General features: G+C 36.2%; 1 protein-coding gene across 4 annotated transcripts; it reads right to left on the minus strand.

Moving 5' to 3' along the window:
• Window positions 1–10859: 10859 nt before the first annotated feature.
• Window positions 10860–37232, minus strand: LOC115210678 (neurensin-1-like). 4 transcript variants are annotated; one of them, XM_036501993.1, is made up of 3 exons: window positions 37211–37232; window positions 30448–30704; window positions 10860–11739 (listed from the first exon to the last, which is right to left on the minus strand). In XM_036501993.1, the coding sequence occupies exons 2-3, from the start codon at window positions 30688–30690 to the stop codon at window positions 11239–11241; spliced, it is 744 nt and encodes a 247-aa protein (XP_036357886.1). In that variant the 5' UTR covers window positions 30691–30704; window positions 37211–37232; the 3' UTR covers window positions 10860–11238. The 4 variants fall into 4 exon arrangements, with proteins under 4 accessions (XP_036357886.1, XP_036357887.1, XP_029635211.1 ...); XM_036501994.1 differs by lacking the exon at window positions 37211–37232 and adding an exon at window positions 36887–36901; XM_029779351.2 differs by lacking the exon at window positions 37211–37232 and adding an exon at window positions 35505–35533.
• Between the last annotated feature and the right edge of the window lie 14179 nt (window positions 37233–51411).

Consider the following 51411-nt stretch of genomic DNA (forward strand, 5'->3'; position numbering starts at 1 on the left):
CATACATATATTAGAAGGTCTGGAGGTGATGTACAGATATTATATATTAGAAAGAATAAGGTATTCAGAGATCTGGATGGTTGTACATATACAAATATTTATTAACATGTCATGTTTTCATAGATCCCATATTTTCATCTACTCTAATAGAATCTTCAGATTTAAATTGTATGAAGGGATTTGTCTCTCACACAATTTAAGTCTGAAATTCTATTAGAGTAGATGAAAATATGTGATTTATAAAAACACGACATGTTAATAAATATTTGTATATGTACAACCATCCAGATCTCTGAATACTTTATTTTTTCTAATATAAATATATATATATATATACACATAAGTTAAGAGGTGATTGAATAGCATATAAAAAAAAATCTTAAATAATTGAAATTTCTTTATTAATTGGATAAAGAAAATAAGCAAAAAAATAATAATAATAATTGTTACCAAATCTTCAAGACAATGTCAAATAATTTCTCAACGTTAATGTAAATGCTTACATGAAGGAAAGTTTGCTCTTTGCTGGCAAGAGAAAACTATGTGTATATTTCATTCTATTTAACCTCTTAACTTGCACAAGGCCACATCCTTCCATACCACCCCTCCTCCCTGTCAAGGGTCCTTGGCTTGCAAGTTACTTGATCTTGCTGGTGCTCCACTATCATCTGTCTGTCTCTCACTCCATCTCTCTTTCTCTCTAACCCTATCTCACTCTCTCTCCTTTCTTTTCCAACTGGGGTAGCTAAGTATCTCCTCCATAACAAAACAACAATTTCTATCCCTCTATTCCACTTTAACCTCTCATTACCTGGCACAAAATCACCTTCCTTAATACTCCTCCTTCCAATCAAGGGCCTTTGTCTTGAAAGTTACTTAGTGACCCTGCCAGTGCCAGTACCATGTAAAAAGCACCCAGTACTTTCTGTAAAGTGGTTGGAATTCAGAAGAGCATCTTACTGTAGAAACCATGTCAAAGACAATGGAGCATGGCACTGTTCTCTGTCATGCCAGCTCTTGTCAAACCGTCCAACCCATGCTCTCATGCAAAATAAAGGTTAAATGAAGATAATGATGATATTTACACCTTAAAATGTTATAGAACAGTCAAGCCTATCCAATCAGTTGCATAGACTTTTTTGACATATAGAATATAAATTATGAATAATTTTTGGCCACTTTAATTTGCATAATTAAAATTAAAATGAGTTCACAGAAATAACTTTCAGACAATGTTTCCTCAAATTCTTTTGTTGTAGGTATGCACAGAAACGTGTTTGAATACAAATTTTGTGTTTCTTTGCAAAGTATGTGCATGACTATGTGGTTAAAAACCTTGATTCTAAACCATGAGGTTCAGTTCCACTGTGTGACACCTTGGGCAAGTGCCTTCTACTATGTGTGAGAGTGTCTTTGTGTCTGTGTTTGTGCCCTCACCACTGCTTGAACTGTGTTGGTTTGTTTATGTCCCTGTAACTTAGTGTGATTGGCTAAAGAGACGAGCAGAATAAGTACATGGCTTAAAAAGATAAGTACTGGGGTCTTATATTTATATACACATGGTATATATGTATGTCAAATAGTTGATATGCATGCATGTTTGTTTATAGCTGCTTGATAATCCAGAATCAATAAGAACATCTATTGGAATGGTGTCTCAGGCTGTCTATTTGACGAGAGCACCATCAAGGCAATCACATTTATCGGAAACTAATAGAGTATTTTAGCTGATTAAAAGTAAGCAAACAAATAAAGCTATTTGCTCAACTTCACTGGTATTAGATGTGAAAAGAAATCAATCATTTAGTATCAGGCATTAATAATCTGCCAAACATTAGGAAAATGTTGTGCCTTGTCTGAAATCTGAATTTTCTGTTATTTGTTGAATTGCTTTATTTTTCATGAGTATTGAAACCAAATGTTTCATATAATAAATGTAAGCTTGGCCATGGCTTTATGAATGAAAAAGGGGACATAATAGACATGTTTACTAAACTCAAAATTGAAGATTTTAATAAAGGTGTTCAATAAGAAGTTGATGCTTGTCATCAGTGCTTCTGCTGCTTCATGCTCTTGTTTGATAGGACTGGGGTCATCCCAGGTTAGTGGCTCCAGAGACGTCATCATGTGTTGAACTGACCAGGTCCACCAGTGCTCTCCATTGCTGATAGTCCAGTGCCAGCTTCTCTGCATACTCCAAACCTTCCTTAATCACATCCACCCATCTGGTGTGGGGCCTGCCACATGTCCTTTGCCAACCTACAGCTGCTGTGTTAAATGAGAATAAAGACCTTGTAGGATGATTTTGCAGGAGATGGAGAACATGTCCATACCAGTACAGTGATGGATAGCTATGAAGTGGGTGGCTGTGGGCTCATGCATGCATGCAGTTCTTTGTGGGAAATGTGACGGTACCATCTAATGTTCTTGGTGGTTCACATGGCTCTGTAATCAAAGCTGTTTATCCTCTTTGCTTAGGCCTTTGAGAGGAATGACATTTCTGCTCCACAGAGGAAAATGGAGGGGGTTGATGCATTGTAGATGCTGAGCTTGTCATCAGTAATGTAGTCATATATTTGCAAGCTTGTTCAATTTCAGACAGACTTATCCACAAAAGCCTCTCCTCACATGTTACATCACAGAGTAGATCAGAAACAGATCTGGCTTCAATGAGATGCTGATCAATTTAGATAAGTCTAAAGTTTATGAGAGGGTTAATCACCACTACTAAGTAGCTGTCATTAGTTCAGGCTGTTTTTTTCCCTGTCTTCTGAGGCTGAACTGCAACAATTTACAGCATTATCTGTTCAAGCATTTGTTTAATCCATCAAGGAAAACCTTCTTTCCTTTCTCCCATGTATTTAAGTGCTAAAGCCATTGCTGTGGAGATTGAAGACATTGCACAGTACCTGATCAAACTGGAATTCAGAACTATATCTGCATAGATGGACAACATCAACATCCAGCAGCAGCAGTAACTTCCATCAGTGGAGCTAGCATTCAATTACTGGGTGTCTGATTCACACAGAACCTCCAAGTGAAGAGAAACTGGAAAGAAGTCATTTGCAGGTTAGCCAGTTTCACTCCAATATAGGCTAATAAAAAACTGTCCCTGAAATGTTGAGCAGAAGTGGTTAATGCCTACATTTCTTTGGTGATGCATTGCCACTTTCCCATTTTACCTTGTCCCAAGTAATACCCGATCAGATTGGAGTGTATGCTCTTTCACTTTCTGTGGAAGAGACAGGTTTCACTGGTCAGGAAATCAATCTGCAATCAATACCTTTTCCATAAGCGTCTCAGGATATTGTTGATAATGATATGCAGGTGTGCACTGAAGCCAATACACCTGCAATGATTCTCAGATTATTGTGAAAATAGAGGTGGTGAACAGTTATGGTTCAATACATCTTTCTACAGCTCTTCTGAGATGTTGATAGAAATATTGTAGAAGTGTATCAGAAGTGCACTCAACTATCAACTTAAGCAAATGAAGGGCATCTATACTGCTGGTTAACTTCAACTAAGTCTACTTCAAATTGCGTCCTACCATCTTGAAAGGGAAAGAACACAATCTGAAAAAAGAAAAATACAGGATAATCATACCTGGAAGGCTATTGATAATAGATTTACTCAGTCATGACTGAGCAAAAACAATACAAAAGCAATTCATAAACAGAAGTACAAACTCAATGTATTATGCTGTGAAAGAAAAAATATTGATATTTCAAACAATTAGTATTTTGTCAATATAAATAGGAGAAAAGAGGGGAAAAAATTATACAAAGGAGGATAATAAATGATTATGAAAGAGGTAGTGTACAAGATGACTGGTTAATGTCAGACATGCATGGAAAGAATAATGTGGGGAAGAAAGGATGAGGGGCTTTGGCAGGTCAACCAATCAAATAGTGTCTCTCTTGTTGGCTCAACAATAATATATTGCTATTGTCTCAAGGGGCAAACTTCATTGAGTATGCCTATGATTAAAGTCATTCCAACAATGGTCATCTTGTGTTTTCCTCATAGAACCCAGGACCACATTATCCAACATGACCTGTTTTTTTAAAATAGTAGGATGTGATTTGAGGACATTTTGGTTGCTGGTCTAGCAGCCATGTAGATACTCCCTCTTTAAGCAGGATGCTAAAACTTTTTTGTGTGAAAACAAGGCATCAAGATGTGTGGTAGTTAGTTTGATGTGTGGATGGAAAGGATGTGACATGTATATATGGATGTTTACCAGTACGTGTAAGGGCAATTCAGTTAACTGCAGGTAAGAGATAGTAGAAATGGAGAAACAGTTGAAGATGAGAACAAGTTCAGTGAGTCAATGAACAAGCATGGTCTAGTAAGAATTTAAAAGTTAGGTGTCTATTGTTGTGTGGGACGACAGTGTAGAAAGATTTAATATCAATTGTGGAAAGAAGCTTGGAGGGCCTAGGAAAGGAGAAGGAGTTGAAGAAGTGGAGGTGGCTGCTACCATGTGTGAGAAAGGCTAGTGAAGGCATTTAGATAGGAGTTCAGTGTGACACTTGCAAATGGAAACAGTGGGACAACCAGGGGCATTAATGTTATGGATCTGGTAGAAGGAGTAGAGGTGAAGATACAGGATGTGTGGATGATGAAGTTTGCTGGTGTAGGAGGAAGGACAGAAGAAGGGGAGATAGGTTGATATATGGTGGTGGACATGCGTTATTGGTTGAGGGATTATGGTAATTGGGCAACTGAAACAAGAATAGAAACTAAAACAATTACCAATTTGCTTCAGTCTTTTAGAGTTAATATAACTCTCTCATGCCATCCTTGCCAGTTGGTTTGACAATACTGTCACGTTGGTGTCAAAGGTGACAAAGTGCAACAAATTCTGACCAGATTCTTACTGGTCTTAAATGCTTCTGGAAATTGAAGTGGTTCACTGTGTATCTAATGGAGCTGTTGAGTAGCTTAAGTCTTAAGCTGTTCATGATCAGATATCCAGTCAGATGGCCATTGGCCAAAATCAGTAAAGGGATCAATGTTACTGGGTTCAGTCAGTTTGTTATAAAAGAAGGCATGTAGCTTGGAATATAGTGACTTCCTACCAAAGATCGAATGCTTAGTTTCAGAGAGTGTTAGGTTGGAGAGTAGAATTACTGTTGAGTGAAAAAAAAACAGTAGATATGGAGACAATAGGGACTAGATCAGCAAGTTAATAGAACTTGTGATATTTTGTGTGTGAGAAGAAGTCAATGTGGTGGAAGTAAAAGGCCATGGAACAGGTAATATATGGGGTTCGGGTAGAAGAGAGAATGATTGGTAGATCTTATGGTCCAGTTCAAGGAGACAGAAGCAAATGGCTTAAATGATGGTATATATGTGGGAAGAGTTCTCAAGAATGGGGTTCAATGGAAGGAGCAAAATAGTCCCAATTAAAAGGAAGATGTAAACCATGAGGCATACCATTGTGATGAATGGATTGATTGACATGTGTTGGTGAAGATAATGTTGGAGATACGCAAGGCTGTGTAGCAGAAAGCAGGAAGAAAGGAGGTTTGGAATCATTTAAGGTTATGATGCAAATCCAAGAGAATGAGTTTAAGTATAGTTAATGTAGAAAGATGCAGAAAGAAATTCAATATCTATGTATAAGAGATCTTTTTTTGTGCTAGTGCAAGGTATATTAAAAGTAAAAACGTGTGTGGTGGGGGAGTCAACAAAAACAATGAATGGAAATACAAAATTGATGTATGATGCTATGAAGGAAAAGGGGAGATATTCAATATTTCGAAGAGATGGTCCTTTGTCAAGACAGATAAAAGGAGAAGAGGGAAAATCATAATCATATAGAGGGAAAAATGAGTGCATGTTTATGGCAAAAAGAAAGTAGAAAGTAATAAATAGTTTCTAGCAAAGAAGTGTAAAACTTTTATCTCCTCCAACCTAATCCTGATACATCTAACATCTTTCCTGTAAAACTTCTCCCTTCCTTCAGTTGTAATTGCAATCTGGATGACCTGGTCTAGTTTTTCACTCCTTACCAAACCCAATCTGAACCCATTGCTTGCTCCAACACCTGCTTCTTTAGCCCAAATATCACCCCCACCCCCATCTAATGCAGTCCTGAACCCATTTTCCATGTCTGGATCACTTCATCTACTCCAACAAAGCTGTCAACTATATCAAATACCAACTCTACCATTTATTGTATATAGAAGAAGCCTATATACCAGCCATAGATAAACAGTGACCCACAGGACTTTCTGAATAGCATGTCAACAAAAAATTACCTTGAATCATTTTAATAGTGTGACCTACTTGAAGATGAGCCATGTCCAGTGTGGCCTGCTTCTCATAAACAGTTGCCTATGCCTGCTATATACAATGCTTGCCTCAATCAACTTGCTAGATGTAGTAATCAAATCTTTCAAATTACACTCTCCAGTTAATATATACTGTCACAGAATTTGCTTATTTTAAAGTTACAGACTAGAATTAAAGGGTCTTAGAGTTAATTTAGCAAAGGCCAAAGTATTGATAAGTAGGAAAACAAACAAATCACAGATCCCTTCAGAGAGAAGGCTCTGCTAGATGTGTAGAAAAGGAGTTGGGAGAAACTTCATAAGGTGTACCCAGTGCAAGCAATGGACACATAAGAGGTGCAGTGGTATCACTGGAAGACTAACAGAGAAAGTTGTCTTTACATGTAGCAGGTGTGCAGGTAATTAAACACCAGGAATGTACAAAAAATAGACTCCTTCAAATGTCAGTGGGAGATCCTCAGATGTAGTTGACAGTTTCAGTTACTTAGGTGGCCAAGTCAGTAGTGAGGGAAGTTGTTCTGAAAGCATAGCTGCTAGAATAAGAATAGGCTGGATGAAGTTCAGAGAGCTACTACCCCTGTTAGTAATGAAGGGTCTCTCCCTCAGAGTGAAATGCAGACTGTATGATGCCTGTGTATGAACAGCTATGCTACATGGCAGTGAGACTTGGGCTGTGACTACTGAGGATATGCAAAGGCTTGAAACAAATGAAGCCATTAAGCTCTGCTGGATGGGTAATGTCAGTGTGCATATATGACAGAGTGTAAGTGATTTGAAAGAAAAATTGAGTATACAAGACATCAGATGTAGTGTGCAAGAGAGATGACAGTGCTGGTATGACCATGTGATGTATATGAATGAAGACAGTTGCATGAAGAGGTGCCAATGTCTAATTGTAGAGGAAACAAGTGGAAGGGATACACCCAGAAGACAAGGGACAAAGTGGTGAAAAAGGATCTACATATGTTGGGACTCACAGACAGGAGACTGAGACTCCTAGTGGTTTGCTGTGCTTAAAGAGACACATCAAATACATCAAGCTATCTAAAAGCATGATTGTCCTTGCATACAGGTTTGTCTCCTGCATCCCTCTCCAGCTGAGCATTCCTAATCTTGTGGGCTCGTAGATGCTGGTGCCACGTAAATGTACCACATAAAAGCACCCAGTACACTCTGTAAAGTAGTTGGCATTAGGAAGGGCATCCGGCTAAAGAAACCATGCCAAAACAGACATGGAGCCTGGGCAGCTTGTCAGCTAGCCAGCTCCTGCCAAACCATTCAACTCATGCCAACATGGAAAATAGACGTTAAATTATGGTGGTGGAGATGATGATGATGATGATGAATCTATCTATCTATCTATCTATCTATCTATCTATCTATCTATCTATCTATCTATCTATCTATCTATCTATCTATCTATCTATCTATCTCTCTCTCTCTCTCTATATATATATATATACATAAATTTTCAGAATGCGATAAAAATCCAAGGCTGTGAAAGATTTTAGAATATTTATAAATAGAAGGGCTTACAGCTGTTTTTGGGATATTTTATATATCCCTTCATTGGAGACGGTGTGAGAAAATGGTTAAGCAATAGTTAATTTAGATAAGATATGAAATAGAGAGTGAAGTGGAGGAATGAAAACAGATGTGAGATATGCAGGGATATTGCATCTGTAGATCCATAATTTAGGCAGAATGATATACATATAAGATTCCAATACCTTGTAAGTTCCAATAGTATTTAAAATTGGTCTTTCCAATTTTAAATACTATTTTAAATACTATTGGAACTTACAAGGTATTGGAATCTTATATGTATATCATTCTGCCTAAATTATGGATCTACAGATGCAATATCCCTGCATATCTCACATCTGTTTTCATTCCTCTACTTCACTCTCTATTTCATATCTTATCTAAATTAACTATTGCTTAACCATTTTCTCACACCGTCTCCAATGAAGGGATATATAAAATATCCCAAAAACAGCTGTAAGCCCTTCTATTTATAAATATTCTAAAATCTTTCACAGTCTTGGATTTTTATCTCATCCTGAAAATTTTTTTATATATACACATGCTGATATATGATCTATGTTGGACTCCTTATTCGCATAATCACCAAACCTGGAGCTCAACTATAGTCTGTCCATGGCATTTACTCAGCATTACCTGACAGCTTTGGGTCTTATTGACACCATTACCTCTCATAACCTCTCTCTCTCTCTCCTCTCTCTCTCTCTCTCTCTCTCTATATATATATATATATATATATATATATATATATATATATATATATATATATATATATATATATATATATATTTCAGCATATTTCTGATCATTCTGCCATCAAATATGATAACTGAAAATGCTTATTTTCCATGCTTACACATGTACTCCTCTTAGTGATTCTCCCACCATTACTATTACTTTGATTCATACAGTGAAATTTATACATTGCTGAAGAGATCTGATAAAGCTGAAACACATCAGAAGTTGTCTTCCATACTTGTTAAATTGATTAAAACAATATCATTCACTATATATTATCTTCCCCTCACAATACAACTATTTCTGTATAATGTTTACTATATTAAATATGTTAACACAAACTTAACAGTATTTTATTTATTTGATTTTCTTGAAGCAAGTGCTTCTGGCTAGTCCTCTCACTTCAGTTATACCATGTAACGGTTTTTTAAAAATATATTTCCTAAATAAGTACACAGCTCTTAGTTCTTGCAGTACTGGTTAGACTATGCCTTGCTTATGAAGTTTAGTATGCTGATGAAGTCTAGTATGACCAAAACATGTCTGCATTTGTTGCCATACTACCAAAGATTAGAGTTACTATCTTATTTTATTCTATTTCTAATTAATTTAATTTAATTCCTGCTTGTTTTGCAATAAAGTAGGATTAAAAGTTATTGATTTCAACCACAGAGCTGAGAGAGACAGCATTGGTATTGGCCTTGTTTAAGTATTAAATTGATCATTGAATGTGCTGTTAACGTTTCTATTTCAATTATTTCACTACATAGCTAAGTCATCATCATCACCATCATCATTTTAACATCCACAATTCCATACCCACATGGGTTGGATGGAATTTTTTTAATGTGGATTTTCTATGGTCAGATGCCCTTCCCATTATCAACCCTCACCTGTGAGGTACTTTCTCTCCCCCCCACTCTCCTGATTTCACATGTTTTTTTTTCAGAAGATTGGAAATGAAATACATTGCTTGCATGCCAGTGACACTTGTTTACAACTATCATGCAATGTTAAAGCAAGGGGACAGTAACACATGCACACACACACACACACACACATATGTATGTGCATGCATATATATACATATATATATATATATCATCATCATCATCATTTAGCGTCCGTTCTCCATGCTAGCATGGGTTGGACGGTTCAACTGGGGTCTGTGAAGCTGGAAGGCTTCATCAGGCCCAGTCAGATCTGGCAGTGTTTCTACGGCTGGATGCCCTTCCTAACGCCAACCACTCCGTGAGTGTAGTAATATATATATATATATATATATATATACATACATACATGCACACACCAAGCTTCTTTCAGTTTCTATCTACCAGATCCACTCACAAGACTTAAGTCAGCCTGGGGCTATAGTAGAAGACATTTTCCCAAGGTGCTATGCAGTGGGACTGAACCTGAAACAAAGTGGTTGGGAAGAAAACATTTTGTCACACAACCATGCCTGTCTCTCATGTATTATCAATATTGAAACCATGATTTATGAATGTTTGAATAAGGCAAATTTATCAAATAGAGATTATATGTTTAAACAGTGGTATATGATACTCATAAATAGTGAAAGAACTTTAACATATGACAGGTTGCTGAAAAGTTCTGGCTTTGGGTAAAAGAAAATACAGGAGGATCAGTTAATTATGATTTTATTGGAGATATTCCCCTCGCAGACCCTCACACTTATTGCAGCGGTCCTTCAGTTTTTCTAAGCCCTGTAAAAGAATTTGGAAGGTTGAGCCTACAACCAGGCCTTTCGTGATACGTTTACAGCCAGGAACTTTGCAGCAACCCATCTTATCTATAAAATATTAATGAAATGTGTTTATAGTATAACTGAATTTCTCTTTAGCATCCAAATCTACCTCAATAGACATCGTTATTTGTAAAATACTAAATCATGTTTTTTGTTGTTTTTTAAGTCATATCCTTTTGGGACAAAATACCACCTATAAAGACAGGATGGACACAGTTAAAGATACTGTAAGCTACTTCCATATCTTCATACTTGAACAGAGGTGATTGGGGCTACTCAACAGCAGTAGGAAAGATTTCAATAGATTGTAGAATTCACACCATAGATCATAAATTTATTTCTGATGACTTCAAAGACGACAACCACAAGAACATGTGGTTGTCATCTTGGAAGAAGTCTTTTTACAACAAGCACAAGTATTCACTTAATGTATTAAAGTCATACTAAATTATAAATAATAGCCACTAACTCTATTGCTTATCAATAAATAACACAATTTCTCATGCCATCATGAAAGAAAATATTTATTAAACATCTGTTGTTGTTTTTTTCTCTTTGTAATGAATATTCCTAAGAAATTAATGTAAATGGACACCAGAATGGAAGCAAAAGTTTTATTAAAGTATTGTTATTTAAGCATAGTATGTCATTACTCTAACGACACTCTATGCTTGAATGCCATTTTCTTTCATACCAATAAATACCATTTCCTGATAAATACATGGAAAACACTCATACACATGACATTACAGACAGTTTGTTACAACAAGAAAATGTCATAGCCAACTGAAGTGTCTAACATTTTCAGACTGAGACACAATACAGTTTATTGCTATAAGAGATCACTATGTTCAGACAAGGAACTACCAACAGGAGTAGAGTGTTTCAGTCTTTCATTTTTATGAGATCATCAGTGACTACAACAGACTGGCCAATATTTGGCTGGACACTCTTTGTTTCAGCTGTGACTGGAATGGTCATTTCTACAGAGGAATTGGATCTTTTCTCCATATCTCCAACACTGATTTGGAAAGACTCTTCTGTAGCATCATGAATATCATCCTCACAGTAACTTGTGAAAAAACTTGGAAAAAGCAAAGACAATGAGAAAATGGCTCCACCAGCACAAAAAAGAATAAGACCAATAACTTTACAAACATCAAGCATTTTGTTGTAGCGTTCAGCATCTCTGTCGACCATTGCAATTTTTGTATTACTGTTAATATCAATGATGACTTTTCTCTGTGGCACTAAATAACCAACCAGAATCCCAACAATTCCAAAAAAGAGAAGATTGGCACCAAGCCACAAAAATATCTTCCACCATATTGGAGGACAACGCCTTCTTCGCCTTTGTGGATTCAACAGATAACGGAGACTGTCTTCCTGCAAAAGAAAACAAAAATCAACATTAAACATTTGAAATTCTCTTTGAATTAAATTAGGTTTCAAGGAAACTGCATCACTAATTTATGACACAATTAGTTGAAATAAAACTTAATCAATTCATCAATTAATGTTTGAATTGTGTCACACATACTGAATTCAATTACTTGATATTTCATAATCAATGATATCCATTGATGGATTATTTACCTGAGCGACTTTGTTGGAGAGCAACACAATAGGGTTCTTTTTTACATTTTTTTAAACCTTTACGCTTTTGTCAATCACATTTGTGATATAAGTGTTGTGAAATAGTTACAACCAGGAATTGAAATTATATCAAGGTATTTTATAACTATTCCGTTAACATCTAAGACACTTTATAGGAATATTAATTTCTAATATTGATAGAAGGCCACATATGTTTGGTGGGGAGAAGTCCGGTTAATTATATTGACACTAGTATTTCACAGATGTTTAATTTTATCAACTACAGAAGACTAAAAAAACCTAGTGGTAGTGCTGCTAGTGGGATTGGAACTCAGAACATAAAGGACTACAGCTTAATACTACAAAGAATTGTGTACAATGCTCTAACAATCTTGCCAATTCACTAGTGGGAGTTTACCTTTTATTCTGCACTGATTAATTCATGGAAATAATGTTTACATGAGAAAAAATAGACTGAAGAGTGCAATAACCATTGCATAACTGAGTTCCAAGAATTGAACGATGAAGATATAATGATACAAGTACCCAATTAAGCCCTCTCTGAAATTAATTGTTTAACACACACGCATGCATGCACAATAGACACACACACACATGCACACACACACACACACAAATGGATTTTTGTGCAACTCACTGAATAAACATACTTATTCTGAAGGTAAATAGTAAGATATAGTTTAAAAGTGAAATGAACTGGGTTGCTGTGAGAACATGTCTAGCACTTTGGGTAGGTTCTTTTATTGGAAAGTGATGGTATCGAATAGGTAGATTGAAAGTAGTGACAAAAAGAGAGAAGGAGGGGGAGGGAAATTGCGTGGGGGTGGTGTAAAATCATGAAGAATAAGAGTGGGGAAAATTTATTCTCAGTTTGGTAAGAAACATTTTCTTTTGCTTCTAAAATATCTGTTATCATCTAAAGTGTAATGTTGAAAGTTCAGTAATAACATATCTAAGTTACAAAGTTTTAAGCATCAAGTTTTCCTCATCTCAGATTCCTTAGGACTCAGATTTCAATAGCCTCAGGTTGCTATTTCGAAAACTGATTGCAACTGGTTCCACTTGTATTGATTTTGTACATTAAGGAAAATCACAGATAACATTCAATTAGTATTAATAGAAACATTATTGATTAAGAAACATCTGGGAAGAGAAAGGGACAAAAACAGAAGAAAAAGAAATCCAAGTATTGAAAGAATTTTCAAAGATTTTAATAATTTGATAATGTAGTTATTTACACTTCTCTCATCTGATATTTCAATACAGAGTTTAATTCAAACAACAGAGAACTGTAAGATAATAGAGTTGTTTTGCAAGAGAAATTTACTGTATATAACACCGTGTAACACGATTTTTGTCCTTGGGTAGCAACTGTTATTTCCTATTTGTTTACCCCTAGAAAGTATGAAAAATGTTTAATATTTCCTTCAAACTTTGCATTTCTTACATTTATTCAAACCCCAAATAATCTCTCTCAATACATGGCCATAATGCTCCCCCATAACTCCTGCTCATGATCAGAGACACACTTAGTCAGCCACTAAGTGACATGCTCAAGTGGTTAAGCTCAGCAACTGACAAGCAAATCTGTGGTGTTGAGCACATACTTCTGCATTAGCATCTCAGCTCTGAATGGAAAATAGGCAGGTCAGTTTCAAAATATTAATGTCCAGGTCACAAAAGCAGAGTTTAACCCTTTCGTTACCAACCCAGCTGAAACCGGCTCTGGCTCTGAGTACAAATGTCTTGTTTTCATAAGTTGTGAATTAAAATCTTTCACCAAACCTTAGTCACAATTTATGTTCCTAACACTAGCTGAATGATAACTAAGTTATTATACTAAATTCTTTGTTATATTTAAAGTAATTGAAAGAAACATAGAGCATCTCAAAATAAATACAGTAACAAAAGGGTTAAAGGGAATAGGAGTCATTTTCATTGATTTCTAAATAAGATTAAAGACAAAATACAATAAAAAATTTTGCTACACTCTCATTGACTACAGTGTGTATCTGTGCTGAAATTGGTTTCAAACCCAATACAATGAGTATAAGTAATAATTGTTTCTAATTTAGGCTCAAGGCCAGCAATTTTGAGAGGCATGTGATGGGGCTAGTTGATAACAACAACCCAAGTGGCTGACTCTATTTTATCAACCCTGAAAGATTGAAAGGATAAGCTGACCTTGGCAGGATTTGAACTCTGAATGTAAAGAGCCAGTACAAATGCTAAGGTATTTTGTCTGATGCTCTAATGATTCTGCCAATCTACTGGTCTCAGTATCACTAATGATATGACAAGAGGGACTGAACATTATAACAAAGAAAACTTGAGTGAAATTTTATCCATTTTTATGTTTATGAAACAACAAGGGAGCTTCTAATGTGTAATTTATCAACCTGCTAGAAATAGCAGGCAGATTTCTCTCAAGTTACACTCAATCAATCAGCTGCCAATGCTGATAACAGTGCCATTGCCCATCACCATGTTTTCAGAGCATTTCTAAATAGAGCAGAATAAACATAGAACTAAAGAAATAGCACACCTTGATTATATTTCGTCATTGTCATGCAATATTCACTTTTCTAGGCATGGGCCAGACAGAATTTGTTGAAGCAGATTTTCTACAGTCAGATGCCCTTCCTATCACCAACCCTCACCAGTCTCCAAGCAAAGTAATATTTCTCTATAGCCAGACATGTTTTTTATAGAAGACTAGAAACAAACAACCATAATTGTATGATAATGATGCTCATTTGCAACCAGCACATGATTAAACATACACATATATATGAATATATATATATATATATATATATAAATCAAAATAGATGAACATCAATGGAATCTGTATCTTTGTGGTACCAGTGCCGGTGGCACACAAGAGAACCATCCGAACGTGGCCGTAGCCAGTTCCGCATCGACCGGCCTCCGTGCTGTGGGCACGTAACAAACACCATCCGATCATGGCCGTTCGCCAGCCTCATCTGGCACCTGTGTCGGTGGCACATAAAAACACCTTCCGAAGACCCAGCAAGACTAGTCAGTCCACCTGTGCATACCTTCCTTCTTGTGACACTTGTGAAGACCGGTTGAGGCAAGTGAAAATCAAATCAAATCAAAATAGACAAAATAGATGAACATCAATGGAATTTGTATCTTGTGGTACCAGTGCCTGTGGCACACAAGAAATCCATCAGTGCCGTAGTCAGTGCGGTGGGCACATGACAAACACCATCCGATCATGGCCATTCGCCAGCCTCATCTAGCGCCTGTGTCGGTGGCACATAAAAACACCATCCGAAGACCCAGCAAGACTAGTCAGGCCATAACCCATGGCCCCTACCTGGGACGTAGTCAGTCCACCTGTGCATACCTTCCTTCTTGTGACACTTGTGAAGACCTGTTGAGACCAGTGAAAATCAAAACAAATCAAAATAGATGAACAGCAATGGAATTTGTATCTTTGTGGTACCAGTGCCGGTGGCACGTGGCACATAAGAAAACCATCCGAACGTGGCCGTAGCCAGTACCGCATCGACTGGCCTCCGTGCTGTGGGCACGTAACAAGCACCATCCGATCGTGGCCGTTTGCCAGCCTCATCTGGCACCTGTGTCGGTGGCACATAAAAACACCATCCGAGCGTGGCCGTCTGCCAGCCTCGTCTGGCACCTGTGTCGGTGGCACATAAAATCACCCACTACACTCTCGGAGTGGTTGGCGTTAGGAAGGGCATCCAGCTGTAGAAACACTGCCAGATCTGACTGGACTGGTGCAGCTTTCGGGCTCCCCAGACCCCAGTTGAACCGTCCAACCCATGCTAGCATGGAAAGCGGACGTTAAATGATGATGATGATGATGATGATATATATATATATATATATATATATATATATACATATATATACATACATACACACACACACACACACACATATGTGGAGGTGCAATGGCCCAGTGGTTAGGGCAGCAGACTCGCGGTTGTGGGATCGCGGTTTTGATTCCCAGACCGGGCCTTGTGAGTGTTTATTGAGCAAAAATATCTAAAGCTCCACAAAGTGGAGAACCCTGCTGTACTATTTCACCACAACGTTCTCTCACTTTTTCTTCCTGTTTCTGTTGTACCTGTATTTCAAAGAGCCAGCCTTGTCACACACTGTCACGCTGAATCTCCCTGAGAACTACGTTAAGGGTACATGTGTCTGTGGAGTGCTCAGCCACTTACACATTAATTTCACGAGCAGGCTGTTCTGTTGATTGGATCAACTGGAACCCTCATCATTGTAACCGACGGAGTGCCAAGACGCACACACATATAAATATATATATATGAATATATCAGGTCATCCCATAAGTTCTGTCCAAATTTTGAATAAAGAAAACAAGTGATTAAATGTTATATTTAATTGAAATTTAATCATCAATGTACTTTCCCTGATTATCTATGACTTCCTTCCATCTATTTACAAGCTTTTTAATCCCATCAATGTAAAACTCTTTTGGTTTCAAAACAAAGAACTCTGAAATGTCAGTTTTCCACCTCCTCCTGGCTTGCAAAAGTTATGTCCCCCAAATGATTCTGTAAACTATGAAACAAATGGTAGTCTGAAGGAGCAAGGTCAGGAGAATAAGGTGGATGAGGGATTTTTTTCCCAACCAAGCTCTTTGATCTTCAGTGATGTGATTTTTGCAGTGTGGGGTCACGCATTGTTCTGATGAAACATCACTCCTTTTCGATTCAATAAAGTAGGTCTTTTTTCCTTCAAAGTTTGGTTCAAACACTCTAATTGCTGCAGTAGACTTGAGCATTGATTGTTGCATTAGGTGGTAACAATTCAAAGTGAATTACTCCTTTGAAATCCCACCAGATAGAGAGAAGAACTTTTTTCTCATTAAGTTCCCTTCTCGGTTGTGGTTGAGCTTTTTCCCTTTTACCAAGCCACTGTTTACGACATTTAACATTTTGATAGAAGATCCATTTTTTGTCACCAGCCACAAGTCTATCTAAAAAGGGTGAAATGAGTTCGTGAGAATGGAGAGAAGAGCAGATGTCAACTCAGGGTTTGTGGTTGCTTTCAGACAATTCACGAGGCACACATTTTCCAAATTTAGGAACCTTTCCAAGTTGTTGAAGATGACGATGAACAGTTGTATGGTTTGAACTAAGCTTTATTGCCAGTTCTTCAACTGGTAATGCAAGATTTTTTTTTAATGCCTCAAAGAGCTTATCATCAAACTCAACTGGACGTCCTCTTCGATCTTCATTTTCAAGGCTGAAATCTTCACTTCTGGATTTTGCAAACCATCTTCTGCAAGTTCTTTCATTCAAACATTCTTTCCCATAAACTGAGTGTATGTCTCGAGTCGCTTCAGCTGCAGAGTTTCCTTTTTTGTACTCATAAAGCATTATGTGCCTGAAATGCTCTTTGGATACTTCCATGTTAGATAGGATTTTAATCAAATAAATTTTAATTCTACTATCCTGTAAAATAATATTTAATTAGTTTAAATGTACACAAATGCATAAAAATAATTCTTAATTCCATTAGACATTCTAAAATACTATTAAATTTCATTCAATTTAAAAAAAGTTAAAATCAGACAGAACTTATGGGATGACCTGATATATATATATATATATATATATATATATATATATATATATATATATATATATACACACACACACACACATATATATGACTCAGGCAGATGTTAAATAATGATGATGATGATGATGATGATATATATATACATACATACATACACATATATAGAGAGAGAGCAATAAGAAAATAGAGGGGATCAATAGGTGGTATTCATCAACTTTTAGACATTATATTATGTCGATTTATTTATTTATTTACTAAAAGGAAAATTATAACAATATATATGTATATATAGTTAATCCAAACAAGAAAGCACAAAAAAACACAACAACGCGAGGACGTGGAACACATATAGTATTATTGGACGCTCAGGAGAGAAGGAAAGAAGGAGGGTTTAACGTTTCGAGCGGAGCTCTTCGTCGGAAACATAGGAGAAGGAAAGATCCAGAGAAGGGAAGACAGAGGAAAAAAAATCGCCAACGGTACACATGAGGTCACAATTTCCAAAAATGATTTCAAAGGGATATGTAATCCTAGTTTTATGTCAGCTAACCAAGCAAATATTGGTGATACCAGAGTTAGCAATAAGTTAACTCTGGTAATTTTTCTCGCTTGGTAAGTAACAGTACTAATGATCAGGAGAAAAGATTTTCCACATCTGTAATTTTATTAAACAGTTATTTACAGCATTCTTTGTGGACCTACAGACGTTTCAACTGCCTTAACTGCACATTGCTACATGTGCATCCTGGTGTTATTGTCAGTAACATTTCATCAGGGTCCATTATTTTTCAGCCAATTGAAGCTAAGCTGAAGAAACCAGGAAGTTGAATGAATAAATTTTTTTTAGAGGTGTTGGTGTTACTATAAATAGTTGTAGTTTCATTAACCCACGGTTCACTGCAGCTCAGTTTGATATGTGAAGTGAGGTATAATGAATCAATGAAACTACATCTATTTATAATTACACCAACACCTCTTAAAAACAATTTATTCATTCAACTTCCTGGTTTCTTCAGCTTAACTTCAAACAGCTGAAAAATAATGGACCCTGATGAAACGTTACTGACAATAACACCAGGATGCACATCTAGAAATGTGCAGCCGATGCAGTTGAAACGTCTGTAGGTCCACAAAGATTGCTGTAAATAACTGTTTAATAAAATTACAGATGTGGAAAATCTCTGTTCTCCTGACCATTATTAATATCTATCTATCTACCAATATATATCTATATATATATAAAACTGAGAATGTGTATGTGTATGTATTTTTGTGTGTGTGTGTGTGTGTGTGTGTGTGTGTGTGTGTGTGTGTGTGTGTGTGTGTGTGTGTGTGTGTGTGTGTGTGTGTGTGTTCCCAACCACATGGTTTTGGGTTCAGTCCCACTGTGTTGCACCTTTGGCTAACTCTATATCCACATACTCATATATATATATGTGAGTGTGTAAAATATAATATAATATAATATAATATAATATAATATAATATATTATTGCAAGCTATTGTCACTTTGTTTCACTGCAAGGAAGGGAATTGTCTTGCCAGAAATCATTCTTTTATACTAGTTAATCTTGGTGAAGTAAATTTACTTTTATTTTTTTCATCTTTCTTCCTGTATTTTTCTTTTTAGATTTTTTTTTTTTATTTCTGTGTGTACTTATTATTTTATATAAGGAGAGTATTATATACCTTTCTCAGTCTATTATAGTTTATTAGCATTAAACTACTCAGACATTTAAATTGATCAAATAAGAGAGAGGGAAGAGAGAGCTAGAAGAAAGAGAGAGAAGAGGGGGCAGAAGAGAGAGAAAGAGGGGGAAGAGAGGTGGGGGAGAGAGAGAAAGAAGTAAAAGAAGGAAAGGAGATTTACAACTAAAAATTTTGTTTACAACAAAAACTGCTTTTGTAGCTTTTCACACTGCTACCAAAAATTTCCCTTCACCTGTACTATTAACTTACTTCCTCATTCTTCTTCATTCTGTTTATAATTACCTTTACCAAATTCTCCTGTTTATTACTTTCTCTCAGTATTTATAAATGCCCTTTCACTTTTTTGTCTCTTACTTTCCTTCTGTGTCTAATTATAATTCTTTTTAAAACTTTTGTAGAGTTACTATCATTCTTCTATCACTGACACTCCAGACACAAAGTCATTTCAATCTATATATATAAAGCTGAAGTAGTCTGTTTGTGGCAGGTTTGGTACCCTTCAACTAACACTATCTCCTCCGAGACCCTGTGGCGCAAGTTGACCAAAATTGAGAGTATGATAGAAGAAGGCTTGCTCTTTATTCTGTAGAAGATAAAATTCAAATCGGACCATGTAAAGATGAAAAATTATTTACATCAAAAAGGTGCTTTTTTTCTATGAAAATCCCTATTTTTTATGATTTTTTTACTGCTGTGTCGCCATTTTTCGGTGAATTTCAACCAGAAAAATGTTCACTTAAAGAGAATAACAAGCTACATAATGCAAAATTTTTACTTTTCAAAAATTCCAGTTCTAAAGGGTCAAAACAAACCCGAGCAACGCCAGGCAATACTGCTAGTTTTATATTAAATCTATTTATCCTTTATTTAGAAAACTTGTGTGTACAGACATATAAATCCCATCAATTGAACTAATAGTTCATTCCATTTGAAAAGTTTGTATTGAGTAAAACAAATAACCACTGGTAGGGAATCACATTTATTTTAGTGTAATACACAATAATTATCATCATCATCATCATCATTTTATGTCCTTTTTTATGATGGCATAAGGTGGGTAGATCAGTATAATTGAAATCAGTTTTTAACAGGAATAAAAATGTTATTACTGCCTTCTATTAGTATAATGAAGAGAAATCATTAATTTAGCAATAAGATTAAGTATGAATTTAACAATGATGAAAGGGTGCAAAGAAAAATAAGAGTAATCTGTTGTTTTCAAATCATCAATGTTTCTGCAGGACACTGATGAGGTGTAGTGCATGATTACATAATATCTCTACAACTGATATGTAGTTATTTCGGCATTTTGTTGAAATGCATATAAATCCTATAAAGCATTGAATACCATACCTGTTTTCTACTTATTTTATATATATCTAAGAATTTTTTGCGTAATAAGATAAAAAACCAAGGCTGTATAGATATTAGAGCATTTATAGATAGAAGGTCTTACAGCTGTTTCTAGGATAACAGCTGCAAGACCTTCTATCTATAAATGCTCTAATATCTATACAGCCTTGGTTTTTTTATCTTATTACTCAAAAAATTCTTATATACACAATGTTGAACCCTTTATTTGCAATATTACCGAATCTGGAACTTAACTATGGTCTGTCTATATCACTTATTCAGCCTTACCTGACACCTTTGGGTCTCAATGACACCATTATCTCATATATATATAAATATATATATTTGCCTCGACTTCGTAATTGTATATATTTATATTCAGTGAAGTTTATTCACTGAGGCAAATATCACCAGCTGACCGGTGTCTGCTACTCTAGGCCGATGAAGGACAACGATCCTGAAACATGGTGTCCCTAGATGCAGTTCCGGCAGCCGGGGGTGTTTGTCTCCCCTTCGTATATGTATATAAGGACACAGGGAAAAAATGTGTCAAAGCTATCAGGAGGCGTTCGATGCTTCCTAGGGCTATACAGCGGTGGTGTAACCCCTACTGTCACGTTCTTGTTAGATTAACAATATACAACCATTCTATCGCCCCACCACCGCACATGTCTCTACGAGAGTTTTGGAAATTCAATATTTCTTATAAAAGATCTTGACATCCTTTTTATTTTACATATAATATTCTTTACATTCTACTGTTGTTTTTTTGCCATTAACTCTGATAAATCAAGACTGGAGCCTGGTGCAGCCATCTGGTTCGCCAGACCTCAGTCAAAATCGTCCAACCCATGCTAGCATGGAAAGCGGACGTTAAACGATGATGATGATGATGATGATGATGATTTATGAGTATTATAAATTTTACGGGTAAAATTTTTTTGGGAAACGAATTACAATTTATAACGTTGCTTCTATGGGAAATTATTGCTCTACTTTATGAGTTTTTGCTTTATGAGCAGTTTTTGCTTTATGATAGTTGAAATTTATAGAAAAACAAAAGACAAAGACAGGTGTATGAATAACAAGAAGGTGTATTAGTTTGATGCTTGGGAAAGTGAGAAAGTCTTTTACATTTCAAGTCTATGCTCTTCAGCAGAAAGGAATAAAAGAAAATAAACAGAAAGAGAATAAAAAAACCTTGTGGATTTAGCGGTCATATAATATATATATATATATGTATACAGACATGCACACTCTCCATACCTTCTCATTCTTCCTTAACCCACTCCCAGCCTTTCCAATATACATCATCATCACTTGCTATAATCATGTCTTCCCATATCTCTAAAAATATCCCCTCACACTCTAATGGAACATCCCACTCTATCCCTTCTGTACTACTTATACCCACCCCTGTTCACTATGGGTAGGCCTCGATACATTTCCAACACCATCTATTTCTCCCACTCACTCACTCTGAATGTCTATCTATTTTTCTCTCTGATTTTCTCCCACCTTCCTTCTTCCTTGTCCTACAAGAGAAGCCGAGTATATTCTCTATAGTAAGACAACTATCTCTGTTCCTCTAGCATACTCTAACCTTACATATGGCACACAGCCACTTCCCACAGTTCTACTCCCCCTCTCAACTAAGAGGTCTTTGCCTTGCAAGTTACTTGGTGACTCTGCTGGTGCTGGTGCCACATAGCAAAAAACACCCAGTACTCTGTAAAGTAGTTGATGTTAGGAAGGGCATCCAGCCATAGAAACCATGCCAAGACAAACAACTGGAACCTGGTGCAACTCTCCAGCTGCCAGCTCCTGTCAAACCATCCATCCCATGCCAGCGTGTAAAACAGATGTTAAATGATGATGATGACAATGATGATGATATATATATATTATATATATAATATATATATATATATATATATATATACACACACACACACACACACATGCATACATATACACAGACACAGGCACACACGTTTATATGTAAAGCTACAGTTCAATAACTGACAATAGTAAGAGAATACGCATGCATGTGTGTGCTTGTCTATATGTATATATATCACCACTATCATCACAATCATCATTTTATGTTTGTTTCTCCATGCTGGAATGGGCTATGCAGGTCTCACATTTCTCTGTCACCACCTGTTATAGTCTTTCATCATCTGTCACATGCAAGTACTAGAGAAAAACTAGCCAACCCTGCTGATGCATATCTTATTACTTTGGTATGGTTTGCATGGTTACACTCTGCCTATCACCAACCACTCTATAACATGAACTGGTTATATTGTTCATGCACCAGCAACAGCATGGTTTTCCTCAACAAAGCTACCGTATTCTGCATTTGTTCATACCTTCTTTTTTTGTTGTAGTGCGGTATAAGCTTTATTTCCTTGTACAGGACAACCAACTATGACCATCCAGTACATATGTATGTATGCATGTATGTATGTATGTATGTATGTATGTATGTATATATATATATATATATATATATATAATATATATATATATATATATATATATGTGTGTGTGTATGTATGTATGTATATATATATATTATATATATATATATATATATATATATATATATATATATTTACAGATAAATTCTACCTAATATTACATTATTTAATTTCTTTAGAGATGTAGCATGTAATTCTATAGAAATTTAGGTGCTACTTCAAGCAGGTTGAGTGACTACATAAACTCCTTTTTTGGTTCAGTCCCATTTATATACATATATGTATATGTGTATGTGTGTGTGTGTGTACACAGGGGTTGGACAAAATAATGGAAACACCTATCATCATAGCATCAGAATTTTGAAACATCTATAAAACTGTCAAAAGCTTGTTTATTTTTGTTTTTTGATTTATTATTATTGTTGTTTAATATGTTTTGCTAAAATTGCTGTTTCTTTTCAGATATCATCAGAAAATGGTAATTAAACTTCATTAAAAGGACAGATCTATTGGACTTTCAAAGAGGTCAAATTGTTGGTGCTTGTATGGCAGGCACTAGCATAACGAAAGCAGCCAAAATGTTTGGTGTATCAAGAAGTATTGTCTTGAAAGTAATGACAGCCTTTGAGAAAGATGGAAAAACCTCCTTGTTGAAACAAAACTCCAGAAAAAACCAAAACTTTCGGATAGGGACCATCAGACTCTTGCGCAAATTGTTAGACAGGATCTTAAAAGTACAGCTCCTGCAATCAGAAAACCACTACTTTCAAAAACAAACGTTGCAAAGTATTTAGAGAAGAGTAAAAACCTAAAGAATTGGTCCCTATAGCAGTGGAAGAATGTTATTTTCTTGGACAAGTCATCCTTTACCTTATTTCCGACCACCAGCCGAGTATACGTGTGGAGACAGCTAAAAGAAGCATTTGACACAGACTGCCTTCTTCCAACTGTTATACATGGAGGAGGATCTGTGATGATTTGGAGGGGGGTGCTATATCTTGGAAATCTGCTGGCTCAATGGTTTCCCTTCATGGCATAATTAATAGTCAAGACTATTAAAGCATTTTTGTCTGATCAAATCCATCTTATGGATGTGGAACTGCTTCTGGAGGGAAACGCAATCTTTCAGGATGATAATGCATCAATTCACACAGTTAAAGTTGTCACTGAATGGCACAAAGAACATTCTAGTGAAGTTGAACAACTTATCTGGCCACCACAGTCACCAGATCTCAATATTATTGAATATTTACAGTGCGTTTTAGAAAAACAAGTAATGGGTAGATATCCTCCACCATCATCAATACAATTTCCTTTGGAAACAATTCAAACTTTGTATGAGTCCATACCTCATAGAATTCAAGCTGTAATTACTGCCAAAGTCGGTCTTACCCCATATTAAAATAAATTTGTTTGAAATTTTAAGGGGTTTTCATTATTTTGTCCAACCCCTGTATATAATTATTTTCAGGATCCAATAGAATTGAGTTATTTTAATAACAAAGACACTAAGGTAGAGTCGAGGATAGTATAGCCATGTCTCAACAGTGTATGTGGACATCTATATACTTACTAAAGCATGTACGGATTTGTCCTTTCAGTTATGCATACATCCACAAGTATAAACCAAATACACACAATGTATAGGTAAAATCACACAAGAGCATACTCTGGCATGCAGTTCACAGTTCACTGTAGGCTCAAGATCCAATTCAGGGAAGGTTCCAGGTGTGCTGTAGTATAAATGATAATAGTGAACCTCAGCCCATTTGTGTTTTATATATACATATATATATATATATATATATATATATATATATATATATATATATATATATATACATATATATATATAATAATATTAGGGAGTATAACTCCAAACTTACAGTGAAAAATTCAATTTAGTATTAAATCAAATTTCACAATATAAATCTAAATATATATAAGTACTAGCAGTATCGCCCGGCGTTGCTCGGGTTTGTAAGGGAAATAACTATATAAGCATTTTTAGAGAGTTATAGCCAAAATATAGCAAAAAATGCATTAAAATGGAAAAATATGATGGTAAATTTTTTTTTAAATCGTTGACGCATCGTAGACATTTTTAGAGAGTTACTTCCCTTATATAATAGCGAAAAAATGCATTAAAATGGAAAAAAAAACGATGGTAAATTTTTTTTTAAATCGTAGACTCATGTAGACGCTTTCTTAGCCATTTCTGTTTTGGTGTCTTCAAGCCATGAAGTCGTTGTTCTAAAAGAACACTGGTCTCCTTGACAACGCATTACGACGTTGATTTCCTTACACTCCCTTCCCCACAGGTGCAGGTGTGAGCGTGGACGCCAACTCCGCCGCCATCGACACACGAAAAATTATGCATTAAAATGGAATAAAAAATGATGTTAAATTATTTTTAAAATCGTAGACTCATCGTAGACGCGTGCTAATATTCAGACGGGCTCGATATGAATCACGACTATAAGCTACCCGAATTTGGTTAAACTGTACCGCAAAATGTGGGAGTAGTTAGGAATCTAAATCGAAGGGGACAGACACTCACACAACTACAGTTTTATATATATAGATATACATAGCGCAGTAGTGGTGAGATATGACAGCAAAGAAAAGCATACATTCACTCTCTGCATGCAATTAGACTCGGAAAGTTTGTGAGGAACCCATTGACCCAATTTGCTGACTTTTCCGATAGCACACAGGTGTCAATGAATGGTTGAATGACCAAATCCAAGCTTCTCTGCTAGTTCCTCAACAGTTACGGTGATATTTTGTTCCACCAGGGTTTTCAGGATGTCCTTGTCGAGTTCTACAGATCTTTCAGGATGAGGCTCGTCTTGTAGGCTGTAGTTTATGGCTCGGGATTTCTGGAACCACCATTGACACTGCCTTACGCTTATTGTCCAATCCCCATATACTGCATTAATATTTCTTGTACTTTGCACACATTTATATTCTGTTATTCTTTTATATGTTTCAGCCTTGAGGTTGTGGCCATGCTGGATCATGTGTGTGTGTGTGTGTGTGTGTGTGTCTATCTGTCTGTCTGTATGTATATATGTATATGTATGTGTGTGAACAATAATATTTTCAACAGATGTGTTGCAAATGTATCTGATTGTTCTCAAGCTTCAATACTGTGTGTGTGTGTGTGTGTGTATGTATGTATATGTATGTATGTATGTATATGTATGTATGTATGTATGTGTGTATGTATGTATGTGTGTGTGTGTATGTATGTGTGTGTGTATGTGTGTGTGTGTGTATGTATGTATGTATGTATGTATGTATGTATGTATGTATGTATGTATGTATGTATGTATGTATGTATGAGTGTATGTTTACTTTATTACTAATTACTCTCTTCCAAGAACATTTTCACTCACTTAGCTCTTAGCTTCCCATACATTTTACTCATGTATCTATCAGCGTCATAGACAGAATACTTTCACTTTAGTCTTCCTCAAATCACTCTGTCGCTATTTACTTTCATTTTATTCGTTGCCCACTGTGTGTGTGCGTTTGCGTGTGGTGTAAACCAGACTAAGAAAAGCATTTGACACACACACCAGAATGTGAGTTTTCTGTAAATTTTGCTTAATTGGAGTTTAAATTTTAAAACCTGGACCTGGCATGACGCGATGCATTGTACTCTTAAAAATGCCAGGTAAATTGTAATTGAAGAAATCCTATATTGCAGATTTGTATAACTCCCAAAGGGAGGCAGATAAAATCTGCCTTTTATAATAAGAGATTCATCCCATAAATAATGTGTTTTTTTTCAATTGCATGAACTAAAAGTTGGAGAGGATAGGATAAACTACCTGCATAAGCTTGCTATAAAAGCAGGTAGTAATTTTACCATGTCCTTATTCTTAGTGCAGGTTTTGAAGAATGCAGTTCAATTTTAACAGTTATTGTTTCAAAGCTATAATGGAAGTGACAAAGAAGCATATTCAGCATATTTTGTTTTATGAGTTCAATAAAGGCAACAATTCAACAGAAAGTGCAAAGAATATTAATGCAGTACGTGGGGATTGGACAATAAACATAAGGCAGTGTCAACGGTGGTTCCAGAAATTCTGAACTGGAAACTATAGCCTAGAAGATGAGCCTCATCCTGGAAGGTCTGCAAAGGACGTCCTGTAAATCCAGGCAGAACAAAATCCCATTGTAACAGTTGAGAAACTAACAGAGAAGCTTGGATTTGGTCACTCAACCATTCATTGACACTTGCGTGCCATCAGAAAAGTCAGCAAATTGGGTCAATGGGTTCCTCACAAACTTTCTGAGTCTAATCACGTGCAGAGAGTGAATGTGTGCTCTTCTTTGTTGCCATGTCTCACAAACGAACCTTTTTTGGACCGAATAGTGGCTGGTGACAAGAAATGGGTTCTCTATAAAAATGTCAAGTGCTGAAGACAGTGGGTAGGGAAAGGAAAAACATTGGCACCCCAGGCTAAAGAAGGTCTTCACCCACATAAGTTGTTATCTGTTTGGTGGGATATGAAAGGTTTAGTCCGCTTTGAACTTTTAAACTCAAACCAAATGATAACAAAAGAGATCTACTGTGAGCAGCTTGAACAGCTTAAGTTAACACGAGAAGGAAAATGACCATCTTTGGTTTGAAGATGAAAAGTGTACATCCATCAGGATAATGCTTGGCTACATACAGCAACTATGATGTACCAAAGGCTGGAGCATATTTGCTGGACATTGCCCCATCTGATTATCATTTATCCCACAGTCTTCAAAATCATTTGGACAGAAAAAATATGAAATCTGTAAACGAGGTCAGAACAGTACTGGAGGAGTATTTTTCATCACGGACAAGTGAATTTTGGAAGAGGCCTAGCATGCCTACCAGATAGATGGAAGAGCATTGTAGAAAATGAAGAAGAGTTTATTTTAGATTAAAAAAGAACTTTGTTTGTTTTAATTTTAAAAAATAAAAGAAGTATAAAAAAAAACGCATTATTTATGGGATGACCCAATATATATACATACAAGGGGTGCTGGAAAGTTCCTGGCTTTAAGGGTATCTTGAAAGGTCTTGTTGGACGCCCAGTCTTCTGAATTCTTTTATAGAGCTTCAAAAAACTGAAGGGCCACTGCAAAAAGTGTGTAAATCTGAGAGGGGAATATTTAGAAAAAAAATCATAATTAACTGGTACTCCTGTATTTTCTTTTACCTGAATCCCAAAACTTTTCAGCGCTCCATCATACATATTATAACACAGGTGCAGGTTTGGCTGTATAATAAAAAGCTATCTTCCCAACTACATTGTTCCAGGTTCAGTCCCATTGCATGGCACCTTGGGCAAGTGTCTTTTTGTAAGTGGATTTGGTAGATGGAAACTGAAAGAAGCCTGTCATGTGTGTGTGTGTGTGTGTGTCTTTGTGCCTGTTTGTCCCCCACCACCACTTGACAACTAGTGCTGGTGTGTTTACATCTCCATAGCTTAGCAGTTCTGCAAAAGAGACTGATAAAATAAGAACCAGGCTCTAAAAAAGTAAGTACTGGGGTCGATTCATTTGGTTAAAAAAAATCCTCTAAGGTAGTGTCCCAGCATGGCTGCTGCCTAATGACTGAAGCAAGTAAAAGATAAAAGATGTATATATATACACTGGCACGCACATATATACATGTAGATAAAATTAAAAAGGGATGACATCTATATGATTGATTTTCATTAGATGGATATGTATAGATAAACTCAAAATAAAATTCAATAGAAAAAAATGAAATTGAAATTGATTAAAAGAAATTTCAGAGTTCTCTGTTGAATTTCAATGCAATTGTGACTTTTAATTTTGGTTCCCCCACATCCCAGACCACTCCACCTCCCCTTTCAGTTTAGAAAATGATCTCAGTTTTATCAATTTGAAATTTCATCTTGAAAAAAACAGAAGTGTGTGTGCATGCAGATGTGAGTGCATTTGTGTATATGTGTAATTGTATATGTATCTATGTATGTATGTTATGTACGTATGTGTGTTTATATGTATGTATAACTTCAAATAAAAAAAAATTTTGTTGCTGAAAATACAATTCTAAAATAGGTATGAAGATGCTAATGGAATATATTGATTGATTAACCAGAACAGCTTCAAGAGTCAATGTGGCTGATAGAATCATTATTAGTTTTATGGCTCTGCCCTGCCATTATTATCTACCATATGTTGAAACAAAATGTCTGATTGGACAATCAACGACAATGGTCTTGAGTTAAAGAAAAATCTATTGCAGGAATTCTCATTAAATATTTGGACAGCTACACATAATTAAACCTACTGAGCTGGCAGGAATAGACACCAGTTTGCAATATGAGGAAGACAAACAGACAGGTGAAAAATTTCCCTCTTATATAACTAAAGCTATGAAACCAAGGTTTATTAAACATAAGTCCTTAAGAACCTCTAGGCTTTTACACTTATCTGCCATAGAAGCCTTTGACATTGATACTTGTAAATGAGTATCATTGTCATAGAAGCAGTGTAGTTTATGTCCAGTCTTCTATATTTAGTGAAGAGGGAAATATTTTCTTGCTTGGAAACAAGTGAGGGTTGGCAGCAGGAAGGGCATTATTGCCATAAGATATTCGTCTCAACAAATTCTGTCTGTGTAAACAAAGTGGACATTAAAATGTTGATGACAAAGACAATAATGATGACAGCAATGACAATGAATGTAAGTGATATATGTATATATGTAAGTTTAATATCAGGATAATATCAGGATATATAAGGATCATATAAGGTTAATATAAGAATGATATAGGGATATATATATATAAGGCTTCTTAACGGATGAAATAAGGATAATATATGAATAATATAAGGATATTATAACACTGATCTATGAACTAGTGTATATTCTTTTCTACTCTAGGCACAAGGCCTGAAATTTTGGGGAGGGGGCCAGTCGATTAGATTGACCCCAGTATGTAACTGGTACTTAATTTATTGACCCCAAAAAGATGAAAGGCAAAGACGACCTTGGTGGAATTTCATAAACTAGTGTATATTGAGCTATTTTTTTACTGTTTGTTATAAGATATAGCAATCACAGGGTAATCAACATTATTAGGTGTTATTTCAGAGACTGAACAAATTGGAATTATGGTATCTATAGATTTTCTAGGGATTTAAAGAAGCTAGAAAATGGAAACTGAATCTGGGTTACAAATTCATTTCTCTCTCTTGCATATTACCAACACTATAGTGCTCACCATCAGAGATAGGCCAGGCTAACAGAGAAGAAATATAAAATGAGAGATGGTCTTGAAAGCAAACAAACCTCTTCATAGATCGATGGGTCTTTGAATGATGGTGATTCATAAAAATAATGCAGATATGACTTCACTCCAATATAGTCCCGACTGAGATCATTGCTATCCTGTTTACCAACTGTTTTGAACAGTAGGCGTTTGGTTGACGCCAGTGAGCTGTTTCGGTGTCCTTCTTCAGCTTCACTATTCAAAGCTTCAAGATCTTCTTCGAAGCTGCCAGCTGTCGCTTCTGTTGAAGTGACGTTCTCCATTTTGGTTCATAAACCTGCAAGAAAGACAAGTCAAAAAGATAGAAATCAATATATGTATTTGTAAATGTTTGTGCATGTGTGTGTGTGTGTTTGTGCATGTGGATGTGTGTCTAAAAGTATCAAGAATTAGGTAAATCAAAAACAATATATTAAACAAAAAATAAAATTCCAAATCAATATGCGTAGGTGTTTATGGAGCAGGCTTACGTACTATGTATACATATCTATGTATATCTAATATGTGTGCATGTGAGTGCATGTTTGTGTGTATACATTCACATATGTACACACATGTATGCATGCATATAGCATTATAAAAGACTATTAATTTAAGTATTACAGCTTTTTAGAGTGTTATAAGCTCATCTCTAAAAAATGTGATCTTATGAGTGTGATGTTTCACTAATTGAAAGTCTAATTCTCATATGCTAAATTCATTAAATTTGTAAACTATTGATTTTTGATACTTATATCTTGTGTGCATGTGCATATGTTTTGATTACAGATCTAAGAAGCCAAAGAAACTATAAAAAAAAATTGACAAATACATCATGCTGCTGCCATTGCTAATATGTGAAAAACCTACCTAATACATCGCCATATTGTCATTTGTAATAAACACAAGAAAATATTCACAAAACAGCACCATATCATTATAGCTAACAATAGAAAAAAAACTCACACAATTCTGTATGATAATGTCTTAGCTGACATCAGAAAATTTTTTTTATAAACAACTTCACACTGTTATGGCTAACACCAGGAAAACTACTAAAATATACTATCATTTATAAACCTTGAAAAAGTTAAAAACACAGCACTAGTCATGTCATGCCTATAGTAGAAAAATCTTTTAAAAGGCTGTGTGGTTAAGAAGCTCACTTTGCAATCATGCAGTTTCAGGTTCAATTCCACTGTGCAGTGCATTTGGCAGTGTCTTCTACTTTATTTCTGGGTCAGTCAATACCTGTAAGTGAATTATTGAATTCGGTAGACAGAAACTGCATGAAAGACTATTGTGTGTATATATATATATATATATATATATATATATATATTATATATATATAATTTAAATAAAAATGGGGAAGTCCAGTTTATGGGAATACCTTAGGTTTAAGAGGTCATGGGTCAACAGGTTTTTGGGATCTGACAATATGCCATAAAGCTAAACCTAAGGTAATCCTATAAACTGGCCTTCCCATTTTTAATTAATAATATGTACTGCTGTTTCTTCTTTTGAATCTATGCCTTTTACAAATTATATATATATATATACACACACACACATACATATATATATATTACTCTTTTACTCTTTTACTTGATTCAGTCATTTGACTGCGGCCATGCTGGAGCACCGCCTTTTTTTAGTCGAGCAAATCGACCCCGGGACTTATTCTTTGTAAGCCCAGTACTTATTCTATCGGTCTCTTTTGCCAAACCGCTAAGTGACGGGGATGTAAACACACCAGCATCTGTTGTCAAGCAATGCTAGGGGGACAAACACAGACAGACAAACACACACACACATACATATATATATATACATACATATATACGACAGGCTTCTTTCAGTTTCCGTCTACCAAATCCACTCACAAGGCATTGGTCGGCCCGGGGCTATTGCAGAAGACACTTGCCCAAGATGCCACGCAGTGGGACTGAACCCGGAACCATGTGGCTGGTTAGCAAGCTACTAACCACACAGCCACTCCTGCGCCTATATGGTATATATATATATATATAAGTGTGCATATGTGTGTGGTGTATGTATGTGTGCATGCACATATGTGTGTGTGTGTGTTTGTCCCCAGCACTACTTAACAACTGGTGTGAGTTTGCTTACGTCCTTGTAACTTAGCAGTTCAGCAAAAGTTACTGATAGAATAAGTACCAGACTCAAAAAATGTAAGTATCAAGGTCCCTGATTAAATCCTATAAGGTGATGCCCCATCATGGCCACAGTCTAATGACTAAAGCAAGTAAGAAAATAAAATATAATAGAATGCAGTTATAGCTAACATGAAAATAAATCTTTAAAATTCTGCTCGTGGCTGTGTGGTAAGAAGCTTGCTCCCAACTACATGGTTCCAGGTTCAGTCCCACAGCATGGCACCTTGGGCAAGTGACTATTATTATAGCCTTGTGGATGGATTTAGTAGATGGAGGCTGAAAAAAGCTCATCATATGTGTTTGTATCTGTGTGTGTATTTCTTTGTCTCTGTATTTGTCCCCAACTCTTGCTTGACAACTGGTGCAGGTTTGTTTACATCCCCATCACTTAATGGTTCACTAAAGAGGTCAATAGAATAAGTACCACGCTTAACAAAAAGTATTGTGGTTGATTTGTTCAACTAAAAACTCTTCAGGGTGATGCCCTAGTATGGCTGCTGTCTAATGATTGAAACAAGTAGATAGAAAAATAGATAGAAAAAAATAAGATAAAGATATATTGTCAATACTTGTACTAGAAATATCTTAAAAATTCTGCATCAAACTCATGTGGATATGTTACTTTCACTGTGCTATATATGTTATTTCAACCAATCAGAAAATTTGGCTTAGAGAGTAATAGCCTGCTAATCCGTTTTGGAGTTATATTAAGCAGGTTAAAAATCTTATTGTTTTCTTGAGCTATTTGCTCAGCATCAGACAAGTTTCTTTTCCACACCAATAGGTACAATTAAGGTATCTTATTCTCTCTCTCTCCCCCACCCCTTCTCCCACTCGCTCTTGTTAAGATTAAGAAAACTTTTGAATTCTACACTATGTCATCATTGTTAACACAAGGAAAATATTTAAAATGCAGTGCTATATTTAACACTAATAAAACCAATAGAATACAGGGTATTATACTGCCATGACTGACACTAGAAATCCCTTAACAGAAAACCCACAAAGTTCTGCATCATTCTGTCATAGCTAACATGAGAAAAATATTCACATTGCAGAAATGTGATTATTGTATGTCAGAACCTGTTCACTGTATAATTTACAATTATAAATGACTGGATCAATAAGGTATTGAGCTATAGGTGATAGGATTGATGGCTTGTATTTTCAACAGTGTTACGTCAATGGTGATAACACTTAACTCTTGCTGACTCTGTTTACCTAGCTGTAAAGAGTGGGAACATTGAATTATTAAGCAGTGTTCCATTAGCTTGCTGTTGCAGTGAAAAGCTGTTGAAGTATTCATCCTTAGTTCACGGTCTCCACCTGTGGAGGCACATGGCCTAGTGGTTAGAGCAGCAGACTTGCGGTCGACGGATTGCGGGTTTGAATCTTAGACCAGGGCAATGTATGTGTTTATGAGCGAAACACCTAAGCTTCATGCGGCTCCAGCAGAAGCTAATGTCAAACCTCTGCTGACTTTCGCCACAACTTTCTGTCACTCTTTCCTCCTGCATCTTGCAGTTCACCTGCGATGGACCGGTGTCCCATCCAGGTGGGGAACCTATACACCAAGGAAACTTGGAAACCAGCACTTATGAGCCAGGTGTGGCTCAAGAAGGAACAAACAACAGTCTCCACCTGTCTCTGTCAGATCAGGTTTTATTCTCTGCTTCTCATTCAAACTTGCTTATAGATTCAGACCCCAATTCTAATTCTGGGTGCATATGACAGAGGTGCATATGTGAAGGCACATGGCTCAGTGGTTAAGGTGTTGGACTCACAATCATAAGATTGTGGTTTTGATCCCTGGACCGGGTGATCCATTGTATTATTGAGCAAAACCCTTCATTTTATGGTGCTCCAGTCCACTCAGCTGTAGAACTGAGTTTAGCCTGGAGAGGGATGGGCCCTGCCAGGTTTTCTCACCCTAAATATACTACATGGCTTCAGCAACCCAACAACCCCTAAGTAGTTAAAGGACTTGTCAACTGTAAACAACAAACAGGTGTATTAGTTTAATGCTTGGGAAGGTGAGAAAGTCTTTTATGTTTCGAGCCTACACACTTCAACAGAAAGGAGCACAAGAAAATAAACAGAGAGAGAATAAAAAAAAGCTTTAGTGGCTAGCGATACAATGGGCTTCTTTCAGTTTCTGTCTGCCAAATCCACTCACAAGGCTTTGGCTGGTCTGAGGCTATAGTAGAAGACACTTGCCCAAGGTGCCACACAGTGGGACTGAACTCAGAACCATGTGGTTGAGAAGTAAGCTTCTTACCACGCAGCCTATGAATGTATGTGTGTGTGTGTATATATATATATATACATATATAAATATATATATGTATATGTATTTATGTATCTATGTGTATATATATATATATATAATAATAAAATAAATGCGCACTTTTAAAGCCTAGCCAGGCTCATGGGCCTGGTTTCCAGGTTTCAATGGCATGTGTTCCCCAGCTGGACGGGACGCCAGTCCATCACAGTGTTACTCATTTTTGCCAGCTGAGTGGACTGGAGCAACGTGAAATGAAGTGTTTTGCTCAAGAACACAACATGTCGCCCGGTCCAGGAATCGAAACCACAATCTTACGCTAATGATGCTGACACCCTAACCACTAAGCCACACGCCTCCACAATATATATATATATATAGCTAAGCAATTAAGGGTTTAGCAACGAATTGCCTCACCACACACCGAATTTAGAAATAGCAGTCAAAGAGTTATAGCTATTCCTTTCTACTAAAAGGGAGATCTCAGTAAAAACACAGCACTTGAAAGGCAAACACAGACAGGTAAGAGAGAATGAAATGACGGCAATCTATCATACAATTTTAAGTCACCTACGGACGTACGTTTCGAAATTAAGTTTTAGGAAAGCATAAGAATTAGATAATTATATCTTACCCAACTTCTTTTCTCATCAGCGTAGGACACTACAATTATGAATAATTGTATATTAAATTTCGAGATACTAGAAGGCATCATCTCAACTCATCGATTTTTCACCCTCATTTATAATAATTATATATATATATATAATTTCTGGAATTATTACATTCCCTAGGTATTAATAAAATATATATATATATATAGAATATCCCGGAAGCAGCTGTAAGACCTTCTTAATATAAATGTTCTAAAATCTTTCACACCCTTTGATTTTTATCTCATTCTAAAAATTTTTTTTATATACACACATGCTGATATATGGCCTACATTGGACTCCTCATTCGCATAATCTCGGACCCTAGAGCTTAACTATAGTCTGTCCATAGCACTTACTCAGCATTAACTGACACATTTGGGTCTTATTGAAACCATTAGCTCTCATAACTGATATATATACATATTTATCTATCTATCCATCTATCTATCTATCTATCTATATATATATATATATATATATATATATATATATATATACACACACACACAAACATGTCTTCAAATCTTACCTCTTTTATATTAATTGCACAATAAAATAAGACATAGAGTTTATTCTCAAAATGCTACAAACTTATGTGTGTACATCTTGTCTATATGCTGAAGTATTGATTGTATGTTTGTGTGACTTGATATTTATTTGTCTTGCTTGTTTGTGCCATACATTCATTTTTAGATGTATTTATTCCATATTAAGTGTCCTGTGAATGTGTTTATGTATTGTACCTGTTTTCATGCTTTGTTTGTGTTTCTTTGTGTGTGGGTTCACTATATGATGTGCATATATATATCTGTGGGTTTGATTCATACGTGTCATATCTAAATATCTATAAGTCATGTCTTTGTATGTGTGTATGCATTTTTGATACATGTGTGTCTTATCTACATATCTTAATCTTATGCCTTTTATGTATGTGTGTGCTTGTCTGCTTTCATATGTATGTCTGTACTTTTGTATGTGCCCACGCATAACACTCTAATGTCTTTCTTTCATGAATGATAGGAAGTTATTTTTCCATGTTGATAAAATAAGAAAAGATATTCTTCTCTTTTGAAGTTTTAAGGCATGGAAATGTAACAGAAGTGATTTTAGACAAAAGACAATGTATTTAAGAGTACATTTATAGATACATCTTAGCAATTCAACTGATTATTTTTTGCTAATTTCACAGCACACTCAAACAAACACAGATTCTGAATTTTACCAGTATTTATGCTTGTATGTACATACATACATACATACATACATACATACATACATACATACATACTTACATACATACATACATACATACATACATGCATGCATACATACATACATACATACATACATATATACATACATATGTATATACATACATATGTACATACATACATTGCCAGTACTGCCTGACTGCCCCTTGTGCTGGTGGCACATAAAAGCACCCACTACACTCTCAAAGTGGTTGGTGTTAGGAAGGGCATCCAGCTGTAGAAACTCTACCAGATCAGATTGGAGTCTGGTGCAGCCATCTGGTTCGCCAGACCTCAGTCAAATCGTCCAACCCATGCTAGCATGAAAAGTGGACGTTAAACAATGATGATGATGATGATTCACACACACATACATACATACATACATACATACATACATACATACATACATACATACATACATACATACATACATACATGGATTGAAGACATGGCTATATTCTGGTTGTAGTTCTTTTATGAAGGGTTTTTTTCTTTAAATATTTTCTTTTGAGTCTCTCATTGTTCACTTGGAATAATAAGGCTCCCAAATTCATCATTACACTTTTTCACATGTCAGAAAGTAAAGATGCATCACCATGTCAAGGCACCACTGGTACCTTTGTCGCATGGGATGCACATATATGTCCAATCTTGTGGGACCATGTGCTCCTCTCCACAGACACAGTTATTTGCTTACCTGTATTGATAGGTACACCATGTGGATCAATGTCATTCCACTAACCAACATCACAACCTGAGATTGTCATCAAAGCATTTACACAGTAGTGGATTTCTAGGTCTACTGCTCTATCTACCATCACAATTGATGAGAGACAGCAGTTTGAGTCCAAGTTATTCACAAAGCTAACACAATTACCTGTTTGCAATCAAAACTGAACTACCACTTACCATTCAACAGCTAACAGTACAGAATATTTCCCTTACCGACTTGGCTCAAGTCAGCACTGGAAGTTCAGGCAATGATATGGTTACCTTCCTTTTGTGCTACAAGGTATTTTTTTGACAATGAAAGATGAAAGTGGGTGTACTACTGCTGAATTCTGGCATGGAAATATCAACAAATTACAAAACAGAGAATAACACCCTGTCAGCCCACCACAATGTGAGACTCATTAAACTATACTCACAGACTGCATGAATACCTGACCTGTACTCTACCTATTATCACTTGGTCACAGCAGACCAAAGTAGGGGTCCCTGCAAGACCTCTCCAAATGTTTACATGATTTGTTTGCTGTAATGCAATCAAGAAACCACTTCAGACAGCAAGATTGTTCTGTTGCATTGAAATGATGCACAGAATTCCCAAGTATTTAACCCTAATATACATGACAAATTGGAGATTTTGGCACCAGCTATCTGAAGCCACCACATCTGGATAGCAATCTAACCACAGAATCTCAATCAGCAACAACTATAGCATTACCATCAACCATCCTTACACCAGTAACTCAACCTACTGTCTATGCCTCTGTTACCAGTTCCAACAATCTTTTTACCCAGTAAACAAGGAAGACTAAGACAAGACAACACATCAACTAGCCAATCCATTTTGTAAAAATATTTCATTTCTCATTAGCAAGTTTTGCATCATTTTTCATTTTTCCTACCGTTTATCAATTGCTACTTCCCCAGTCATCAAGAAAGTGGATTGATATAGTGACTACAGTAATAATGGCTTCATAGTTTTGTTATATGCTATTTTAGCCTACAAGAAATATTAATCTATGAAAGGCTAGTAGTCTGAGAGCCTTATTTTGTTACAATTTAAAAGATCAACTACCTTCGAGCCACTCAACACCAGATATGTCAATCAGCTGACCTTCCAACATGTTTTTATACAAACATCAGAAAGCAACAATGAACCAACAAAATGGAATCATCTTTCTTTCAGCTATCCAAATCATGGTACATATTGACAAGAATAAAGAATCTCTTTCTACCAGTTAAAAAACATGTTATCTATTTTTACAGCTATCAGTTATCTGTTTGATAATTGTTTTACAAACATGAACAATCTCTATGTACATTTTTATAACATTTTCTACAACACATTTCAACTGACATTGTAAAACAAGATATACATGTACATTTCCATCACACATTATTCAATTAACTTTCTAAAAACTAAAAATATGTATGTTTATTTCTAAACATACTTATATTTGATCTTGTAAATTGTATTCCTGAATTTTGTTCTATTGGGTTGTCCAGAAAGTTCGTGCCGATTTATAGTAGCTTACCTTTTGACTTATTTTAGAACATGGTTGAGTCCATAAAATAGGATTTGACTACACCTCCATTTAGAGCACAGTTTAAGCTATCTTTTTGTGGAAGAAGGTTTATGTTCCTATAACCTGTGTTAATTTTGTAACCCTTTAAAATGGAAGATAAGAAAGTTCCTTTTCAGCACTTGATGCTTTGGGAACCAGACAAAAATTGCTGCAGCTCGGCTGGGATGTGTTACCCCACCCACCATATTTACCAGATATTGTTCCTTCGGATTTCCACTTATTCAGGTCTCTGTAGAATAGTCTTAATGGTAAAAATTTCAATTCCTTGGATGACGTAAAAAGATACCTTGATGAATTCTTTGCCATGAATCCACCTCAAATCCGGGAAGAGGGTATTTTCAAGTTAAAGGAATGATGGAGACGCATTATGTAACAAAATGGTTCATAAGTGGTTGATTAAAAATGTAATGGCAAGTATTTATTGACCTTTTTCTTTCCTTTAAAAATCGGCACAAACTTTCCGGACAACCCAATATTTAACTTATATTCACAAATCATGTACTATGTGCCAATTGAATTATTCTGTCAACAAGATCGAAAGATGTCTAATTTTGTTGATATGAAGAAAATAAAAATAAAAATGATATATGTTTCATTCTTGCTTTAAGTTCTCTACAATTATCTTTAATGCTTCAGAGTTGTGTGTGCGTGTGTGCACGCATATGTATGTATGTATGTATGTATGTATGTATGTATGTATGTATGTATGTATGTATGTACGTACGTACGTATGTATGTATGTATGTATGTACACTAACAAATACATCCACTCTTTTTTGTCTTGTCGGATCCAAGAACCTTCCAAACCAACCAGAATGTTGTTTTTGATCAGGTTTGCCTTCCTAACTGTAATGTATTTATCTATCATAGAGAATCTCTATGTGCTGATAACTAGAAATAAAATCAATAGAAAAGTGTCACTTTTTGTTTGGATACTCTAAAATAAGAGTTAAAGCCTTTAAATAAATGATATTTTAAATCACTTATTAATTTGACAATATATGACTATATAATTTATATAATTGTATCACTAAATAAGTTCCAGCCAGAGTAAACATCTTTGCAAATCTGGAGCCAGTAGGATTTTCTGAGTGCTGGGAAGGTGCCTGATAGATTCACTCTGTACCCTTGGGCTAGAGATAGAAGTTTTTTTTTTTTTTTTATGGGATGATACCATTAGTGTTTTATTTGCTCCATTACATCCTTAATGTTGCAATGGAGAAGAGAGTGACTACTTCCATAACTGAATGAACTAAGGCATCAAAGTATTTTAATCATCATCATCATTTAACATCTGCCTTCCATACTAGCATGGGTTGGACAGTTTAACAGGAGCTGGCTAGATAGAAGACTACACCAGCTTCAGTGTCTGTTTTAGTGGTTTTCCTAACACCAATCACCCTGCAGAGTGGACTGAGTGCTTTTTATGTGGCACCAGCACAGGTGATGTCAGTTTTTACATGGTTTTTACATCTGGATGCCTTTTCAAATGCCAACCACTTCACAATGTGGACTAGATGCTTTTTACATGGCACCAGCACCAGCAGGGTCACCAAGTAACTTGCAAGACATCAGTAAATTATATTTTTCAGCCTGTGGCTTTTGGGATGGTGGTGGGTGTTAGACTGCAGACAAGTAAGTTTTTGACTTTATTAGCATCCTGCCTTACCGATATTTGAGATTAGTCATGGGCAAACTGCTACTTTTGGGATTTTCTGAATGGCACACCTAACAAAAGATTACTTTGAATTCTTTTTCAGTAGTGCAACCTGCCTAATAATGATCCATATCTTGTGAGGTGTGCTTCTTGAAAAAGATTACCCATGCCTGTTTTTGATGATACTTGGGAGGCTGCCTGGCTGTACAGACCTCAGCCTCACAATCACCTTCAGTAATGCCTTGAGTTTGGAGTGTCTCAAAAATTTTAGAGAGGAGCACCAATTTCCTCTAGCATGTTGTATAAGGGAATGGATTGTGCATGCCTCTATTTTGATTATTTATTTACTGATTTCCTTTTTCACTTTGTTTTCTTTTTTCTTTTTCTTATGGCTTACTTTTGTAGACTTATAAACCATAAAGGGTAGTATTTATACAATGGTTCTACACATATATGAAAAAAAAAACTTTTTATTCAATAGTCAAATATCTAGAAAACAATAGTAGTTTAAAATTTTGGCACAAGGCCAGCAATTTTAGGGGAGAAGGTAAGTCAACTGCATTAACTTTGCTGTTCAACTGGTAATTATTTTATCAACTCTGTAAGGATGAAAAGCAAAGTTATCCTTGGCAGAATTTGAACTCAGAATGTAATGAGCCAGGAGAAATGCTGCAAAACATTTTGTCCATCTCACTAATGATTCTATCAGCTTGCTGTCACGGATAAAATAATACTTTCTACTATATGCACAAAGCCTGAAATTTTTTGGCAGGGGTCAGTCAATTACATCAACTCAAGTGCTCACCTAGTAATTAATTTATTGACCTCAAAAGGACAAAAGGCAAATCAACCTTGACAGAATTTGAACTCAGGACATGAAGCATTTTGTCTATTCTACTTCTCATCACTTAGCCTTAGATGTAAGGGTGGGCAGAAAAGTTCACAGGCTGACTATGAAAGAGTGATGCTAATACTGTGAAATCTTGCATGCATTAATTTCAACTCTTCTTATTAATATCTGCATTATTTCTTTTTGTGTAAACTGACATCTGACTCTTCAAAAAAGACATCAAAAACTAACTAGTAGCTACTTCCCTTGAAAATAGACAAAATTTGGTATCATGGTGATATCAAGTACCCGAAGGAAAAGAGTTTATCCCCCAGGGACATTTATGCTGACATGGTTGCTACATTAGGGGATGATGCTCCAGGTTTATCAACAATGCAAAAGTGGGTAACTGAATTTAGGAGAGGAAGGAAGAGTCTTGAAGATAACCCAAGTTCTGGGCATCCTGTAACTGCAACCACAGAGGAAATCATTGATTGTGTTTGCCACATACTGTTGGATAACAAAGATTGACTATAAATCAAATAGCCAATGCTATTAACATATCCCATGAAAGAGTTAAGAATGTTCTGCACAATGAACTTGGCATGGCAAAGGTTTCTGCTCGGTGGGTGCCACATCTTCTGACATCTGATCAAAAGCACAGCAGGTTGATTATGTCACAGGGAAATCTAACATTGCTTCAGGCAGATCCAACTGGTTTTCTTGAAATTTCCCAACCCAGGATGAGTGTTGGCTTCATCAATTTGAGTCAAAGACAAAGAGACAATTGATGCAGTGGAAACACACCTCCTCACCTGCTCCAAAGAAGGTCATGGCCATTTTATCTGCAGGGAACGTGACAGCCTCAGTTTTTTTGGAATGCAAAAGACATGTTTATTGACTGTCTTCAAAAGGACCACACTATCAATGCAAAGCACTATGCCAACTTGCTGAAGCAGTTATGAAAGCTAACAAGACCAAACACCCAAGAAAACTGATGAAAGAGGTCTTGTTTCATCAGGACAGTGTTCCAGCACGCAAGCCCTTGGTTTCAATGGCTGCTGTGCATGACTGTGGTTTTAAACTGGTTGATCAGCCTTCCTAATCTCCTGATTTATCCCCATCTACCATCTGTTCCCCAATATGGAAAAATGCTTCACTAGGAGCCAGTATCACAGTGATGAGGACATTATATCTGCTGCTGATGACTTTTTTGACCGACAGATTGAAAGCTCCCTCACCAATGGGATCCAAGCACTGCAATACCAATGGAAGAGGTTTGTGGACTGCAAAGGGGAAGTTTTCCAGTAACTTTCTTTGCTGAACTCATTGAACTCAGAATCCTGGAACTAGCACCTTAATTTGTGAACTTGCCAACAATGTTGTTGTAAGCACTCACTTTTATCTTTATCTTCTGGATATTGATTTGAGACAACGATAAAGAATTTCACCTAAATACAATGAATATTGATTTCAAATTCTGGCATAAGACCAGCAAGTTCTGGGTAGGTAAATCGAATACATTGACCCCAGTATGCAACTGGTACTTATTTTATTGATCTTCAAAGGATGAAAGACAAAGTTGACCTCAGTGGAATTTGAACTCAGAACGTAAAGACGGATGAAATGTCACTAAACATTTTCCCTAGCATGCTAACAATTCTGCCAACTTGCTACCTATAGTTTCAAACTTTGGCACAAGGCCAGCAATTTCGGGGTAGAGGGTAAATTGATTATATTGATCCCAATGCTCAATTGGAACTTATTTTATCAACCCCAAAAGGGATGAAAGGCAAAGTCAGCCTCAGGCAATTTGAACTCAGAATGTAAAGACGAATGAAATACTGCTAAGTATTTCACCCAGTGTGATTATGGCTATGCTATTTCAACTATATAATGATTTACTCTGATGTCGAATTTTATAATGTAACCTTTTCCTGTTCTTTGTATTTCGTAATCATTTTTGTTACAATTATGAAGAAAGTATCCATTATTGAATATATATGAAATCGAATATTCTTCTATTGTTTTATTTGTTTCAGTTATTGAACTGTGGACATGCTCATGCACGGTCTTGAAAAGTATAGATTTAGGTGTTCAAGTTGACCTCAGGACCTAAATCTTTCAAGTCTAGTACTTATTCCATCAGTCTGCTTTTATGAACTGCTATGGTTACAGGGACATAAAGAGACCAACAATGGTTGTTGGGTAGTGTGGGAGCACACACACACACACACATTTGCAAATGCATATATATGGCGTTAGGAAGGGCATCCAGCCGTAGAAACACTGCCAAATCTGACTGGGCCTGATGAAGCCTTCCGGCTTCACAGACCCCAGTTAAACTGTCCAACCCATGCTAGCATGGAAAACGGACGCCAAATGATGATGATGATGATGATATATACAGTTTCTTTTAGAAAAACATAAATTCGGAGGAGTACAGTCTAAGAAGTAGAGCAGTCTATATTAATTACTGGTGAAGGCTGGTTTATAAGGTTACACTGGGTTTCTCACCATAAAGGTCCCCTTTATGGCATATCTTCAGACCCTAAAACCTGATGGCCTATGGCACCTTTAAAATATTTAACATATATATGAAAGCCTCTCTATCTCTCTCTGACCATGTTGACAGCTTTAAGGCAATCAATAAGAGACAGTCAACATCTTTCACAGATATTTTATGGTGACTGAAGAAGGATAAAATGAAGTACAGCATTAATTGGTCCATAGTAAGGTATGCAAAATCATACAATATAATTTCCAGGAGATGCCATCTCTACTCCAAGGAATCCCTGTCTATTTGTGGACTAACGAGAAGATAATTAATAGAATTTCTGAACGACTCTCGAGATGCCTACATGCATATAAATGCAGTGAGAATAAATTTTGAGTAACCATTAATTTAATTTAATTTAATTTCAGGTATGGATGACTTAAGTTTACTTTAAACCTCCTCATTCTTATAAACACCAAGTAAATAACTAACTCTCTTTGTGATCATGAGTGCACCAAACCTTACGTGTGCGTATGCTCACATTTTCGCGGATGCGTGTATGAGCGAATGTACTCGTCCCATGCTTGCCTGAGGGCGTTTATACATCCATATCTCTTAACGATTATTTTTAATACTCTTCTCACTGGATTGCATGTTCGTTTCTCTTTTTGTCCTCTGTGATTTTATTTTTGATCTTCTGTATAAATGAAGATATTTCCTCCGTCTGGTTGTTTTTCTCTCTACAAAACGGAAAGTTATATTGCAGAACAGTGATTTTAACAAGTTGTATTTATTTATTTAACACCTGACGAGATACATCTGTACCACCGGATGTTCCTGAACCAGTTGTTTAGTGTCCCACCCAAGAGGAATCGATGCTAGATGTGTTGAAACAATTGTTGTGATTAATAATAAATTCTCGTATATTCCATCTTCTGTCTTTAATTTGTTACATGTGTGTGTGCGTGTGTGTGTGTGTGTGCGTGTGTGTGTGTGTGTGTGTGTGTGTGTGTGTGTGTGTGTATACTGTTGTGTTTGGGGAGAGTCATTCTCTTCTGGTGCCTTATAATTTAACACACTCACCGGTTAAATTTCTACTTATTTCTTTTTCATTTTTCTGAAATTTTCGTTGCGTCTTGCAACTGGTGAGTGTGTTAAATTATAAGGCACTAAAAGAGAATGACTCTCTCCAGACACAACAGAATATGCTTCAACACACGAACTCACATAAAGAATCTTGCAAACCAAATTCAAAAACGATACACACACAAACACACACAGTCTCCGTCTCGTAAATTCACTTACAAGGAATTGATCGGCTCTGAACGGCTACAATAGAAGATACTTGCCCAAGGTGCCGTACAGTGGGACTGAACCCGTAACCAAGTGGTTGAGAAACAAACTTCTTAACCATGCAGCTATATCAAAGCCAATACAATAACTTTCCTCTTATTTATTTATTTATTAGTCGTTCTCCCAGAAGAAATTCAACACCGAAAACCCATTTTGATGTTTGATTGTAGGAGAACGTGTTAAAAATGAATTTACAACTAGTTTTCAGCTCCATTTCTAAACTTGGTGCTATTAAGACAAGAATTATCTCCCTTAGACTTGTTCCACTAAACTGAAACTCGTACGCTTAGTTGTTTTGCAGGGCGATTGTGAGATGAGTAGTGACTAGTAATTTGAACTGTATGACAGTTTGGATGTTTCACTTATATAAGCGACTGGAAGCTATTGAAATAAAGAAGCCTTCCAGTAAAGACTGGCGACAACGAAATCTGGCGTCACGATTCTATTTCGGATGTTTATTTGGTTGTGAAACACCCAAGTTTAAACTAATGGTATCTGATTTAAGCACAAGGCCAGTCATTTTTTTTTTTAATAGGAGGGGTTAGTCGATGACAGTCGATATAAAGGTGAAAGTAAACTGCACTGAAAAATGCCATGATTTCGTTATCACAGGCCTTAATTATAGAGTATCTTCTAGTGATAGCATGAGCCTTTCTGAAATAGCAGCTGAAGTACATGAATACCAAATAATGAACACCAGTGAAAAGCAACAGGGACTTATTTGATGTGTGTGTGTGCGTGCGGGCGCGCTGGTGGTGGTGGTGCCGCGCGTGCGAAGTTGTGGAACCATTCTTTAAATTTTGATAATCCAACGATGAGAGCACCCATACACGGCCTATCGAGGAGCGACAGCTACTTGTCAAGAAGGAACTTGGGAAACAATGGAACGAGTGATTAACATCATATCTGTATTAGCGTGAGGCGATAGCGATATAAGTTCAAATTATGTGTACATTCTTATGCATCGTTTTCATGTTAAATAATTATAATTCAATTCTGATGTTCTTCCCAGTTTCTATCATAACTTTGGTTAACGGTATAACTTTTTTTTTAGAAAATTACGATTTGAATTTAATAATTACATATATATCACGTATGTATATGATACAAATACAATACAAAACTGTATTAAAAATAAATAAAAAAAAACGAAGAAAATACACAAACATGAGCAAGGAAAGAAAAAAAATGAAAACTTCAATTTACTTCCATATTTTTAAGACGCTAAACTGCATGTTAACCTTTTGATCCTAAAGGGAGGAAACACCTAATTGGCCTCGACGAGATTTGAACTCAGAACGTAAGGAGTCTCAAGAACCACTGCAAGGCGTTTAACGATTCTTCCAACCCATCACTTTTTTTCCTTAAAAGGTTCGAACAGTGTCTTTCTAATTTTGCGATAATCGAAAAGAATATTTTATATTCCTACTGGATTGCTGTAACTTCAAATAAAATGAAAAAGCGCGTTACAAAGAAAGGGTTACTAAAAGTGGAGTAAATATTTCACTAATTATTTCGTTTTCCTGAGATAACTAATACTCTCGAGTCAGTGAAGGAACTTCTACATGATCGTAAAGCCAGTAAAATATAGAAGCTATCTGTCCCTCAAAACACACTATCATTTATTTAAAATGGAATCATTATATAATGAGATTCAGGATACATTATTTCTGAAATTATGACAAGACGGTCACAGCTTGAATACTTTTGATATCAGAGGTGTGTTCAATCAGGGCTGGCTTGAAGCTAAACAACAGCAACAAACGTACTGTAGAAGGGCATGAATGATTCATATAAATCTAGAATTTTATAGCTTTATAAGAAATATATAATACGCGTTGTTTTAGGGGTCAAATGCTACTGAGATTGACTCCTTTTCATTTCTCGCAAAATCTCCCTTACAACCCCAATTACTGACCTAGCTTTCGAGTCCATCTTTAGATCCAAAATGGCTAACCTTGAACAACTTCTGAAAAACATTGAAGTAATTGAACTCCACCAAGGTTTTTTTTTTTATACCTAGGAATTACAAATCAATTCCTAAGCTATTGTATTTTCTGAGAGTTAGTCCCTCTTATAGATTCCTGTCGTCCCTCCAATACTTTGACGACCTAATCTTCAGGAAACTCTCCCGCGACTAAGCGGTTTGGGGGTCTAGGTCTGCGCAACTGCTCGTCATTATCTCTTCCCTGTTTTTTCCCTCCATCCACGCTTGCTCCCCTTTGGTAGGCAACATCTTCTCCTCTCCAACATGGACTGATTCAAACAGGAAGATGGATGAAGCTCTGTCACAGTGGAGAGAGCTGGGTTTGTCAGTTCCGGTTACAGTGGAGGATAGACGGAAACAGAGAGTATGGAACAATCTGCGTTCAGGTGCCACTTTCAACTCTCTCCTTGATCAATCTGATTAATTTTCAAGGTATCGTCTACTTTCAGCTAGTGCAAAATTCTCGGGCGACTGGATTGATGCCCTGCCTATGACCAACATTGAGGGTCTACTCGGTCTAGATGAACTCCGCATCTCCATCGCACACAGAGTGGGAGTTGACGTCTGTAGGGACTGAGATACCACTGTGGTAGGCCCCCTCGACCACACAGGCCTTCACGGTCTGTCTTGCCGCCTAAATTTTGGTTGCTTCACTTGCCACACCAAGCTAAACCTAATCATTAAGCGGGCCCTGGCTCGGATTAATATCCCCTCATTGCTGGAGCCGTCGGGGTTATCCAAAAGCGATGAAAGAGACCAGATGGTCTTCTCTTCTGTTCTGGATCAGAGGTAGGTATCTCATTTGGGACACCACAGTCTGTGACTCCTTTGCTCCCTCCCACATGCTGCAGTTAATGAGAGTGTCACTGCTTCCGTAGACGAACGGAAGAAAACTCTGAATTATCAGGACCTGACAGTGAACTATCTATTCCAGCGTGTGGCGTTTGAGACGTTTGGAAGGACAGGGCCACTAAACACGAAGTTCTTGTCAACGTTCTCAGCTCACCTTACCGAGGTGACATCTGATGCCCGTGAGGGCGATTGGTAAAGCTGTGGTAATGCTGCGAGTGTGCTGGTTTGCTGAATGGATAATATTAATTAAATTTAGGGCGGCGAGCTGGCAGAATCGTTAGCACGCCGGGCAAAATGTTCTGAGTTCAAATTCCGCCGAGGTCGACTTTGCCTTTCGTCCTTTCGGGGTCGATTAAATAAGTACCAGTTACGCAATAGAGTCGATGTAATCGACTTAATCCCTTTGCATGTCCTTATTTGTCCCCTCTATGTTAAGACCCCTGTGTGCAATAAAGAAATAAATATTTAATTTGATCTGGGCAAGTACCGGTGAAAAAGCTGGACATTTTTCGAATAATTTGTCACAGTCATTATGAACATTTTTGATATCCACACGTGTACATTATTGTGCACCAATATAGTATAGTCATTGTCTTTTTAATTTGGCAAATACGGGAGAGGCTAAGCTTTGCTGAAGAAGTTTAATAAGGCCAAAATATGGCTGGAATTGTCACCTGTACACGTTAAGATCGATATGTGTCAATGTAATGGATAGCTTGAAGTATGGGTGTATTTTTATGCATAAACACATTCACTCTTTCTATTCTGTCAGATCCAAACATCACAATTCACTCACCAGAATTTCGTTTTCAGGGAGATTATTTATTAATTATATCCCCCCCCCCCACTACATCAAATACAGTGGCCATAATTGGTTTATTGCAACTCTTGGTGGCGTCATATTTGCTACTTTAAATAAATTGCACGCACACTTTCATTGTTTCATCGCTTTGCTTAACTATCAATTGTTGATGCTATTTAACCCTTCGTCAAGCTTATCAAAGGTATTTCAGCTGTCCCCAAACACATCCGGGACTATATTGTTCAATATGTCGGGTCTTTTCCTTACTTTCTGACGTGGTGTGATTCAGTTGTTATTTCTAGCAATTAAAGCCACCACGTATATGCTTCTGCGTAAACACAAATATTATCAAGCTTCGGACGAGACCATATTAACAATTCTTCAATTCTTATTTCACATGTACTTCCGATTTCTTGAAAAATCGGCTTTTGTGGAATTGAAATCACACATGTCCACCACGAACCAAAGAAGGAGCCTCTACGTTGTAGTTCCATCCGCTAAACATAAGAGCTACATCAATCACACCATACCGTTGAAAAAAGAAATAGGGAGGTAACGTAATCCTAGATTCACTACATGAAATATAGACAGCTGGAATACTTTTGATCATAGGTCTGCTTACATTGCGTTCACCTGGGGATAAACAAGATATATCCATGCACATACATAAAACGGTGATTAAAAAAGATAACTAAAAACAAAGCCAGTTTATGCAAAAGAGGAAGGACAAAGATATCACTGATAACTATTTTATCAACCACCAAAGTGAAATGAAATATAATGCATGTTGAGTCCAGAGCTCCACTATTTCCCCCACGGTTCAGTATTCCCTAAACACTTTATGTTATTATTGTTTAGTTTCAGGTGTCAATATTTCCTCTTCACACACGACACAGGCGCTTATATAATCATGCACACTACATACTCATAATCTAACGCGCGCACACGCACGTGCATAACAACATTATCTTCGCGTGTACACACGTTAATTCACGTAAGTGGACAATCTCTGCTTGATTTAACATGCGGAAACTGTGGCACAGACAGACATAACACAACACTTTATCAACATTTTATCACCGAGACATGGATCTGACTAGGAAAAAAATTGTTTCCATGACAACCAGCAATTTCTTTGCTGTGCGACTCACAGTTAGTCAAGTTGATATTTGAACGTTGTTCCTTGAACTATAAAATCTGCTACTCCATCTTCGAATACAATAATGTAATTCATGCATTTACACACACACGCATGTTTGTGTGTGTATATATATATATATATATATATATATATATATATATGTATGTATGTAAATACCTTTATAGAATCAAACTACATGCAAACACCTTTATATTTTCTGATCAGTTACCAACCAGCGAAGAAGGTTCTGTACGGGCGTTTCTAATATTGACTCGTTAGAAATAGCAGCCAAATTCGTCTACGACCGTACAAAAGGAAACATACATGAAACAACGCATTTAGTCATAGCTCTACCCAGTCCGAACTGATTTGGGATCTTTTCTGTTTGGTTACCAGCGTCAATTTTTGTTCGAATTGATTCCATATTCAATGTAATGATACACTTTTATAGGCTAATTAATGACGGGAAAGTAATTTTCGCTATAAATCAATAAATAAAGAGTTATTAGTAATTAAAGTTTGAAGATTTTGGAAATTTTAGCCAATCGTAAGCCATAGACACATTCATGTCTGTTTCGATGGTAACAAGCTGAAACATGAGAACTTTTTTGCCTGTTGCCATAGTCTTTGAAAAGTCTGCGAGGAAGCACGTGTTGTTAGCAGCACTAATTTCTTTTTGTCATTGAGCATTGAGGTGGTTGTGAGGAGTGCTAAAAATAACAGCTAAATAAGATTTTTTTCAACAAATCTTTTAAATTAAAGTTTATTTGTCAACATCTCGCTGAGAGATAACTGTTTTTTTTTCTCTTTTAAATTAACATAAACATTTATTTACATGAAAGAAAATTACCATAACAGGTGTTGTTTACAAATATTGGCAACACATGCTATTTTTCAGGATATTGACGACAAAATGTTCAGTCACACACAAACTGACAGCTTCCAAATCCTGTTTCCTGATTGGGTGAAAATGATCAAACTATAAAACCTCTATAACTTTTTAAAAATATTTTTCTGGAAAAAATGAAATAATTCCAACAATTCAGTTTGGGCAAGTGTATTATTCTGCTAAATTTTAAAATTTTTGGTAGTAAACTTTAATTTTTGGAGCCACTGGTAACCAAACAGAAAATATCTCTGATTTGGAATCTAAACAACAACAAAAGCAATAAGGACCAACAATTCGAATGGAACATGTC

The sequence above is a fragment of the Octopus sinensis genome, linkage group LG4 (assembly GCF_006345805.1).
Source record: "Octopus sinensis linkage group LG4, ASM634580v1, whole genome shotgun sequence".
Taxonomy (NCBI): Eukaryota; Metazoa; Mollusca; class Cephalopoda; order Octopoda; family Octopodidae; genus Octopus; species Octopus sinensis.

Bases quoted from the DNA above. Each gene is read 5' to 3' on its own strand.
- LOC115210678 (XM_036501993.1), bottom strand. From the start codon at position 30,690: ATGGAGAACGTCACTTCAACAGAAGCGACAGCTGGCAGCTTCGAAGAA. The intron at 11,740-30,447 runs GTTTGTTTGCTT...TTTCTTTTGCAG, and splicing joins ACCCATCGATCTATGAAGAG to GAAGACAGTCTCCGTTATCT.